General features: G+C 43.8%; 4 protein-coding genes across 4 annotated transcripts in view; all 4 read right to left on the minus strand.

Annotated features, from left to right (window-relative positions):
• Positions 1–2,407, minus strand: part of LOC138377456 (putative DBH-like monooxygenase protein 2) — a 6,628-nt gene extending 4,221 nt beyond the window's left edge. The window contains exons 1-4 of the mRNA XM_069462386.1: positions 2,120–2,407; positions 1,008–1,154; positions 324–485; positions 1–76 (exon numbers count right to left, since the gene is read on the minus strand). The exon at positions 1–76 is cut by the window's left edge and continues 8 nt beyond it. Of these exons, the coding sequence (XP_069318487.1) occupies positions 1–76; positions 324–485; positions 1,008–1,154; positions 2,120–2,407 (673 nt within the window). The remainder of the gene's footprint in view (positions 77–323; positions 486–1,007; positions 1,155–2,119) is intronic.
• Positions 2,408–14,075: 11,668 nt separating this feature from the next.
• PRSS58 (serine protease 58) lies at positions 14,076–18,978 on the minus strand. The gene is made up of 5 exons (XM_069461283.1): positions 18,939–18,978; positions 17,183–17,321; positions 16,703–16,959; positions 14,311–14,450; positions 14,076–14,225 (listed from the first exon to the last, which is right to left on the minus strand). Exons 1-5 carry the CDS (start codon positions 18,976–18,978, stop codon positions 14,076–14,078), a joined length of 726 nt encoding a protein of 241 aa, XP_069317384.1.
• Positions 18,979–24,710: 5,732 nt separating this feature from the next.
• LOC138377102 (serine protease 58-like) lies at positions 24,711–30,092 on the minus strand. Its single transcript, XM_069461814.1, has 4 exons — positions 29,989–30,092; positions 28,176–28,426; positions 25,279–25,415; positions 24,711–24,860 (listed from the first exon to the last, which is right to left on the minus strand). Exons 1-4 carry the CDS (start codon positions 30,075–30,077, stop codon positions 24,711–24,713), a joined length of 627 nt encoding a protein of 208 aa, XP_069317915.1. The 5' UTR covers positions 30,078–30,092.
• A 7,195-nt stretch (positions 30,093–37,287) lies between these two features.
• Positions 37,288–41,429, minus strand: LOC138377127 (trypsin-like). Its single transcript, XM_069461851.1, has 5 exons — positions 41,390–41,429; positions 39,725–39,890; positions 38,682–38,935; positions 37,985–38,121; positions 37,288–37,437 (listed from the first exon to the last, which is right to left on the minus strand). The coding sequence occupies exons 1-5, from the start codon at positions 41,427–41,429 to the stop codon at positions 37,288–37,290; spliced, it is 747 nt and encodes a 248-aa protein (XP_069317952.1).
• Between the last annotated feature and the right edge of the window lie 29,718 nt (positions 41,430–71,147).

Genomic DNA, 71,147 nt, shown 5'->3' on the forward strand with positions numbered 1-71,147 from the left:
TGTGATGCTTCTTGCTAACGATGGGGAGAGGGAGAAACGTGCAGGCGTACGAGGTGTCATCCTCTGGAATGAGGAACTGGGGAGGGGGCACAGATGCTGAGCGGGGTGGGAGTGAGGCTCCCAGAGAATCCGGGGAAGGGCCGGGCCAGGGAAGGGGATTCACATTAGGGTCAGATTGGCAGTCCTTGGGGCACCAAGGGGAGTCCAAGTAACCTCCATCCAAGGAATGTGCTGAATACAGGGTGCAAAAGAAGGCTCTGGATGGAGTGGGGAGATGGGGCGGGAGCTGGAGATGGCTGGGTGGGGCGGAGGGGATTTATTACATCAGTGATCTCCAAGTCATGGATAATGGTGTCCTTGGGGACGTCCAGATCATCAGGGTGGACTACTTGTAGCAGGAAGATGGACTTGACAAAGGTACGGTCCCGATCCAGCTTCAGAGTGTCATCCAGGCCGTAGGCAGCCAGCACTCTCACTGTGTCGCCCTGGGGGTGCCATGAGTATTGAGGGGCAGCACCACGCACACACCTGCACCCGAGGACCTGCACAAGCCACTCGCTCATGTCTGCACAGCGGAATGGAAGGAGCTTCAGACTGGGAGTGAGAACTAGTCAGGTTCTAGTTCTGCCTCTGAGGCTAGCTAGCTGGTAACGTTGAGCAAGTCACATCCCCTCTTGCATTCCCTCCCTGTGCCTGCGTCCACATCTGTGAAAAGAAAGGGTTGAGCTAGACTCTTAAGTCCTAACACTCTAAAGTTCAATGAAATTGGGTAGGATTGTTCGAGAGAGAAACCCTGGGGAAGGTGGGGTGGGCTCTGGATGGTGGGCAGTCACCCTGCAGGGGGCCTGTGGGTTTCTAGGTGTGGCACGGTTGGGACAGCACCTGGGAAGGCTGAGAGGGACAGAGGTCCTGGGGACTGTGACTGGCTGCCTGATTGGGGGCGACAACACCTCCCCAAAAGGAGTTGCTGCTTGTGATGAAATGCATTTCACCCCTCCCTGTTTTACCGTGATGTCCTGGTCATGGGGGTCGCAGGAGCGGAAGGGCCTGGAAAAGCGCATGGTGGTGTAGACAGCGTCTTCCGTCAGCCCGTGCAGCTCAGCATCCTGGCTCCCGTCCTCCTTCAGGGTGTCTTCGTCCACCAGGTGCTGGTCCTGGGGTCCAGTGCAGATCATGGAGTAAGAACCAGGAGCCCTGAATGTCATGCTTTGGGGCAACAGGCATCCCATTAGCTCCCCCAGGATACTAGAGTAGCAGAACCCAGGTCTTCTCTACTGTGTAGTTTCCTCCTAGGGCAGGGCAGAGCGTCAAGGAGTGGATTCTCAAGGAAGACGGATGGACCATGTCTGATGGAGTTTCACCGCCTGACTTCCCTTTACTTCTCCCATTTCAAATCTCATCCCCATAAATCCTAATGTTCCTGCACCCCTAATGCTTGAAATCTCATGCATTCTCTGAACTGTCTACACCTGCCATTCATCCTCTCTCATGTGGCTCTTAACATACGTTGTCCTTATACTGTTAACTGACACTTCCCTATGTAAGCGCAGTTTGGAAGAGTGATTAAGAGTTCAGAATGGGTGAGATTGGGAGATGAGGGAGCTACTTCTCCATCTATAAAATGGGGATAATAATCTACCTCATAGTGAAGCTATGAGGTTTAAAATGCAAAGAATTCAGAATAATGCCTGGCTAATCAAAAGTATATAACAATTTTGAGCTATTGTTGTTACTGCAGCTGCTGTTGTTATTGGATTATTTCATGTTGCTGTCTACCTGATTGAGCTTAAAGGAAATTGAGGACAGAGACTGTGTCTCAAACAGCTTTGAATTTTCCCCAGTGACTTGCATTTAGTGGGCTATTAGCAAGTAAGTGGTGCAAGACTGTCTCTCACAACCTAATGGTTTCAATCTCTTAGCTGCCTTGGAGATGTGCTGTGTGGAAGACCTAGATTGCAAACTCTACAATGGACCATTTTTGGAGAGAGAGATCAGCATTCAGCCAAAGTCCTGGGATTGTGCTTGGATATCTTTGGAAAGTGTGGATCCTGCCTGGACATGGAGCCATCCTCAACCCAACAAAGACTCATCCTTGGACAGAGTCACCCCTCAGACTTACCGAAAAATAGACATTGCCATCAGGCAAGACTCCTCCAACAACCAGATCACTTCCCACTCTGGTGTAGCGATCTGTGACACCCAAGCCCACCCAGCCAGCTGTCCGGACCTGGAGCTCAAAAGTGATGACTTCAGCTTTAAGGTCAAAGTCCCAGCGCAGGAAAATGACGTTGGAAGGATCCAGGAACCTGGAATAACGCAGGCGAGATGTGGGACCGAGGCAGTTGCCTGGGGAGGGGGCTTCCAGGGCCAGAAGCAGGAAAAGCCCCAAGAGAAGGGCACAGGCCATGTCTCCCAGGGCCTGGAGCATCTCCCCTGCAGATGGACACCCGAGAGCCCTGGATTTATATGTCCCTCCACCTGTGCCAGGCACCATGCCATGGAGGAGGGACAGGCTGGGGCACTTCTGATCTGATTATCCTCTGGGTTCCGAGAGGTGCCCCTTACATAACTCTGGAGTGAGAGGTGCCCAGAGAGGGTACAGAGCAGTTGCTCTCACTCTGGAGCAGGGAGCTTGCATGAAATTCTCAGGAGTGAATGTTCAAACTTTGCACCCCAACCCTACGCCAGTGTGCTGCCAATGGGGGCCCTGCAGAATCAAGGAGGCTTAGTTTTCTCCCTTCTTCTTCTCTCTCTCTCTCTCTCTACCCCCTTTGCTCCCCCCATCTTCCCATCCTGAATCCGTGATGTTCTTACTGAACATGCTGCCTCTGGCATATGCCCCACCCCAGTTTTTATGGGCACTTTCCACTTTGTCTCTCTATTGAACTGAGGTGCCAGCAGGGGTGAGGCACAGGTAGACGGAGCCTTTCAGCTGCCCGGTACAGCGCAGGAAGGAGGGCAGTTGCTGGGAGGGTTTTGGGGGGAGGTTGTGATTTCCATCTCCTGGAGGAGCCTTTGCTACTAATCCCTGGAAGGACACTCAGAGGTGAGGGAACCATAATCAGCTTTCCAGAGGGACAAGTCTAGGGCAGCTTTGATTTTCTGCTCATTCTTGGGGAGGAGCAAGGAAGGGAGGAGGTGAGGGGAGGAAGAGGGAGACGATGAGAAATAAACATGAATTTGCCTTCGGGATGCTTTCTGCTCTACCCCTCCTGCCATGAGTTGCCTTTCAGGGAAATCACATTTTAGTGACTGTCCGCTGCAGGCTTAGCCCAACCTCCCCAGTTGCCAGAGCAGTGGTGTTATGCAAACAGTAAAAGCACAGAAGGAATATTAGAATATCAGAACACCAGAACACAAAGAAACTTTAGATCCATTTAGTTTTCCAAAAATTCCAATCCACTTAATTTTGGATGAGGAAATACGAGCACCAAGGGGTGATATGAGTGTGCTTGGTCTGCCACCAAGTCAGTGGCTGAGCTAGCACAGGAACATAGGGCTGCCCGGCTCACACTCTTTTCATTATTTCCTTAGGTCACGGGCACCCACAGGTGCCAGACCCCAGCCGTTCATTTCCACTGTGGCTTGTCCTGGAGGAGAGAGTTGGTGTCATTTGATGGCTGCCTCTTAGGGAAGGGACCAAAGTCTTACTCTTATCTAAAGAGTAATTTCCTCCTGGTAACTGACACAGCTGACACCAGTTGGAAATCACATCACCTGACCCCCGGGTGGCCCAGCCTCCACTTGACAACAGAGAGGACATGGGCCCAGGGGGCCTCCCCCACAGACTGGACCCCACATCTTCACACAGGAATTCAGCTCCAGTCAGGGTGGGTAGGTGCGGGAGCGATCTGCTTCCAGCTTCATTCAGTGCAGGTGTAGACTTTGTGTTACCTGCTGAGCTCATCAAAGCTGGTAAGGACCCGCCAGGTGTGTTTGCTGCTTCCCTGAGCACGTGACTGTGACTCAGGGTGGGGTAGAAAACAAATGCCCCAAGGAGGCAGCCACAACCCCCACCATGGTCTGGCAGAGGAGGTAGGGACCTGAGCAGCCACCTGGAAGCAAGAGGCTTACCTGGCCCTGGGCCAGAGCTGGGCCAAGACAAGGGGCGAAGGCAGAGCCTGGGGAGGCACTGACCTTGAGGAGCAGGAACGCCAGGGAGGGAGATAACAGGGGCGTGGAGACACCCTGATCCCAATCTCACCTGCGGATTAAGGCTGAGGGAGCAGGCAGTAGGGAGACAGGACAAGCAGTCTTGTAAACTGAGACGGCCCAGATCCCTTATCCTGCAATCTGTCTGCCGGCCAGAGCACTGTCCTTGGGGAAGAGTGAGGGTCCTCACAAAGGAGCTGGAAGTGGCAACAGAGGACTCAGGCGTCTCCTCTCCTGGACCCTCCTCTGGCTTCCACCCCAGGATGCCAGGCAGTTGCTGCATCCTTACATGGGGATTCTCCAGGAAGATGGGTCTGGGGGCCAGCCCTGCCGCCCTTTGCACTTACCGAGCCACACCTGGAGCACGAGCTTGACTCCAGTGCAGTCCTGGACCTTGAAACTGCAAAGTTTGGTTGCTAAACCCCTCTATGCCTCCTTACTGTGGTCGGTAAGATGCGGAGGCTGGAGAGATGGTAGATACAGGGCCTTTGACATCTAATTTCCCAGATTATTGGTTTGAGAGCTGTATGAAAAATGAGGCCTCTTAATCAATGTTAGAAAATTATGAGAATGCGTGCTTTTAATCTCAGTTGAGTACTGCAGCAATGAAAGACAAATGTTACTATTAATCCTGTTGTATTTTAATTGAATTTAAAATTTACCATTGCAGTAATAGAACCCAACCCTTGTTGAGTGTTTAGTCTGTGCCAACCTCTATTCTAAGAACTTTTCATGTGTTGTCCCATTTGATCCAGTTTTCGTTATGATCTCTGTCTTACACAGGAAGCTGTCAAGACCACCAGTCACACTTCTGGGTTATGACGGCACTATGTGTTGTTGGGAAAACATACTTAAATATGTAATTAAATGAGATTGAAATAATGAAATATTATATTATTATATACTAATATAAATTAATGAAATATAATAAACTATGGTTAATAAATAAATAAATATTATTAAAAGTAATTAAAGGAGGAAAACATCTCCCAATCCAGAAAACCTTTCTATAAGGGTAGAAGAGAGAGAAAACAGTTTTAATATTGGATAAGCATTAAACCAGGATGAAACTTTGCACATCAAAGTCAATCTGCTAAGAGATTGCAAAGACAGAAAGAAATCTTACTATTACATAACCAAGTGGATCCAGCTCATTGCACACATGTTCTCAAGATAAACAGTAACGAATCAAGCTGGTACCACCTGCTGCAGGACAGCCAGTAAGTCGAGAGACAAGGTGTTGGGGCAAGGAAAGCGACTTTTATTCAGACAGCCAGCAAACCGAGAAGGTGGTAGACTACTGTCCCAAAGAAGCATTCTAAGTTAGTATGAACTTTAGGCTCCTTTTTGTCATACGGGAAGGAGAAAGAGAGGTTGGGTTGCAAGAGGTAACCAAGAACTGCAGACATCTGGGCATCAGTGAGGGTCTAAGGAGGTTGTAAACTTCTTTCCTCTTGGCCAGTTAACTTTAGAGGACAAAGGTCAGGATGTTCCTAAAAATCTTGAACATAGCATTGTTATTTGTGTGTATACTTTTCTTATCTCCCTGGGAGTTACTTTTGGAAAAGGAATGGTTGTCCCCTTTCTTCTAGCCTTCATGCAGAGCTCAGCAGAGGCTCTTAACCTAAAGGACATTTCTGCAGGGGTCAGAAGCAAAATGCAGCTAGTTATGCTAAGCCTCCCTTCCGCTGTCACGTAACTAGTCCTCAACTTAGAGGACTTCACAGCACCATTTGTCACACACATTTTATCCTAGCTTCACTTGGTAATTAGGGTTGGTTGTCATTTGCGTTTGCTAATTGGCTTTACCCAAAGAAAAAAATTAACTTCCTATATATTCATAGCAGGAAGCAGTTTTGCAACTCAGTACAAGGCGATGCCACTAAGTTGGGATCCTGTTGCCCCTTAGTGCTGGCAGATAGGGCCACTGTCTTCCTTCGTGATTACATTTCAAAGAAATTGTTCCTGGGTTCTTGAGGAAGAGCTTTCTGGGTCTTAAAGCTGGCAAGAACCTTATTTAGCTTTTAAAAAGATTTACACACATTTCAAGAGACAAAAGAAGAACTTGCAGTTACAAGTTTGCTAGAGGAAATGTTCTAGGAAAACGGAGAGGAGGGGAACAAGAAGCATGAAGCCTCTCCTTTTTTTTATTAATTTAAGAATATTATGGGGGCATAAATGTGTTGGTTACATGGATTGCTTTTGTACTGCTTGAGTCAAAATTATAAGTGTGCCCATCACCTGGATAGTGTGCATTGTACCCATCAGGTGTGAATTCTCCTCTTCCCTCCCCATCCCTGCTTGATTTCTGTAGCATTTTACTTCCATAAGTGCATATGCGTGCTGATCAGTTAGTTCCAATTTAATAGTGAGAACACTTGGTGTTTGTTTTTCCATTCTTGTGATACTTCACTTAGGAGAATGGTCTCTAGTTCCATCCAGATTGTTGCAAAAGGTACTAATTCATTTTTTATGGCTGAGTATAGTCGATGGTGTACATATATCACATTTTATTAACCCACTCATGAATTGATGGGCACGTGGGTTGATTCCACATCTTTGCAATTGTGAATTGTGCTACAATAAACATTCGAGTGCAAGTGTCTTTTTGATAAAATGACTTTTATCAGCCAACCCCAGTGAGAACAGCTTTTATCAAAAAGTCCCAAAACAATAGATACTGGCATGGATGTGGAGAGACAAGAACACTTATACACTGCTGGTGGGACTGCAAACTAGTACAACCTCTATGGTAAGTAGTATGGAGATTCCTCAAAGAACCAAAAGCAGACCTACCATTTGATCCAGCAATCCCACTACTGGGGATTCACCTAAAGGCGTCTCCTTTTTAATTTGCATTTGCCCTCACAGAGTGAAGCACAGGTAACTGGCGGCGAGTGTTCATTGTCGCACTACCCGATGGCGCCCTGCAGCAGCCTCTGTGTGTACATGAAGCATGTGGAAAGAGAGGCCTTTCAATTCCGTAAGTGCCACTTGGTTGCACTGAGCTATTTTAATCCCTTGTCAGGATTGGAGGTGCAGGTTGGGACTGGCGTGCTCGGACCATCCGGGACAAAGTTGAGAGGGTGCAGAGCCAAGTTCCTCACTAAGGTGCTCAGTGCACATGGGGAGTGCAGGGATCCCGTGCGAGCGTGTGTGGGTGCTTGGGAAGCAGGAAAGTTCCCACACCTTCAGTCTGAGGTTTGAGCTTCCAGGAGAAGATATTCAGTTTGCTGATAAAGCTAAGCCCTCTGGAACTTCACTCTGAGACTGTCAGCCACTGATTGCCGCCCTATAGGCTGGGGTCCTGCTCTCCTGCCTGGCTGGCCCCATCCCATGGCCCTGCTGGAGAGAGTCTGGGGGCATGAATGGTGCCACTTCCCATCCGTGTGGCTGGGTGCTCCTGGCTGTCGGAGTACCAGTCAGATGGCAAGTAGAGGAAGCCACTCCGGGAGGTTGAGGGATGGAAAAAGGGACCCAGTCACCAGAGCACCATATGCATAGAAATTGCTCCTTAGTCCTAGCCATACCACCATCACCCCAGGCATAGACCCTCACCCCCAGGAAGAGCCCCTTCTGCTCCCAGCAGTCTCCGATGAGCACTGCTCATGGGTCTTCCTCTCCAGGACTCAGCCCAGTTAGTTACTCCTGGGTGACCACTCTGTCTACCTTCGGCCAGCCTGCCTGTGTGTGCAGACACCACTGCAAGCCTGGTGGAGCAAAGCCAGGTGGGTCGGGTGCCCTGTGGACAGGCTGAGGCCTTGCACTGCATCCTGAGGAATTCCCAGGCCCCCTGGATGAGCTGGTACCAACAAAATCTCCAGATGGACCAGCGTCTCTACCAGTGTCACGGCTCAATGAAGAATGCTCCAGACCACGGTCTCAGTCTGAAGGAGGAGAGACTCTTTTCATTCAAAGAGCTCTCGAACCTCTCCAAACCTCCGTATTTATTAGAGGGAAAAGCATATGTGTCTAAAGCAAGAAACAAGCAGATAAAATCTCTGGAGTCATATGGCAATCACATTGTTCTAAAGAAGTCTGCATAAAGTTACACATTAAATACATATCAAACTAATGATTAACTTGATATTTTCTCGTTATTCCTAAATGCTATAAAGAAAAGGGCAGGGGCCCAACATCAGTCACTCTCCCATGCATCCCAAAGCCTGCTGTGTGCAGCAAGCTAACAACAATTCACATCCCAAGTCCTGTTTGCAGGACTGCCAGTCTTCCGCCTTTCTCACAGTCCCTTTACCCAGGCTTTGATGCCTTCTCTAACATCCTCTACATCTCCCCCTTTTTACTACGATTAGACTGTCCTTGATGGTTGAAATTGAAGGTCACGTAAGCCTCCAACTTCTGCTCGTGCCCAGTCATGCAGCGAGTCATGGAGATCAATTGTTTACAGATTGCTAGGAACAGAAAACCAAGGAGTATAATAATTCCAGCCATGACCCAAATTCTAATATTCAATCCTGTGAACTATTGTTTGGGATTCAACCAAGTAAAGCTCTCTTACAGTTCTTGTAAAGCGTTTGTTTGCAAAGCTGAATGTAGCTTTACTTGGTACAGGGGCAACTACAAGTGCTGGCTACTCTGCAGAGTCCTGGGGATAACGAGGTCATATTCCTTCCTGGAGTGGGTTACTAGGCCACATGGGTCAGGGACACTGAGCTGAGGCTGCACATGGCCAGTGTGACCTGGGGCAGAACCCTGTATGCACCTGCAGCACAGAGTGAGAAACCCTCCTTGGGCATATGAATAAAAACCACACACATAGACTCCCCTGGTTCCCACTCATAACCCCACCCTCTTCCTCAGTCCTGACATCCTTCCCAGGCCTGCTTCCTCCCCACCCAGACCCCCCCCCCCCCCCCCCCGCTTCTTGCATTATAATCGCAAGTGGACCCGTCTGCTGGTTTCCCACGTGCCTGTCGGGGAACACTCTGCCTCAATAGCACAGCGATTTAACCACGGACTCTGCAGGGCTTGGATGCAGACCTTGGCTCTGACAATTGTGAGCTCTGGGGGAGTCTATTAATCTCCCTGAACCTCGGTTTCTGTGTCTGTAGAATGCAGACAGTATCTCTGTCCATCTCAGAGGACTGCTGCAACGATAGAACAAAATAATTCAGGTGAAGCCTTCAGTGCAATGCAAAAGAACACAGACAGGAATCAGAATGTTAGCTCTTCTCTCTACACATACACATACACATATAGAAAGTATGTTGTACTTTTATGTCAGTATCAACCCCCAGAGGGGTGCTGGGTAGAAACCTGCAGAAATGCTGGAAGCTCAGAAAAGGGGTGGGCTGGGTTTCTCAACCTGTAAATGCCTCCCCAAACACACACACACAGAATACATACCCCTTCCCTCATTGCTGAATCCCTGTTGCCTTTCTGCGAACGCTCTCTGCCTGGACAGCACAGCGGTTTATACGCAGGCTCTGCCCCTCATGAGCACTGGGGAAGTTTCTTTGCTGAACCTCAGTTTCTGTGTGTGTAAAATGCCGACACTAACTCTGTTCACTTTAGAGGCGAGAGTCCTCCCAGACGGGTGCTGGCCTTCTCCCAGCCCTGTCAGGCGTTGCAGGTGAACAGCTGTGCTCAGCTCCGGAGGACACGACGGGGAGAAGGTCTGAGCCTCCTGGTGACTGAGGAACCCTGGGGACATTTGGACACCTCTGTGGTCCCTCTTTCTCGAGGAAGGGCACCTGTGTTTGAGAACACCATCTCTGAGGGATCCTTGGTCAGGGCTGCTAAATACAGAGGAGATGGCAGGACAGAGAGGCCCCGGCCACCAGGCCCTCTGCTGGCAGCTCTCAGAACAGCTACAGCCTCTGCGCGGCTGGGGCGTTGGAAGGCCCCAAGCTCTGACGCGTTCCCGTGGACCTCAGTCCCTGAGAGCTCTCTGGAGACTTCCCCATGCGGTTCTGCTCACTGGAACCAAGAACTGTGGCTCAGTTCCACTGCCTGGACCCTTGGTTCCGTGGGGATTAAACCAGCCCTCCTAGACTGGCACACAGTAGAGATGGAAACAACGCTTTCAGATCAAATGGATGATGCTATCTCCTATTCAGATAGGAAACACTGATCTATGTGATGCGAGTCTTCTGTTTTCAGGCTGATAAAAGTTTATTTAACTTCATTTTTTCATTTATTACTTTCAAGTGACCTGTAAGGCAAGTATCACCTTTTTTTCTTTCAAGATAAGGAAATGGATGCTCAAGAGCTGGAATGACTTACCTGAAGTCACGTAGCTAATAGCAATGATAGAGCCAGGTCTCAAATGCAAAAATTCTGACTCTAAATCCAGGACTATCAATACTTCATTAGCCCGTTTCTTTGCATACTGAATACTACTGGGATGGGGGGCGGGCAGAGGAGAGTTCCCTAGCAGGCATCTTTACCAGAGAACTCTCCTTCCAGAAAGCCGGTGCATTTCACGTCGCTGTTGATACCATCAAGAGAGGCAGACAAGGTCAGAGAGCACAGGAGGGTCCATGCGCACATTACCTGGCAGCAGGCCAGGCGAGCATCCCGTAAGGAAAGGGGCCAAGCTAATCACCCTGCACTTGTCCTGGGCTTCAACAGAGCCAGAGGGGAATAGGTGCCTCAGTCAGTCTACTAGGAAAAGGGACTGGGGCCTCGGTATGTGAGAGGGGGTGAGGGATAGACATGCTTTCCCTGTCATGATTTTGGGTCATTCTGAGACAGCCCTATCCCCAAATAACTTTCCTACCCTTCTATCATAACATTTAGAATTCTGTTATTATTCCTTTGGGTTACAGTTCCATCAATCATTAAATCGGAAATATATCTGAAGAAGTAATTGTATAGATTCATTGGACTGGTTATTACCACTTGTATACGAATTCACCTTTCACTACCTGAAGGCAGGATTAACCTGTGGGAATGAAAAATAGAACTTGACAGTTTGGAAAGTGACGTAGGGAAGTTGGGGAACCAGATCTTTTGAATGGGGTTACTCCCTGGCTGGGAAGCAGCTCAGTGACAAATCATGGGTGACCACAGGAAGCGTGAGAATGGTGGGGCTTTTGTGCATGAGGAAGGAGGAACCAAGAGTAGGAGGGATAGCCCCAAAGACAGGCTTTCTCTACTCCCTTGCTTTGCAATTTCATCTTGGCCCAGCCTTTTCCAAGGCTCAAATTACCATTAAAGGCTAAATGTAGGTTCTCAGGAGATACATGTTGAATGATTGGACAAGAACTTGTCTCCAAAAACCACACTTGCTCCCCTTTCCCACTCCACCCATCCTCTGCTACATCAACCACTGGCAAGGGGGCTGTGGGTATAGCAAACTCCTACAGCAGGCCACATGCTTTCATCCCTCACTGCCAGTCTAGCACAGTGACAGACACCTCCTGAACAAGGTCTGCTTTCTCTCACCAAGACAGGCAATTACCAGGCTCATAGTCACTTAAGAATTGCACCTGTAAATCTGTGCATGGCTCATATCCCAAGTCTAGGGTACCTTCATTTCTCCCACACTCAAGACTCTAGCTATGGACTCATTTTTTTTTTTCAGGTAATCCACCATGGTTAACCCAAACACAGTCCATTCATTCATTCACTCAGCAACTCCCTAAGATTTTCATGTGCATGACTCAGTTTATTAGAGACTCATTGTCATACTTCATTAGTTTGTTATTCCTGTCTCTGTTTTGTCTCTCTCATCAGATTGGAGGCTCTCAAGGACAAGTGGGCTATGGTTCTCTCTTGATTCTGGGGTGCTCTATTTGAGATTCTGCCCACTCCTCAAAGTGGAGGGAATGATTCCCTGCATTCCACCATAGGAGGAAACATATTTAATAGGAGAGTGGAGATATTTCCCCCAGAAGAGTGAGAGTTTTCCAAGCATATAGAACTTGTATGAATTTCTTGGGAGTGGCTACTACTCTGTTCTAACACACGCTCAGCAGGGGCAAGATGGTGGGAATAGGGACAACCTCTTTGGGGAAGAATTACGTAATATAGTAGAATTTTTCAGGGTCAGTTTGGAGCAAGAGAATTATTACATCCCATAAGAATTCTCACCAAAATGCTCTCATATCAGAAGATTTTAATTATCAGAAGATTTTAATAATCAGACAGACAGGATGGTCTGCTCTGGAGTTCTTCCTGATCCTTCTGAATGCTTGTGTGATGGCTTCATAAACAAAGTGAACAGTGGGGCCAGATGGAGCCTATGTAAGGGCTGAATAGCATGGACTTCTTATGAATCTGTCCTGGCTACCATCCCTGTTAGAGACTCAATTTGCCAGTGTCAATAACCAACCTCAGCCCAATACAGTACTGAGTGCTCCTGTATCTGAGGTATCCTACTACCAGGTGGTGGTAGATGGGCCCCTTCCATCATGGAGGGAGTGGCTATTTGTCATCATTGAAAATGATATATCCTGGATTTGAATTTTCTTTCCCTTGCCATCTCCACTGTCCTAGCACCACATTCCTTGAATTACCTGAATGCCTTACGTATTCCACAAGAAAAGAATGTATTTTCCAAGCAAGGAAGTCACCTCAGTGCTAGTGGTGGGCCCCATGGAGAGTGCTGATGCCCATGGAATTCAGCGGCCTTACCATATGCATCACTGCCTAGAATCGGCTGGCCTTATGCAATGTCAGGATGACCTATTGAAATCTCAGCACCAGCTCAAGCTGGGAGACATCTTTAGAGGCTGAGGTGCTTCTCTGAAAAATTAGCTCAAAACCACTTGTTTCTCCCTGAAAGAAAATTTTAGTTAATAAAACATGTAAATGCAAAGTGCAGTATGTAATTGCACTTAATAAGTCATACTCCCTAACCGGGCTGTATGACTCCAATAGTGCTCTTGTAGCAGCCACAGGTTGAACTCTTTAAAACTGTTCTTGTTTTTGTTTTTGTTTTGTTAACCCTAAGTCAACTGGCCAAAGGAAACTCCTCATGAAAACTGTCAGTTAAAACTCTCAGATGGTAACCAAAGCAGCACAGATAAGATAAAAAGAGAATGAAGGAAGAAAGGAAAATGGTGGAGTGAGGAAATGGAGTTCCTGGACAACTGGCATAATATAAAGGGCAAACGTGTATTAGGAAAGTCTGTCCTGGATTCCCTGTTTATCTGCTAGGTCATACGTCCCAATACTTTTTTTTTTTCCAGAATTTTACAGAAATACACACATTTTGGTTACATAATTTGCTCTTGTACAGTTTGAGTCAAAATTATAAGTGTGCCCTTCAGCCGGTTAGTGTGCACTATACCCCTTAGGTGTGAATTTAACCATCTCCTCCCCCCCCCACACTTGATTTCCCTTGAGTTTTATTTCCATATGTGCACATAAGTGTCAATCAATTAGTTCCAATTTAGTATTGAGTACATGTGGTGTTTGTTTTGACCTTGACCATTGTGTTAACTTCTCATGTCTCAAGTAAACATCCAGAATCCTGCAAAATGAATGACCAGAATCTATCTATGAGGTAGTTGAGAGCTGGGCAAGGAGAAACTAAGTGCATTACCTCCCCTCACCTATACTTTCGTTTAGTCACTCTTCGTCAGACTTCCTTTTACTTACCCAAAGCGCATGTTGTCTAATTTGGTGTGTTTGATAGGTGTTTTGGTGCCCCAAATGGCTATGGAGTGGCCTTTTTTCAATAAGTCAATTATCAATTTGTTAGAGAGAACATAATCCCTACTTCATAAACTTCAACAGCCTAAGGTATTTTGAGTCTTTCATCCTCATCTATAGAGGAAGAAGTGCTGTTATGAATAGTCGCAGTGAAGATATGTACAAATAACTGCTCAAGCACCCTTTCTGTTTAGTAGAAGTAAGACAGGTGAGCGCAGCGCAATTCAAGGAGTCAATTTGGATTTAATTCTGAGGCTAGACATTGGAAATGTCGTGCCACATGGTCCAGAACTCCTGCCTCAGTTGTTTTGGATTACATTTTCAATCCAGTGTACATAGTTAAAGAGTTGGGCATAGATGCCAACATCAGCTCTCAAAATACATCCATCTGCAAAAGACATGATCCCTTGAAGTATCCCATTGCAGACTGCCAGGGCAGCTGAGACTTCCTGCCAGAGAAAAGGAAACCGGGTTATCTTTCTGGCAAGATGAAAGGAGTAAAATGGGGAAATGAAGGCATTGAGAGTATGTTACCCTGCAGGGTTGCCTCCTTCCTGGCACGATTCCCATGCACATCATGTTGTCCCTGATGTTGTAGGTTTTATAGGCATCCCGACATTCACTTTGGGAGATTACAGAGACTTCCACAGTTTGCAGTAAATCAGGCTCCTTGGCTAAAGCAAAGAGAGAAGTGAAACTTAAGTGTTTTCTTAAGTATCAAGCCTTTTTATTCTTAAACCATGAATACGTTTTCTTAAAAAAAAAACATATTTCTCCTTCTACCATCAGACAGAAAAAGAGATCAAACACTGAGAGAAATCAGAACTGCAGCAGTGAGGACAGCCTGGGTACAGGAGATTATCAGACTAACAATTTCTCATGATGCAAATGTTTGTCTACTTGTACAAGTGATTAAATTCTTGGAAGTCAGATGAAAATATGACACATCCCTACAATGAAATGAAACAAATTGTTTTAAAATATTCTGGAATTTTAAACATTTAAAGGGTGTCCTCTGAGATGGAATTCTTAGAATTTGAAGGAATTTAGACATATCTAGCCCAGTTTCTCATCCGTCAGGTCAAAACACAACCAAGTGTCTGCTTAAAAATATCTCTACGAGTAATTTTCTTAAACTTAGATGACTAGTAAGCGGTAAAACTGGGATTTAAAACTGAGTTTTCTGATTCCTAATTCAAATTCTTTCCTTTATATAGATGGTCCACAAATACTGTGAATCGTGCACATTCATAACAAAGTTTCTTCAATCTGAAACAAACCGAGAACAATAAGAAGAAAGTAGCACCTGTATATGTGGTAGGTACTCCTGCCAAGGATTATTCTTTGGGAAGAAGTATTATATTTTGAGATTTTTTTTTTTAATGGAGATGTGTATTTACCTTAACGTCTTTATTTGAAAATAAGACATTAATTCTTGAAAAGAAAATGTTTGAGATACTTTGCTTTATTTTCTAATCCAATGATAATTTCATGGTTCCATCTTTCTTGTGGGGATACTTCCTTAGGGAATGCTTACTTAACTACTTCATAAACCAGGTCAAAATAAGCTGCATTTTTTTGGGTAACCATATGTTTTTTTGACCCAAGTGACATAACCCAGATGAATCAAACATACTGCTCACCAGAAGGACATTTGGCTACTTCCAAAAATCAAATTTACTCTCAAAGGACAAATAATTTCTAGTTCTCGATATATTCAAGAAAATATGCCCAAAGTCAGAAAGCATTTACTAAAGTGCAGTTTAAAAAGGATTGAGTAATGGCAACAATGTTAGAATAAGTGTATAACTCCCCTTGGCTTCTATAAGAAGAAAATAGAGATCGGTGAATGAATATAATCTGACACACTTGTTTAAAATGAATCTCCTTTCCATACTATGGTGTCTAGTATATGACGTTTATTATACATACTCAAATAAACTTACTCATGAGTAAAGTTGCATTAGTAATTCTTTGCAAGGGACTATGTCATCGTTATATTTTGCTTATAGGTAATCAACTCTCCTTCTCCAGGACTCACTACTATCTTAATTAACAGATACAGACAATTAATTAGTATTTGCATGAAAATTTTGGGATGGAGTAGCAGGCAGATGGGAATACAACTTAGAAAACAGAAAGACGCTCTAACTTGCTTAGTTTTTTCATGGAATCTGAAGTATGAGACATAAAAGAAAGCTTAGATAGAATATTTCATTTAGTAGTTTCAGATTATGTACAGAGGACTTCTACTAACAAAAATAATGGTAGCCTTCTGTCAATTTTCTGGAAAAAATGAGTGAATGTTTAGAATGCTATCAGTTAAAAATGTTTCTTTCAGAAATATTTTTCTTAAGGTTTTAAGTGTGTATTTCTATGACAATCTTTTGTAAGGTAGTTTCATCTGATTTAACACAATATTATGAATTTATCTTATGTTTAACACATTAATATTTACTATGTGACATTTCGAGGATTTAAGTTGCTTTATTGCCTGAAATGGTTTGAAAACATCCTGTATAGTGTTCTGTCCCATTTTATTTTATTTTATTGTTTTTTAAAATTTTATTTAGAGTTAAGGAAATAGAGGCTCCAAGGTGAAATGACCTGGGGTCATATAGCAAATTAGGGTTAGAATACAGATGTTTTCTTTCCACTAAATCCACTTCTATCATATAAGAAAGTAAAGATAATAGAATGATACAATGGGTAAAAAAAAAAAAAAAAAAAAAAAACTTTGAAGGACTCCTTCAGTGAGGTATAAGGAAAAGGAAAGGAGAGGAAAATAATAAATAAGAGGTTAGAAGAAAGCCTCAGTGGGCAGAATTGCAAAAGCCAGGAGTAGAGAAGGTATAGAAGCATGCCTGATTCTGACAGAAGAATGTTGTCCTGAAGTCAACAGACATCACATGTATCTTGAACTCACATATATCACATATGTTGTAGCTCCAGGTGGAAACATTGCACATACTGTTCACAGGGACAGGGTGGGAGGGCAGGTCGATCAGTTTCACATAGTCATTGAGTTCAACTTCTCTTTGCAGCTTTATTAACATGATGTCATAGTCAATAGAGGTGACTGAGAACTGTGGATGATAAATCAGCTTCTCATAGTCAAGCACCTGCAGGTGGCTTTCACTGAGGTCTGATGGGATTGTAACTCCAAATATCAACCGAAGCTTTCTGGAACAATATGGACATTAATGAGAAGATTTAACATAGATGGCTTCCCCATCCTCATGGGCCTTTATTATTCCTTCCCACAGACTTTTTAGTCTACCCTTGAACATGCTCCAGAGACTTTCCTAATTCCATTTAATTGGGAGATGGTCTCAGGCAGGGATTAAGGTCTGTGCCCAACATGAGAACCCAAAGAGTAAAGTGGCTTTGGGGGCTTGTCACTCACGGCAAGTTGCAGTGTGCAGCTGTGACCACCCACAGAGGGTGGATCAGGGCTCCAGCGCAGGGCAGGTAATCGGATTTCAGGTAGACCAAGTAGGGGGGAGTGTCGGCAAGCATGTAATCTGGATTGAAGGCCAAAACAACTGAAAATGAAGGCATGGACAAGCAGTTCTGAGGTTACTTAGTCATCATTAGAAAAGCTAAAGTCAAGCCATTTAATACAGTCCAAGTTTCCCCTGCCCTTTTCTCCAGCACCTTTGTCTGTAAACTAAATCTATAAAGTGACCTTGTTTTAAAACATGAAGAAAATGAAAAATGGTAGAAACACATCTGTTTCAAAAAGTAAAAGGTATTTGCCTTTTAAATGGGCAATAAATATTCTTCAAATTAAAATATAAACTTTTAAAAACTACTTTCCGCAATGCAGCGGGTTCTATGTTAAATCAATTCTTCTTCTTCTTTTTTTTTTTTTTTTTTACAATTTTTGCCAATTTTAGAATGCTGTGACAAATATTATCTTTTTGTCCCACAACAGCGCAAGGCAGAATGATATAAGTGCCATTACAAGAACCAACCAAATGCTAATGTAGTCTGAGGAGGAGGGAAATCATCCATTCACTCAACAAAAAAGCCACTAAGCACCTAGTATGAGCCAGGTGCTGTTGTAGGGACTTGGGCTATCTAGCGAACAAAACAGGTGTCTCTGCTCTCATATATTCCAGTGAGTGGAGACGTTCCATAACAATTAACGCAATACACAGCTAAACTATATAGTATGTTTGATGGTGATCACTGTTACGGGTGGGGGGGGGGGAAGAGAGTAGAGGGAAAGGTATTACCAGGATGCATGTGCACATGTGTGCGGTGAGGCCCCGTGCAGTCTCACATCAGCAGTCAGGGCAAACCTCACGGTGATGCTGAACAGTAACGTGAGGTCAGGGAAGTTCAATGGTCAGGTAGGTGCCTGGGGTAAGGAACCCCAGGCGGAGAAAACAGTTGGAGCAAGAGTCCTAGGCCTGTTTGAGTCATATTTCAGAGGCCAGGTGGCTGACCTGGCGTGAGTGAAAGGGAGCAGAGCAGGACAGGGGCCACCCAGGTAATAGAGGATTTTGTAGAGCATTATAAGAACTCGGATTTGTCTTCGGAATACGACGTGGAACAACTTCAGCGTTTTGTACTAAGGAATGAGGACAGTTTCCTTACTCTACACTTGTAGAGTGTAGCAAAATCGAAGCAGAGGGGCTTGCTAGGAGATTCATTTGATAATGCAGGCAAGAGATGATGGCTTGGACCACAGTGAGTGGTAGAGGTGGTGAGATGTGATTGCATTTGGGATAGGCTTAGAAGATAAAAGCCAGAAAGATTTTCCTAACAGAATGAATGTGGGGTGTGAGAGAAAGAGGATTTATGACCAACTCCAAGGTTCTTGCTGAGTAACCGGAACCATGCCAGGAGATATCTAACTCTCCAACATGTGGCCGTGCCTGCTGTTGTGCAGAGCGTCAATCAGACAGGAGTGGGTCCGGTATGAGGGTGTCAATGCCCATGCCTCCCCCAAAAGCACACAAGCAATCCGCCTGAGGTGGGGCAGGGAGGCTCTGTCACAGGAAGAAGCGTGGCAGGGACAGTGGCAGTGGTGAGGGACAGAGAACCAATGCTACACTTGAAGTCCAGGATGGTGCCTCTGGCCTTCCCCCAACTTTCATGCTCCCCCAGGGTTTCTCTTTGGCAAGCAGAGAGACAAACATGCAGACACTCACCAGGCAGGCTCAGGAGAGCCCAGAGGGGGAGGAACTTCATGATGATGTTGGAGGCCTTTCCAAGGAGCTTCAGCTCAGGATTTCTGGAAATCATGGAGAGGAGCGTGGGGAAAGGACTAAGTAAGATAAGGTGAGACGAGCTTCTAGGGGTGGAAAAAAGTGTCATTCGAATTCTTTCAGTGTCAGGGTTCAGTTTTAGAAAAGGTGCCCATCAGCCAGAGTAGGGGGTGGAGTCAGCTGTCAGAGGGATAAGAACAGAGGTCAGGGGACTCCGTCCCTGACACAGTAGAAAATGGTTCTGGAACTTCGAATTCTGCCCTCCCTCCTCAGGGAAGAAAGTACCTAACCTGAGAGAAGCAGAAGTTTACAATGTCTCCACAGCCTCCTCCTCTCGGGTCTCCTGTTTGTCAAGCTGTGACGCCAGGTCCCTCGCTGAGCTGTGTGTAGGAGACTGCCCCTCCTGTCTGTGTGATGCGCACCCTCGCTTGTGTGATGCCGGCATTTTTCTCCAGCGGACATAACCCAACCCTCTGCCTGACACTGAACTCCTCTTTGAAATACATTAGTCCTTTCCTTCATGTCACCATTCATCCATTTATTCATTGAACCAGCCAAAAAATAATTTATATGCTGTGTCTAACTGGTGCTAGGACCTGTGCTTGCTGTGGGGGATGCCTGAATTTAAAGACACCATTCCTGCCTTCAAAGAGCTTATGGACTAGTGAGAATGATAGATATTTAAGCAGACAGTTACAAAACAAAATATTCAAGGTATGCCACAGACTAGGCGAAAATATTTGCAAAACACATATCTGCTAAAGAATTTATATATAAGGAAATATTAAAACTCAACAATAAGAAAATGAACAACACAACTTTATAAGTGGGCCAAAGACCTGCACAGATACCTTACCAAATGTTTTAGTCCTCTTGGGCTGCCATAACAAAAGACCATGATCTGAGTGGCTGAAGCAACATATAGCTATTTTCTCATGGTTCTGTAGATTAGATTCCATGGTCAAAGCATTGGCAAACTCAGTTTCTGGTAAGAGCTCTCTTCCCAACTTGTGAAGGCCACCTTCTTGTGTCCACACATGGCCTTTCGTCTGCACACGCACAGAAAAAGAGAGAGAGACTGAGTTCTCTGGAATCACCTTATAAGGACACTAATCCTATCAGATCAAGGGCTCACTCTTCTAGGCTCATTTAACCTTAATTACTTTGGTAAAGGCCCCATATCCTAATATAATCACATTGGGGTTTAGATTTTCAAAGATATGAATTTTGCTATGAGGGTGGGGGGCAATTCAGTCTATAACACCAGGGAAGATGTACAGATGGCAAACAGCATGTGGACAGATTCTCATTATAAGATGTCATTGGGAATTACAAGTTAAAACAACAACGAGATGCCACTATACACCTAGAAGAATGGCTAAAATCCAAAACACTGACAACCACAGATGCTATCAAGGATGTGGAGCATCAGGAACTGATGCCGGTAGGAATTTATTGCTAATGGGAGTGCAAAACGGTACAGTTGCTTTATAAAGTAGTTTGGAAGTTTCTTACAAAGCTAAACATAGCCTTACCATATGATCCAGCAATCAGACTGGTATTTACCCAAATGATTTGAAAACATATGTCCACAAAAAAAGCCTACACATTAATGTCTATGGCAGTTTTATTCATAATTGCTAAATCTTGGGGGAAACCAAGATGTCCTTCAATAGGTAAATGGATAAACAAAGTATGACACATCCATATAATGAAATACTATTCAGAGATTTTAAGATTTAAAAAAAAATGAGCCATCAAGTCATGAAAAGACATGGAGAAAACTTAAATATGTATTGCTAAGCACAAGCATCTAGTCTGAAAATATTATATACTCTCTAATTCCAATTGTATGACATTGTGGATAAGACAAAACTATAGAGATAGTAAAATGAACAATGATTGCCAGGATTTGGGGAGGAGAGAGGGATGAATAGGTGGAGCCCAGGGGATTTTTAGGGCAATAAAATTATTTTATATGATACTGGAAGGGTGGACACAGGACATTATACATCTGTCAAAACCCATAAAATTGTATAACATAAAGAGTAAACCCTAGCATAAACTGTGGACATTAGCTGATAATAACATGCTAATACTTGTTCATCAACTGCAACAAATGTACCACACTCCTGCAAAGTGTCAGTTAAAAACAGATTTCTCAGTGGTGGAATCTAAGTGGTGGGCATGCATGTGCGCACTGTAAAATACTTTCAGCTTTGTTGCATGCTTGAAAATTTTCATAATAATATGATGGGGAAAAATTTAAAATTTGAGGTACGTGCCTCAGGGTTCAAGATGCTTTTCAGTATAGAAAGGAGTACCCAGGCATTGCCCTTGACCTGGGGCTTAGAGGCAAGGAGGGAGCTCTCGGGGTTAAAAGGAGAGAATAAAATAATCCAAGGAGAGGGAAGAGCTTCAGTCACAGCAAGAAGACACAAAAGGACACAGTGTGTTTGTGGAACTACACCCCGGTACAGGTGGGGAGTGTTAGGAGCTAGGTGAAGAAATAAAGAGGAATCCAGTGATGAAGGCTCACCCTGTAAGCCTTGCATAGGTCAGACTCACTAAGTCTTCATCAGGTAGGAGTTAACAAGCCAAGAATTCTGTTATTTGACAAAAACCCATTGAGTGTGATAGAGACAGACCACAGGCCCTATGTCTCTGCCCCATGGAATCGCTTTCTCTTGAATGTGGGCAGGACTCTGACTTGCTTCTAACTAGTAGAATGTGGCTAAGATTAATGGAGTGTCACCTACATGATTATGTTACTATATAACAGCATATTCTCTCTCTCTCTCTCTCTCTCTCTCTCTCTCTAGCATGCACCAGAGAGATTCTCTCTGCTGGTTTGGTGAGGTAGCAGGTGTGTTGAGCAGGCCCAGGTGTTGGCAGCCTCTATGACCAAGGACAGTCTGAGGACCTGAGAGCAGCTTTCAGCTGACAGCGAGCAAAAATCCAGGCCCTGTACTACATAAACATAAGGAAATGGATTCTGCCAACAACCTGAATAAGTGCCAGAGCAGATTCTGCCCTTGCTGCCTTGTTAGACTCTAAGGAGGGGACCCAAGTTCTGCCTGGACTCTTCATCCATGGAAACTGTGAGATGATAAATGTATACTGTTTGAAGCCATTAAATTTGTGGTGATGCTTTTACACAGCAATAGAAAACTAATACAAATGCACTCTGTGTGCTGGCACTTATGATTTCATGGTAAGGGAGATGAGAATCTTGTTCTCAGACATCCTAAAGTCTCATGAAGAAGACATGTAACACAAGTTACCATGATGAATGTCACAATGTGGGAGGTAAAGAAACATGCAGGAGGGGCCCTAACGTAAGGGACAGAAGACCTCCTTGAGCCTTGAAGGATGAGTAGAATTGAGGAGAGAGGCCTGCAAGGAGACGCCAACAGGAGGATCCTACAGAACAGACCTTTCAAGAGTTGTCCCGTAAGAACTGCCTGCCAAGGAGACGGGGAGGCAACCAGAGAGTGGCTCGAGGCAGCGTCCCTGAGTTCTGTTTTTAGATGATCGAGGTGAGATATGCTTAAATGATGACAGGAAGAAGCAATAGATAGGGAAACTGGAAATACAAGGAAGTAGAGAGAAGCAACAGAGCAAGTTCATGAGGAAGTCAGGGGCATGGGGTCCATGTCACCACGTCACAAGTGGATGTAGAGCCCTCTTTTCCACTGTAGCAGAAACGGTGAATAGAAAAAAAGGAAGGAGGAAAAAAATAGATGTTTCCACGTTTGGCGATGGCAGGTTGAGCAGAGTGGCTTGATGGTTTCAACCTCCCTCTACTCCTCCGCCAGAGGTCATCTGCCGGAAGTGAGCACTGAAAGTCTGAGGAGAGAGGAGGGGGTCTGAAATCGCTACTGTGGAGAATTACACAGACCACTGACTTGGATGGCGTGGGATGGTCAGTAAGTGCTGAAGACACAAACCGAGAATTACAAGAAGTGATCAGCTGGGCACTTTATAAAAAACTCTGGCACAAGTACAGATGTGATTCATTAACGGGGCAGGGACTCGGAGACAGGAAGGGGGCATGAGCATGTGGCTGCAAGACCAGCAAACGCGGGGCCTGCAGTGTGGATGGGGCCGCAGACTACTGGGAATCGAGGCACATTTGAATTACACGGCCTCAGCGTCTGGTTTTGAGAACAGAGACAATTTTTGCATATGGGTCAGAACAAGCTGCAGGTCTTAGCCACAGCCAAGCTCTGTTTTTATTTTATTTATTTTTAAATTTATTTTTGCTTTAGGAGAAGAGAAAATACATCCAGGCTCAGAGTATATCAATGTCCAAAAACCAACCCACCTCTGCAGCCTTAACAGATATCCTGGATTCACTGCGTCTCACTTGGGATGTCCCCAAACCTCCTCACGCCTTCCCTAGCCAGTTTCTAGCTCCATCTCACTGGTCCTGTCTGTCCATTTATGCTCTTTAGAACAGAAGCTCCCCACGTCATATTGACCCTCTCCTACATGTCGCTCCATGGTCCTCATATATCATTCAAACCCCCAACTTGTGGGTCACTCAGAGTCCTTAACTGTCTTTGTTTTTCAGTATCTTGGACAGTGGGTCTGGGATGCTGCACAGCTCCATGCGGAACGCACAGCTGTTCCCAGTAGCAGAGAGCCCTCCCGAAGCCTGCAGCTAACCAGTCAGTGGGGGACTCCTACTTCTCAGTTACTCCCCAGATAGCCTCTGAGCTCCAGATCCTTGACTCCAGCTGCCTGCTAGAGATCGCCACCTGTACGTCCTTCCAGGATCTCAGATATGGCAGGTGGCACCTCTCCTCAGTGCCTGGTGCACAAATGCACTGATTATCCTCGGATTCTCTGTTACAATCCCTGTCTACACAGTTGTCCAAGTCAGAAACTTTGGAGTTATCCCTGACACCTCCCTTTCTTTTTCTTCCCACAGGCAGTAGATCCAGATCTTACAGAGGTTGCTTCTTTAGCATCTCTCAATTCAGAAATCTGACAATGTTGTGTTTACTAGGAAGGCTTTGACGACACCGCCTCCAATGCCTAAGAGATCATCTGGATTCCTTTCTAGGGCAGGGCAGGCCCTGCATCACCCTGAGTTTGGCTTCCTGTATAAAACTCATTTTTTGTTACATTCTTTCTCCTCTACAAATTATTTTCTACCCTCTAGTATTACTTGTTTACATATATTCTCCAGAACATGCCACACTATTATATGCCTTTTTTGCCCCTTAGTAAACTATGCCTTCAGTTTTACAGTCTCCTCCCATGACTCATCTGCCTCTTTGGTGATACCTGTCCTGACTCCACCACCCAGAGTGTTTTATTAGTATCTTATTCTCTCGTGGAGCTTCTTGCTCATCTCTGTTGTCACAGGTATTATAATTGGATACCTGACGGCAAAGGTCACGTCGTACCCACTCACGTGTCCCTAGCAAATGCAGTGCCTCCTAAGCAGCTGGCAGTTCAATAATTTTTGAATGAATGAATAAAGGAATGAATGCATGGTGGGGATGTTGCTAAATTCCTTGTCATTTTCAAAGTTTGCATGGTAGAGACAGCAGGCACCATGGCATGGGTGCTTAGTGGCGTTGTTTTTATTGGATCCTTTCTCTTTGGATTTTGTTGAAGAATAAGAAAGATGAAAACCACTGTGCATCCTGTGTAGAGATGATGCAGAGAGATGGCACTGAGGGCACGGGGGACAGAGGCGCCTCAGTGGGTGTCTATGATCTGTAGGATCCATCTTCCATAGTTGTGAACACTTGTGAAGAATCCTTCACTTCCCAGGGTGACACTTCCTTTTGCCCAGGACAAGATGCCATGTAACCTGCCACTGCAGACGGCTGGAGCAGCTGAAACTTCCTTTTAGAGAGACAGATCAGGAGGTCAATGAGGCTTTGTCCTCATGGAACAAGAGTAAATCCCAAGAAGTGGCACATGACAGTAGCAAAACCATCTAAGGGTGTGGACTTATTTTTCTTGAGAGGTGAAAACCCTCTCTTCACATCTACATAAGTCTCACCTCTCTGGGTTAAAGCTTCACCCAACCTGAGTGCAAGCAGGAATAGGACAGATCCTTCTACCCCAAATCTCTCCTGCTGTAACAGGAGGGAAAGGAAAGTGTTTACAAACCCAGAGATGAGCAGGGAGGGGAAAGGGACTTCAGTTCTCTGCTCCTCTCTCTAGGGAGGACTTTTTGGGTGAGTGTCCTTTGATTCTCCACTGTCACCCCTCTCACCCACATGCCCCATGCTGTCCTCCTGGATGGAGGGGAGAATACCTTATGTTTAGACATGGTGCTTAGAGGTTGTCCCACACACATGACGGTCAGTGCCAGTATATTCTGGAGTCTATCCTGGCAGTCGTGAAAGGGAAGAGAGTATTGCTTTATCCATGTCAGGATGTCAGGGTCATTGACTGTGGGAAAGAGAAGACAATTAAACTTCAGAGTTACTCTCCTCATCACAAGAGCTCTTGTGATCAACTTCTATTGTGTAAATAAATTAATTTCTGAGAATATTCAGCCTGGCTAGCAGCTGATATTCTGTCCTTGTTGGGGTTCCTAGTGCAGTAATCTCTACTGAATGTGGAGAAGTGGGTTCACAAATCCTCTTCCACGAGGCATCCAATCTACAGTTCTTTCTGTATTATGCATAATTGATGAAACCTTGAAAAAACTGTAAGAAAATTATGACTGACCACAAGGAGAAAGAGACAGTAACAAAGCCATTGTCTCGAGAACCATGCCCCCACTGCTTTTGAACATCTACTTTATCCTCATTGCATTTAATCATAAAGGCAGAAACTATTTTTAGTATGTATAAAACTTCTTTTTAAATTAGACTATTTATAAATGGATTATTTATGAGTATTTGTATGTGTGTGTATGCATATATATATATTTTACCCTAAGTGGTCATATTTTCACCTCCATTATAGTGATTGTTATTATACTATCATCTTCAGGATGCAGGAACTCTAACCAAGGTATTATGTAATTTTAATCTCTGGTAGAGAGTAGCAAGGAGGAAGAAAACAAAAAATTGACCAGGCCGGGCATGGTGGCTCACACCTGTAATCCCAGGACTCCGGGGGCCGAGGCGGGAGGATCGCTCGAGATCAGGAGCTCGAGACCAGCCTGAGCAAGAGCAAGACCCCGTCTCTACTAAAAATAGAAATAAATTAGCTGGGCAACTAAAAATATACAGAAAAAATTAGCCAGGCATGGTGGCACATGCCTGTAGTCCCAGCTACTCAGGAGGCTCAGACAGAAGGATCGCTTGAGCCCAGGAGTTTGAGGTTGCTGTGAGCTAGGCTGACGCCACAGCACTCTAGCCCAGGCAACAGAGTGAGACTCTGTCTCAAAAAAAAAAAAAAAAACAAAATTAAAATTGACCAGAGATTGCTCAAGCTAATATAAAATATGTGTAACAAGCTAGGATAAAGTAACTTGTTACTTGAAATAATGAATTCCTAATAAATATTGGTAGCCCTGCACCAGAGAGCTTGCAGAGGTATAGTTTGCCACCATGATTCTGACATGCAGAGCCTATACAATAAAACCTTTGTATAGTTTTATTTTTGTTTTCAAAGGGTATGTAATTAATTACTTTTGTAAAGTATGATGCAGTTACTTTGAATAAGACTTATAAAGTCAAGGACAAAAATCTTACAAGTTGAAATTTATTCAGAAAATATATTCACTTAGATGTCCAGGTGCTTTGCTTCTAAATTGAAAATTGAAGTTGCAAAGTACTGAGAATATAAAAGTGTATGCTTTTTATTTGATTTTATAAAACAGATCAATTTTAAAAGTTCCCTTTTTTTTAATTTGTTTTTACAGAACAGATTGTTCTGTAGCCGCCAGAGAAGGATTTAACCCTGATTAATAGATCCAGGACCACGCGCCTGAGTGAACATAGCTTTTGCGAGTCAATCAATCAATGTTGGCTGTCACTTCTTAAATCAGCCAATCAGGGACAGATATTCTCCTATAAACACATCTCAGAGCACCAACCAATCAACAGCAAGCTCACTGAAGAATTGAATAGATCCATACCATGGCTCTACAGATGATGTAACCCTTATACCTTGGAAAGGTCTCCAATCCCTCATCTCCAGACTTCCCACAAACCCCACATACTAATCAGTACTCTGCTCTGCTTGGCGGGACTATGCCTGGTCAGTATTGCTCTGCCTTGTATAACAAGCAATAGATTTAGCTTTATCATTTTATTTCAGATATCAAGAGGTGGTATCCTCATCCTTTGACAATACCTAAAGAGAGCATCGCAGTTATTAACAGCTGCATGAAGTAACAGCCAACAGGAACAAACAAATGCATTAGAAAGCAGCTTTCTTAATAAAGCACCCTTGATGAGACAGGTTCCCACGGAGACCAGGTCTCTCTGCTCATCCCAGTTATAGCTCTCGGGGGAGAAGACGTGTGCCTACAACATGGGCTGTGACTATTTTCCCCACGACGCTTATCAGGCCAGAGAGAGACCAACAGTATGTCATAATAATCCATTTTCCTACGGACGCTCAAGTCTCCACCTCTGATCTGAGCAGGAACACTCAGGTGTAGCAGTACTACGAGTAGCCCTCGCTGCAGGGAAACAGCTCTGGTGACAGGACGGGTGGTTCACTCAACCATCCTCTTGTCTCCCAGGATCCACTAGAAGGAATGGATCACCATGTCTTTGCACATATGTTGGCTTCTCTGCGGCAGCAGTGGGAAACCTCCTCTGTTACCTCACTACATCACATTTTGTTTTTATTTTTCCCACTTCTCTTTTATTAATTGCATGATGAGTATTCAACAACTGTCAATGAGTAGGCCACCCTCCTGCTTGATGCCTTGGTACTGTCTTTGTGCATATCCTAGACTCCTATTTTCCCACCTTTATTTCAATTCAGTTCCCTGGATCTGGTCTGGAGTATTCCAGAGATATAACAATTTCTGCCTGCTCCATTTGATGGTGTCATAGTAGCTGCCCTTATCAGTCTCTTTCAGTATTATCTTTGACCTGCAGTCATGGTAGTATGAGGTCCTGGCTCTTCCCTCTAAGGTCAGGGAACCATACCTCATACACCTATTTTGTCAAGTACATCCCACCACATTTTTTTCCAAGTTCCAACCTGCTCAGGATAAAGAACTCAGGGTCAAATACTTACGGTTTTTATCTTCATTCCAGGTCCAGGTTGGGATAAAGCAGGACTCATTAAACGTTATGGGTTCCAAGGCTATGGCTATAGTTCCCACGACTTTGTTGACTGTAGCAGGCTCGGACAATTTGATCATCATCAGGTCATTTTCCAGAGTTTGTGCGTCAAAGTCGGGGTGGGGCACAGTCAATGAGTAATTTCGTATCTGCTCCTGCTTATTTTTGGTGCTGGGTTGATAAACTCCCAGTCGGATTTTAACACTTCAGAAGAAAGAGGGCAGGGAGATGAGAAAGAAGAGAATCATAGAACGCCAGACTACAAGAAATGTTCCAGGCCGCCTTCTCCAATAATCTTAATTTTATTTCTTAACCTGAGAAGTAAATTTGCCTGCTCTTGTCTGAAAAATAATAAATATAGTTTACAGGATTGTTGTATTAGAGACATGGATTTGGTAAAACCTGACATGGTGTCTAGGCACCTAAAACACATCAGTAGAGTCTAGTTATTATCATTAAGATTCAGATCATCTGAACTAGCAGGTATTAGAGATGGCACTGCCATCGTTATTCCAGAGCTCCTTGTCTATACTACACTGCCTCGAGCAACCCTTGAGCAAGTATGTAGTGCTCACGGTTTCTGAGTATTCCTGAGCCTGCTGCAGCTCTTCTCAGGCCCGTAGCATTTGTATTTGCCACGTGTTGCCTACGTTGATCTTAGACTTGAAAGACTATTAGTCGTCTGCCAGGACTCCCAGTTACCATTTTGCATTAAATTCCCTGGACAAATTCAGAACCAACCACCTCCATCGCCAGGAGTCCAGGCATGTAAGATTTACAAGAGCTATTTCCTGCCAAAAGCAGTGCATGTGTTAGATGTGGATGAGAGAAAGAATACCTGATTTTCCAATTCCTATTCTGAAAGGACTTGAACAGCTTGAACAGTCTTTATCTCCTAGATATCTCCCATATTGCGCAGAGCAGAGGTTCAATCGTGTTGAACTGAACTGTTTTGAACAACCAGATGGCTGAGAGTTCCGAGTCTGATATGACCCTTGTATGCACCTTAAATTGTGAGCGGGTCTTAGTCACACAACACAGTCTCACACACAGCAGAAACCCTGAGATTTGCAAGGGATGGCTTTTTATTGTACAGTGTCTCTTTATCCTTCTACAGTTACCCGCATGACATGGCTTTTACCTAACTCTTCAACCTCATCCTAGGATCATCCCCCTACTCAGCCAACACTGATTTCCCAAATACCCTAAAATGTTTGCTACTTCAGGGACTATCTGAATATTGTTCCCTCGGCCTGGAGTGTCCCCTAGGCTTTCTTCATTTAGCTGTCTCCTTCCCTTCCCGTTGGTCTCACCTCTTAAGAGGATAAACATGACCACCATAACTAAAGTAGATCTCATTTCATCCCCCTATGTTACAGCTTGCCGTTCTTTTTGTGCTTTACTTTTAGCCGTTTATTTGCTTTGGCTTACTCCTTCTACCGGAATATAAGCTCCATGACGAAAAACTTTTTTACCACCTTGTCACCTTGCCGTTTTCTCAGTGTATTAAGCAGCCCTTACTTTCTAGTAAATGTTTAAATACGTATTGACAAATGAATATTGTTACTCCCCATGAGAGTCTTCTGACATCTTCCTGTTGGTCTCCTCTTAAACTGCCCGAATGTGTATTCTATTCCCCATTTGGAAGAAGATTCTATCTTTTCCTGAGCCTTCTAATTTCCTTAAAAACTTGCTGGGATGCTTCACCAGACCTGCTTTCATTCGAATAGACCCGTCCCAGCTCCCACGAGTGAAGGTATACTTACGGCGGGCGGCAGTGAGCGGCTGTCAGTACCCACTTGGGGTGAATGAGAGACCCCACGCAGGGTTCCGGGCTGGACTGCAGATACACCATATACGGAATATTAAAATCTTCTTCCAAGTCCAAGTTATCTTTAGGAATTTTGGAAAATTTGGACAGAACGGCTCCTGGAAGAATGAAGGGATCGTAGGTGGAAAGAGAGACAGAGATTGAGAGGCTAGAACTGGCTGGCGTAGTTCTCTTTAACCTAAGGTTTTCAAAGATACTATTGATGTCTGCCATTTATTTTTAATGTTTTTTAAAACTAGAGGAAATCATGCATGTAACCTAAGCTATACGCAGTAAGAGAACTGACACGTATCTTTGCTGAGATGGAATTACAGTAAAGTTCTATGAAACTAATACATGGGCTCATCTCACGCGGATCAGAAACTCCGAATGACAGAGCTATTAAATATATGTTACAAAAATGAAAAAGATAAATGACTATTTTAAAAACATTCTTTTTTAAAATGAACTTTTGCCAAGAATGGGGATAAAAAATTAAATACTGCCTGACTTTGGTGGTACAGGGCATGGAAAAGCTTGGACCTTGCAGAGAGCCCTGACCAGCCCACCCTCCTCTCCCGGCCCACGTGCTCTAACGTTCACCTGCACGGGGAAGGGGAGGTGGCTGTGCAGGAAAAGTGGCGACCTAGGAAATCACGTGCTCGGGAGCTTGATGAGAGGGTCGCGGGAAAGGGCAGGGCATTGGTCGTGAGTGTGCCCTGGCAGGTTCACAGACCTCGGAGGGGCTCAGAGATCACGTGGGCAGGATAAGATGCGCATCGAGAGGGCTGCTTTTGTTTCCTTCCACAGTTAATTTTCTAAAAGCCCTTCACTTCCCATGTCCTTAGCTGTGGCTGGCTACTTCTCTTTCCAAATCCTCATACACTGCCTTGGTTCCCACCCTAGACAGAGACAAGGCCCCAGACTCTCACCGGCTACGCTCACGAGAGCGAAGATGAGATAGCCCTTCATGGCAGGCTGTGACCGCGCCAGCCGCAGACAAGTTGGTCAAGAACTGTCCCAATCTTTAGTTCAAGAGTCCTTGGCAATAGCAGCTGCGGGAGAAACACTAATTGTGGAGTGAGGAGAGACACAAGGATCTTAGAGCAGTCTACAAACTAGTCCTTATCAAGACTCAATTATGTCAGTTACGTAAGACATCAGTGGGGTCTGTCTCTGATGTGAGTGAAAGAGGGAAAGAAACAGACCAAGCCAAGGTCCTGGTGCCTCCTCTCTGATCCTACAAATCTCCCCAGGAGCCATTATGTACCTGCTGGCATTTCCCTCCCCTCTCTGTGACATAGGCTTTCTTTGTTGTCTCCGCCTCCCCCTGTGACTTAAACCTCACTCCCTGCCCTCCCCTACCATCTGCCTTCTTCCAAAGAGTCCCTCTGCTATTCCCAGATACTCACAGAACATTGGGGTATGAAATGCATTTAATAAATCCTGCTTTTTTTATCTTATTCATTTTAATGATGAGGAAGTTGTGATCCTCTTGGAAGTTAGTGGCAAAGTCAGCCCTCAGAACTGAGTCTCTAGATTCCCTGTGACAAGGTTGAACTTCACCTGAGCTCTGTACTTCCAGAAAACAGCCATGGTTAAGAAATCCCACCTCCCCTTTGTGTTCTGGGATATTAATTACCACCGAGAACCACCCTTCCTGTATGATTGAGGACTCTGTCCACTCTTTCTCATGACTCCCAGCAGACTTTGGATGGTTCCCCTGTTTACTGGTGACAGGTTGAACACAGACCTTTCCTCTTTTGCCTGCTCCTGTCAACAAGGCCAGATGTGGACCCTCCAACTCCCCATTCTTTGTTGCATGGATGATTAGAATTAGAATGGTTTGTCTCCTTGAAACTAGCTATACTCAGAAATAAACATGTCCTAAATAGTCAACTGACTGAGACTCCCCCTGATTTCAAAACAACCCCAACTGTAAATCTCCCCACGTATAACTTGTCTATTCCTCCCTATAATAGTCTAAGGAAAAACCACCCTGCCAAGATACTACAATCTTCAGATCTGAGATGCTCTCCTATTGGAATGGTCTGAATTAAAACTAACTTCTTACTAGTTTGGTTTTTGTCTTTTGCATCCGTTACTCTTTCCAAATCTACCACATTCCTTTTTGATAAGTTAACCTTACATTTTAACTTCCTGACCTTGGCCAAGAAATAGTTACTAAGTAGCAGTTCAATCCCACATTTTATAAAGAGCAGATTGAACAAATGCAAAACATACAGAACTGAACTGGCCGCTGTCAGAGTAATTAAAGAGCTGATCAGTTATAGAAGTCCAAAAAAATAACATTCCTCTATCTGTAAAAAATATCTGCAAACTTAGTTCTTCTAAAATTTAATTATTAACTTAAAACATGTCATCTGGATGTTCCCTAGTCCTCTAAACTTCTGGGGCTAACATTTCTTTAGTATCCAAAATTTTAAAAATATTAATAATTATAATAATAAAGTCAGCATTTATTGAGATTTTATCACATATTAAGCACTATGTTATACATCCTCTATGTGTAACCCAGTTTATCCTTCATAACAGATCTATAAGTTAGATATCATTATTATTCTCTTTCTCCTAATGAGAAAGCTGAAACTCTTTAAGGTTAAAAATCTTGCTCACAATCACAAAGCTTGAAACCCTCAACCCACGACATTTCCGGAAGTCTTTCCAAAGATTTACCTGGTAGAAATGGGACTTATTTCTGTTAGTCTCTTTAGTCTGCTTTGTCCCAGCACTCAAAACCAGCTGCATCTGCTTCATGTCTTAATTCACCACTAAGCCACCACTGGGGTGCACCCCGGGCCAGTGTTGAAGCTCATATAACCATCATGTTGATTCATTCTCCAAAGCAGATTCAACACTAAAACACAATAGCAAAAGTAAAAGTTGTTCTGGACATTCCACAGGAAACTGAAAAAGAGAATTTGTGTCGTATGCTGTACAGCAGAATTTTATAAAGATCTATCTTTTAAAAAAAAATTTTTTTTTTTTGAGACAGAATCTTGCCCTGTTGCCAGGGCTAGAGTGCCCTGGCGTCAGCCTTGCTCACAGAAACCTCAAACTCCTGAGCTCAAGTGATGCTCCTGCCTTGGCCTCCCAAGTAGCTGAGATTACAGGCATGTGCCAACATGCCCGGATGATTTTTTCCTATTTTTGGTAGAGACGGGGTCTCACTCTTGCTCAGGCTGGTCTCCAACTCCTGAGCTCAAACAATCCTCCTGCCTCAGCCTCCCAGAGTGCTGGGATTACAGGCGTGAGCCACCGCCCGGCCTATCTTAGTTCTTTTTCAAAATTCTTCCTTAGGCTTATCCTACCTTCTTCACTTGCTCTACTTCTGTAATCTCTCTCTCTCTCTCTCTCTGTCTCTCGCTCTCTCCCCCCACCCCTTTAAGGATTATTGTCCGCACCAATAAGATCTGTTCTTCTCAGTTTGCCCATCTCACTCAGTGAAACAAAAGCAGTTAGCTGTCCCTGGGGAGGGTGTAACTCTCCCATCACAAGTGGCTTATGAAGGTATTGACTGAACAAAAATGTAAACAGTTTAGGTTGAAGGAAGGGGGTTAAATTCCACAGCTAACAACAACAACAAAAAGAAACCTTTAAAAATATTATGTCTTTTTCCAAATGAAATGAGGGAGAGTGTTTTTTTAGTAACACACATAAAACGAGTGTAAAAACAGGGAGACCAAGTTAAGCTACACTGAAGACAATTTTGTTGTTCCTACAAATGGCACTAAGTGGCACTGTCCCTTTTGAGGGCTAAATAACCCCATTAGTTAGACACGAACAAGAAATGAAAGGATTTCAGGGGATTAGGGAGAGAGTTTTTGATTTAAAAACTGCAATTTTTGAGTTAAAGAGTTGATCATCCAAAATGGAAAATGTGAAGTCGAAGTGGGGAAGCCCCAAAAGAAACTTCTACGATCGTGCAGCCGGCAGGCGTAAGGTCGGAGCAGGTGTCTTTCTCTCCGTGGGAGCTCTTCCTGTGAACGAAGACGCAGGAAAAGCTCCTGTGGAAGAGGCAGTTGTGTGGAGAGGAAGTTTAGGGGCTCGGGAGGAGTTTCTCAGAAACCCGCACAAGGTTTTCCTTTCACGTGTGACAGACAATGCAGCGGGATGACGAGGGGAGCCTCTGACACACCACGACAGAAGTCCTGTGGCTCCCAGGACAACACGATCTTTCCTTCATTTTTATAATCCTTTTTAAAAAATATACATATAGTGCATGGATGTTATGAGAGAAATTACCGCACCGCAAAATTATGTATATCATGAAATTTCCTCTTACAAAGGAAGACAAAACAAACCTTTCATAAGCTCATCAGATCATATGGCTTTATTTCCTGTTTGGAAAACAGAGTCTTCTTACTGCTATCAGACCTTTGAGTTAGAGAGAAGCTGGCCTGGGAGGACACCTGTGGTCTTAGACTGGTCTCTGCCGTGGGTCCCGCCCAGTCTGATAAAAGCCCCATAACAAGATGAAATAAAAAAAATAAATAAATAAATAAATAAATCTAAAAAAAAAAAGTCAGAAACAGAGCTGGTAAAAGCTAAGAACCCTGACCACAGAAATGGAGGCGGCCAGTTGAAAGGGCAACACGGATTACCCATAGGGACATGCCTTTAATAATAAGCTCTGTCAACTAACTAAGGTTTCATATGTGAATTGTGTGTATAAAATCACAGTGGACCTTTGAGATAATGTTAGAGGACATATATAGCTATCAGATTAGTTTTGATGAAAGAATTTGTGTCTCATGGTGAGAAGATGAGAGCAGTTCGTGAGGATAAAATGAGTTGATTTATTCTGTAGGAGTTGGGAACTTATTTAAAAAAATGGAGAAACAAAGGGATCATTGAAAACTATGATTCTCTCAAGATGTCTGGAAATCCTTTAGCTTATAGAAATAGAAAGTGATTAGACTGAGCTATTCAGAACAAATGAATATCTCCAAGAATAAAGAATTTTGTGTTTGTTTTCCCTTAACAAATTGACATTCTTAATTGACTTTGAAAAGTAAGACTAAAATAATACTAAGATAGTAAATACTTTTATTTTTCAAAGTCCTTTTAAAATTTGATTTCAAAACTAAAGATGCTTGCCATAAAAGATAAATTATGAGAATGATTTGCAATAAAATAATTAATTAAATAAGATTTTTAGGGGGAAAGAGGATTGCATTTGTCTTATTAAAGCAAATTTTCTTAGATAAATTGACCCTGAACACATGTTGAAGTTCATTGCTTGTTAACAAGAGAACTAATAACTGAATTATGGAATGTACCAATCCGAAGTAAAGTCACTCCTAACCGGCTTATAGATCCTATATGAATATATATACATATTTTTTCACAGAAGTAGCTGAGCTTCTAATGCAGATATTGCTTTCTTTTACACAGTATAAAAGGTCATAACCATGGAGTTGACAGTTGGGAGTTATCTTCTCAGTTTCCATAAGCAAAAGATAAATACATTTATCTGTCACTATGATTAGATATAACAAGCCAAAAAGTCTTGTCTCTATGCAGCTATCTCTAATATCAGCTTGTGATCGCTTTATATTTCCTTATTTTTGCTACAGAGATATGAAGTCTACTGAATCATGAATTGGGAATTTATTTACAGTGAATATATTTCTGTGAGAAATATCTCTGCTGACCCTTCCAAGTGCCTTTTTATTTTAAACTATGGTATGTCTTCATAGGTCCTTTGATGTTTTTCTTTGATTATATTTTACAAACAGATCTATGCTTCCCAATTATCCATCGTTTATTCACCTGGTTTTTCTTGTGTCATATGCATTTATTGGCATTATTATAGAATCTTTATTGACTTACTGTCTGTTTATCAAACAGATTGTATAAACCATGGCGGAAGGATATTGGCTGTTTTCTTCACTGCTTTGGTGCATAAAACAGAGCCAGGAATACAATAGGCTCTCAATAAGTATTTGCTGAATAAGTGATTGGGTAGATGAATAGAATAGTTGTATTGTCTCTACGGAGGTGTATACCATATTTATTTAGTCAATCCTCTATTCATGTTTATTTGAGTTGTTTCTGATTTTTCGGGGTTATATAGGCAATGCATCAAATAAACATATTGATTACTTTAGTGGAGATTGTGCTTACCTTTTTAGCATCTATTCCTCCTTCTCTTGATAACTAACCTTATTAATTCAGCTAACCAAACAGGTACAAAGTAGGTCATGTTTATTGCAGAATAAAAAGTCCATCCTTCACTCTGATGGCATGCCACATAACTTAGTTATAAACTAATAAGCATAATCCTATATGATTAATGGTTCATGACTGTGGAAGTGAACACATTAAGTTAAGAAGACACTCTTATATGTCTGCTGTGAGCTTTTGTGACAGAGCCTTCAATTCTTCTGGGAACAGCTTTCTTTATCTCGCTCCCTAGATACAGACAAGGGAGAACATAGCTCTGAGAGCCATTTTATGATCACAAGGCTTTTTCCTTGCCTTGGAAAACAAGAAAGCTCTTGGAGAACTGAAACATACAGGTAGGTGAAACCCTGGGAAATATAGGAAACCTAATGATTTTTAAATATTTCTGCATCTAAAGGTTTCCCTTATCTAGTCTCACAGAGTTTAACATGGATTGAAGAAAAAGGCAGGGAGAGCATGCTGTTATAGCAGGAGCAATGCACTGGGAATAAGGACACCTCGAGTTTTCTCTTGGCTTTAGTAGGTACTATTTGAATGATTTTGGACAATTGATTTTGACTTTCTGCATTTTAGTGTCTTTATTTGTAATAACTTATGAATACATGTTCTACCATAAAAATGCATGATCAAATTTGTATAGTAGTCAAATCTTACAACAAAATTTATATGAGCTATTAATATAGTGCATAATAATTATTTTGTTTATAAAAAATGTGGTGGTAACAGCCACCTCTAACCTTGTTCCCTTTTATATCCTCAATATCTCACACAGAGTTTGGAATGTAGTAGGTGATTAGTATATTTATATTGATTAGATTGAATGAATGACTAAGTAACCTTTCAAATTTTCTCAATATAATAGTACAACTCTATGTCCACCTTCTTATTTAGCAGCTATTTTCTAGAGAAAGTTCTCCAATAGGAAGCAAGGACCATTCTTGGACAGATGTAGCGCAGGACGAATGTTTTTATTAGGTACTGTTTTCAGGCATAGAAGGAAGGCGAAGCTGTATAACAGGAGATGAGACATGAAGAGATAAGATGTCTAGTTGGCAGCGATGGTCTGCTGAATCCAACTCACGTAGTTGCAGACCTTGGTGTAGACCCCAGGTTTGCCTTTCAGAGCACAGCCATCGCCCCAGGAAACGACGCCCTGGAGTTGTCCATTGCAGACCACAGGGCCACCAGAGTCACCCTGAGCAAAGGAGAAGAGACCGTCAGAGCTCTTATTTATGCCCCAATGGGAGAATGGGGTACAAGATGCTCCTCCACTGTGCTGGGGCCATTTTCCTAGGCTGATTATCTTCTATGAAGCACTTTCTCTTCCTCTGGAAATTAAGCTCTCAATTTATTTACACTATCCCCAATCTTTCTCCTCTCTTCTTCCAGCCTCTTCTTTTTCCTACTAGGCGAATTGGGCCAAGGAGAGGTGAGGACTGGAGAGTTTTAATGCTGCCCAGCTAGCTCTGTTCCTTTGTCTAAGGTTTCCTGCCACAATTTGCCTCCATAGAGGGTACCTGGATGTCCTGTTTGCACACCATCTTCAGAGTATCTTTTTACTCTTAACACTGGGCATGAATATCACAAAAATAAAATTTATAATTTGTCCCAAAGCTACCCCTCACCCTTCACAATCAATCCCAGGGACAGTTTTACATCCTCTGTGTGTCTGGAAAGAGGAACTATGGCAGAAAAGAATGAAACTGAGCTGGATGGAGGGGGAGGAGCACAAAGACACTAACCTGGCAAGAGTCCTTTCCACCCTCCGTGAAGCCCACGCAGACCATATTGCTAGTAATCTGGCCTGGGTAGGAGTTGCGGCAGGTGCTGTCAGAGAGGATCGGAGCCTTCAGACACTGCAGGAGATCAGGGTAGTTGACTGTTGAGTGCAAGAATGCAAATGGAAGATTACCAACAGGGTTCCTGGAAATTCATTCTTGACATCTCTTTCTTCTTTCCCAATGCTCGCACTCTTTCTCTCAATTTGCCAGTGATTTCTGGTTTTAGAGGACAACTTTTTTCTATAAGGTTTTCCAAATAGTTCTAGTCAATGAGTTGTTCTTTCTCTGACACTAGCACCATGACCACAAATCTTACACCTAGAGACTATTTGTCAAGTGGCTATATGCTTCCGGCAGTACCAAATTTCTTAGCCTCTGTTCTGTTTACTCCTTAGTTTCTAGTTCTCTGCACATCACTAATCACACTTTAATTAAATACTCTGACATCTTTATAACAGTTCATTTTCCTTGTGTCCTATGCATGGTCCCAGCAAGGGAATCTTCCTCTTTTCAATTTGTATATTCTGAGACTCCATACATCCAAAAACTATCCTCTGGGAACCATACCTTGAGTGAGAATTTGGATCAACTGACCCTCAACATGCCTTTCACCTCTAATATCCTCAGACTTGGTACTTCAGTTCCAGGTGACACTTACCGCCACTGCTCAGGGTGTTGCCCCAGCCAGAGATGAGACACTGAGTACCAACAGATGCACAAGATTTTGGCAGAGAGACCGTGGACACTCGAGAGTTGATCTTGGCTTTTGAGCTCAGCTTAATTAGCATAATGTCATTATCCATGGTGGATTTATTGTATTTGGGGTGAGTGATGATCTTGGCAGCATTAATGAATTGCTCATTGCCCTCAGTGACTTCAATGTTGTGTTCTCCCAGACGCACCTGGATTCGGCTGGGTTAAAGGATAAAAGTTCTCTAAGTATCCAACTTGAGCTTCTTCCCTTTCTCCTGACCTCCTCATTCACGAGCATAAACACAGACACCATCCTCTTCAAGCATTCACTCTCACAGGTAATTGAGCACGTAAGATAGCATTGTGCACTGTCACAGGTGGCACAGGTTAGAGTATTCCTTAGTTAAGTGTTCCTGCAAGTACAGACCCAGCCTGCCATCTTGTTAGAATAGTAAGGAATAGGAATGGGAACTCAATGACCCCAATGAAACAGCTCCAGATAAAAAGGGAATTGGTGGAGATTGAGCAGCACCTGTCATTTTCTACTGGTTGTGATAAAAATTTCTCATAGGGAGGTGAGGCAGGACTCAGAGATTTGGCAGAATATTAAGAGAGTAGAATGAATCATGCTTAGTTTTTATGCTGCATAGGACATTTTACGTAATTTATTACCTCTATATGCCATTTTTCTGGTTGAGATATAATGATTAGAACTGTGTTCTAATTCATGTCTTAAGCTATCCTCCAGATACTTCATCCATCACTCACTATTTCCCTTCGATGCCTTTAGTGCCACCATTTGGGAAGACATCGGGGAACTCTAAAGGGTACCTCTCCATGCAAAAGTCCCTTGGTACATCATACAATGCTTGAGAGAATAAAGTGTCTCTTAATATCTGAATGCCCCACCCCACAAGCATAACTCCATACATTACCCTGATTGTGCTTTGGCGGGGCTAGAGGATAAGTAGGTCTTAGAGTATATGAAGGTGAGTACTGGTCACTTACGACTTGTAGCAGTGAGCCGCAGACACCACCCACTGGTCGCTGATGAGGGAGCCCCCGCAGAAGTGGTAGCCTGAGTTCAGGGATGCCTGGTAGGGGACTGAATTCGCCTGACAGGTGTACCCCCCGACGATTTTGTCGTCATCATCATCATCAGTGGTGGAAGCGACTGATAGGAATAAGTTGGAAACTGTCTGTTAATCAGATCCATCTTGGAGTTTCTACGCCACCATGAAATTTTTGCAGATTAACCAGAGAAAAGCAGATAATGTTCTTTTGTCTCACATAATTAGGAAATGGTGGTTTCAGATACTTTTCGGGAAAATTTATTATTCCATACTTTTAACATGTACTCCACATATGCCATTATCAGCATGTAATTTTTAACTTATGCTTTAAATTTGACAAATACATTCTTTTTTAATGTACCATTCAGGCACACACACACACACACACACACACACACTCACAAGGATCAGAGGCTCTTTACACAATAAATGCCATTACTTGAGGATATAAAGAACACTGAAGACCATATATAAAGGATATAAAGAATAATTGTTACACAGAACCCTGCTCAGCAGTCATGCAATTAGGTGTGAAGGTTTGCAGAAATCATGCTGATGTTTGGTTGGTGGTTGGTGGTTGGTGGGACATTGGTATGGGATAGATCCCCAGGAGGTGACAGAAAGGAAGCTTTTAGAAGCCACCTGAGAATGTTCTGGCCTGCAAGGAAATGGATAGTATTGTCCTTTTGCACTCCCAATTTCTCTCCTTGGTTCTAGTTTAAAATATTTGTAAACATTTAGAACATAAGATTTACCTCTCTAATGTTTCCTTTTATCCCAATTATCTTTCCTACATTTATCAATTTATTCAGCATTGTGAAGTCTGTCCCACTGATGTATTAAGATTTCTTGAAGCTCCAAAATTTTGTTACAGGAGCCCTATTGTTCAAAAATTTTAAAATAATTTCAGGAAACAATTTTCCAGGTGTGTAGACAGTTGTATTGAATTTATAACTGCCCAATTTGGGAAAATTTAGTATTAAGTTTTAGTAGTATAAAATTTAATAGTGTAAAAGTAGAAATAGTCACTTCTCTATTTAATATTTTTCATGATTGAATGATATGTTATTGTACTTTACAGCATAGAGATTTCATTGGCAAAGATGTCATTAAAAAAACCACTCCCCATAGCTTTTATCCATGAGAAATGAAATATCTTTTCTGTTAAGATTCCTTGGCTTTAAATCACTCACCCTTTAGTACAGAAGAGACTCAGGCTCTGGCACCAACAGCCTCTTCAGCGAGCACAAGATTAATTCCAGTCATTAACTCCAAATTCTTAGAAAGTTTGAGATAAACTATTCTATAATGTGCACTGCCCTTTCCTTTTCTCTCCTTTTTCTTAAATTCTACCTGGAAGTTGAGAGCAAGTTCTGCTTCTTTATGTCTTCTACCCTGATCATTCCTGCTCATTGTGATTTGCCTCCAAGAAGAGATATTCAATTATTAACAAACATAAGTGCTATACACTATTGCTTCAACATTTTAAGCTTCTCCAGTACAGAGACCAGATTTGACATTCATTGTTGTCTTCCAGAGTACAAAGTGAAAACTTAAATAGATAATAGATGGCTAATGATTCACTTATTCAAAGACTCACCAGCAACTCCCAGGAAAGCGAGGAAGATGAAGGTCTTCATGGTTGCTCACTGGGGAACGGGATGAAAGTTTTTCATCCACAGCTATTTATACCTCCGGATTTGTCATTAACACTCATGGCCACCAGTGCCAGAGAAGTGATTTCACTGGATACTCACAAATCTAAATTTAGAATTCAATTCTGTGACAGATAGAAGATAGCTCAGTATTAAACGGCAACATTTGTTCACTTTTCCAGAAGGTTATGGGAATGGAAGTAACAAACACACCTGGTGGGAACTGTTCTCCATAATAGGAAAGTAACGTAGAATAAAATCACAGGACAGAGCTACAGGTGTCCTGATTCCCAGACAAAAGTCTTAGGTACTTGGCTGCCTCCACTGTGAACTTTTATCCACAGGACTATCTTGGTCCCTACACGCTTATTGTTTAATGGACACAGGCTCTTTCACAATTATATATTAATACTTAGAATATCCCTGACATATAGTAAGCTTTAAATAAATGTAACTTACCATTCTTTTACTTTCCTCTTTCTCATGGAAACAAGTTGTGCCTAGGAATAATAAAAAGTTAATGTGGATATACAAGACCAGAGCTACCAAAAGATAAAGTATAATACTTTGCCCATATTAATCTAGTAATTCTCATAACAACCATACAAGACACCTATTATAATCCCCACATTACCTATAGGAAAATTAAGACACACAAAAGTATAGGGGAGTTGACCACAATCTCACAGCAAGTACATGGGTAGAATCAGGAGTCCAACCCAGGAAATCTGGTTTCAGAGTCAGAAGGGGCTTTGCTTCTAAGGCTATCTCCTTAACAAAGTGCCCTTCTGTTGCTATGCAACACTTCCCCCAGTCAGTTGACCACAATTTGGATACAAAGATAATACAGAATTCTTGGGCAATGATAACACAACTGAAATTTATAGAGTGCTTACCATGTGTCAGGCACCAGGAGGGGTTTATATGCATCAACACATTCAGTCCTCACAAACAGCACTGCAAGTGTTGTGCCACAATTTTCACCATTTTAGAGATGTGGAGGAGGAAGCTTAGAGAAGTCAAATGTTTTGGTCAAAGTTTTATTGCTATTAAATGGTCAATCCAGGGTTCAAACTCAAGCAGCCTCACTTTGAGGTCCATGGTCTATCTCAATTGTGATGCCATAAACATAATAAAGTAGAATAGTCTGAACTCCACCAAAGTAGGGCTAACGCCTCCAAGGATTATTGAGAATTCTGGAAAATCCAAAAAACGGGTTCCTGGAGCAGGACTTGTCAGAATTAATAGGGCAAGACAGAAGTAGCAAGAGTGAGTGAATCTCAGTGAACAGTAACCCCTGGCTAGCTAGAGCCAGAGTCTACACCCAAATAATATATCTGAAATAGCCTTCCAGGATATTTCTGCTTAAGCAAATTATTGCTCCTGAAGTAGTTTCTCTTTCTTTTACATTGGAAATTTTGCTGCTCTCAAGATGACTTACTCAAAGGTAGAGTTTCTCAACCTTGGCCCTATTGACATTTTGGGCCAGATAATTCTTTGTTGTGGACAACTGTCCTGTGCTTTGTAGAATGCTTATCAGCATCTCTGGCCTCTACAGCAAAATAGCAATACTTACTTCCCTGAGTCGGGACAAACAAAAATATCTCCAGACATTGCCACATGTCTCTAAAGGCAAACCCATGCCCAGTTGAGAACCACAGCTCTATGGGGGAAAGAAGGGCAAAGGGGCCTTGCTTCTAAGGTTGTTGTCTTAAGAAAGTGCCTTGGGCTTTGGGACAATATAGGCACTCAGTGACTACTGGATGAATGGCACCTAAGGCAGGGAGCTGCCTTTAATGTATCCCTTAGAATTAGGAAACATTAAGGAGTAAGGAGGGGGGCAGTGCCCAGAATGGGGAAGGGGGAGTCTTTTCATCCTGTTCAATGTCTGCCATTGCTGATACCTCCACCTGAGAGATATTAGAAGTTGTGTGACTCTACATCACCCCTGGAGCTTTCCCAAAGCCTCATCGGAGACCTGGGCCTATATGAAGAATACAGTATCTTAGAGCAGAACTTTTCATAATACTTGACTCATGTAGTGCTATGCCCTGGAGAGCTGCCTCGGTGTGCTCAGGGCTTAATCAAGTGGATTCCTTCCGGGAGGGAAAGAGTCAGGGTTGATAGATAGGGGTCAGGGGATGGGAGTGGTCATGGAGGATCAATGGCAATTTTCCCCCTTAAAAGACCGAGACGAAGGTGGTCCTGTCTGGCTGGAGTGATAGTTCTCCAGTCACATAAAGCAGCAGTGGGCATGTGGGGGAAACTGCCAAGTGATGGTTTCCTGACTTCAGTTATTTCCATACCCCTCACACTTTTCTGCAAGTAAACCACTTACATTTCGATTTTTAATTAGACTTCTTTTTCTTAGTCTCTTCTTAAGCAATAGCATTGACATTTCATGTGTCGGTAGCGTGATACCTAGTGCATGTTAAAATGAATGAATACATGCTTTTCAAATAAAAATCATGATCTGAGTCCTATCTAAAATCATGTTGAAGACTACTATGATGCATATATTGCACTTTGGGAAACATGATGTCAAGCAGACGTCTGGAAAATGAGAGTGGGAAAAGCCAAGGCTCACTGATGCTGGTAGCTGTGGCGGTTGCCTGTGAGTGGAAGGGGGTTGGAGCAGAGCAGATTAGGATGTTAAGTGAACGTGAGTAGGAGATTGGTCCCTATGGAAGAGGCCAGGTGAATACACAATCAGTATGAGGTGTGTCTGTACATATCTACATATGTATGCCTGTACAGGGGGTGAACAAATCTGAAAAAATATTGTTTTATTGTGTGGGAGTTTGGACCTATAATATATCCTGTACCTCTGAGATACTGTGAATCCTTCTGTGATGTTTGACACTGGAAAATTGGGTTGCAAGTTCCCAGACTCAATGAAGTATTCTTGTCTGCACTTTATGTGTGAGAAACTTCTGTTCTCAATGACATCTCACTTATAATCAACACTGAACATGCTACAGTGTGTGTAGTCTCCTTCCTGAGCCTCCTCTCACAGTAAGATCCCTGAGCTATGAGGAAAGCCCATATTCCTTTTGCCCTGCAGAGTTAGTTGGTACCTGTACTTCTTTTCCTAACTTCAAACACATGGTGGCCCAGGGACATGTGTCTATATTTAATTAGTCTGTTTTTCTCACCTCTCTTTCCCACACACATGGCTTAGCTGCCTTGGAAGAGTATTTAAACTTGTGCCTAAATGGCAGCTCACTGGGTTCCAGAAAATATATTAACATTTGTATTGGCAGGAAGAAAAGGCACCAGCCCCTGAAGGCAATTTCATGGTCTTTTCCTGCATGTGGACTCTATTTTTCTTTTTCCTTAGCTTCTCCAGCCCCTTTCCTGGTTATCACATCACTAGTTACTGGGGCCATTCTGGCTTTTAACTGCTTCAATGTGTAGGGAAAATTTTAAATAAAACTTCTTTCCTTAGAAAAAATGTACTAAGGAATACTGAAAAAAATGACGTAAACAATGAGGGCAACAAAAGTACAAAAGGGAACACGAGGTAAAAAGTATGTGCTTGTGAAATAACCTTCTTGCTAAGCTGAGCATCTACACTAAGCTGAATTTCTAATCTTTGCAACCCATGGAAAATTAGTGTAGTGAATAGAATGTTCTTTCTTGGGAAAGTGAACCCTAGCACCAGGCATGGGTTTCCTGAGAACCCTGCCCAAGGGTGGAATGGGTCTGGAGGCATTTCTACTCTTGCTACAGGTGATTCTCTCCGTAAAACTGTTTGCAGCAGTCAGCAAACTTTTTCAATAAAGGGCCAGACAGCAAATGTTTTAGGCTATGTAGGCAACGTGTCTCTGTCACAACTACTCTGCTGTCGTGCCGTGAAAGCGGTCATAAACAATATGAAAACCCACGAGTGTGGCCGTGTTCCAGTAAAACTTTATTTACTAAAATAGGCTGCAGGCTAGATTTCCCCCCCAGGCAATAGTTGGCCAACCCTGCTCTGGAAGATAGGGAAGAAACCATTTAAATATCTGATATCTAGACTTAAAATTCAACGGTAGTTCAGTTTCAATGATCAAGGATGGCTTGAAATAAAATTAGTAATCTTAGAAGAAACATCTCATCATTTAATTCAAGTGCTTTAAGGAGAAAGGAAGAAGAGGGGGAACAGGAATTTAGGTTGGGAGATTGGAGAGACACAGAATAATGCAGGAACAAAAGGAGAGCTTGGCAGAGATAGAAAATGTGCTGAAGTGCAGCGGCACAATCGTAGCTCACTGTAACCTCAAACTCCTCGGCTCAAATGATCCCCCTACCTCAGCCTCCTAAAATGCTGGGATCACAGGTGTGAACTACTGTGCCTGCCTAGCATTTTTTTTTTTTGTCTCTAGATTTTAATATTCTCAATATAAAATGAAAATCCACAGAAAATAATGGGCAAATAGGACACATTAACACACTTTTTGATCCACATAATAGAGTTTTGTTAAGGTGTCAACCTAAATAATTTATGTCTCTGTCAGAATGCACTTCACTTTGCTCTACCTTCCTGTCTGTGGCCAAATCCTACCTCCGTCCTATAAGATTAGTAAAGCATACCTAACAAAAGAAAAATTAAGTTTTATCATCGAACTAGACAGATGTGTGTACCTGAAACTCAGAGCTGTCAGAACAAGTGCAAATGCTACCGTGAAATAATTGCTAAGTTGTCACTTCTGAATGTGATGGGGTAGTGAGGCATTTATGGAGAGAAATCATCCTATTGGATTAGAAGGAAATGGGATTGGGAAGAGAAAGTGGGATGAAGATGAAGATGAAGTTTAAAGTGAAAGTAAAGAAGAAACTAGAGCGTTATAAGTGGAAAATGACAGAAAACAGGGAAAGAGTGTATGAAACTGCATGTCAGCTTGGCAAAAAAGAATGTACAATATATACCTTATATAAAATTTTTGATAAAGACAATTTCTGACCCATATATTTACATTCCCCAAACAATGTTGAATGTTGAGTACATAGTAGAAACTGATGAAAACTTGTTGTTTTTAAATTTTTTTATTAATACATAATATTTGTATACATTTATGGGATATATGTGATATTTTGTTACTAATATATGCATAGAATGTGTAATAATGAAGTCAGGGTATTTTGGGTACTCATCACCTTGAGTATTTATATTTTTATGCATTGGGAACATTTCAAGTCTGCTCTCCCAGCTATTTTGAAATATACAGTACATTGTGGTTGACTATAGTAACCCTACTCTGCTACTGAGCATTAGCTTCTATCTACCTGTATTTGGTGATTGTCTCTAAGGTCCACCATCCCACCCCCTTTATTATGCCCACCTTTATTTTATGGGATGCATTTCCTAAATCAAAATAAGATGATATCCAAAGAAAAATATTCCTTAGCTCAGAAATATGATTTAGTTGTAATTTTGAAAACTGCAGTTTGGAGAGTAGAAAAAGGAAACTTAAAAGCATCTTGAATTCCACTCTAGAAAGAATGGATAGATCCTGTGAGGTGAGCAAACTATTCAAATACAGTGACCCTTAGAGCCCCAGAGTCACTGTCAATCTCCCATGCCACTCCTTTTGAGTGAGAGTCATCAGATTAGGAATTTTAGCAAACTTGGTAGAGAACCCAAGTTCACTAAGAGCAAGTTGTGTCAATCTAATCCCCTTTTCTTTTGGGAGAGCTTTTCAAGTTGAGGAACTAGAAGAAAAGAACTTAGCATACCTTGTTTTCCATAAAATACTTTGTGATGCTTCCATGGCATATTTGCAGTTAAGGGGTTGAGACATGCTCCTGATGTGGCACTCCACAGTAGACGCACAGTTGAGTAGCAAATGTTCTCCAAAGTGCAGTCTCAGAGCTCATATGAACTGTAGTAAGGAATCTCTGATTTGAGGACACAGAGGTCCAGACAGCTGATTTGCTAATGAGCCAGGTCTGAGAAGAATCAATGCCACCGATGACCGATTTGAGGTACAAGGAAATCACATTCATTATAAACATCTGCCTGGCTTATACGAATAGCTCTCCAATCATCCTAGTAGTCATTTAAGTGCTAATATCAGACTTGGCTCTGACTCACAATTTAGATATAATGTCATTCCTAGACAAATGGAATCCAAGGAGACAGAGGTCAAAGGCACAACATCAAGTCCCTTTTGCTGCTCGCCCTCCTGAGATCTTGTCTTTTCTCTGCTCAAGCATCTCAGCCGTTGCCATGTTCCCTGCGACCAAGTCCACATTTGACATCGTCTCTAGTAAACGGGAGCTCTCCTGTCCTCAGTTTTCTTTGTTAGCATCCGCTGTGGAAGCCTGATTCCTTAAAGACAGTGTGCAGCCTTATTCTTTCCACTCTGTGTCCAGATCGTCAACGCCTACGCCCAAGTTACTGCTTCCTTCCAGTTTCTCCGTGGTTGACACCTGTCTTCCTGAGCTTCCTCCAGTTCTCTAATCCACAATCTCCTGTCACCCCAGTTGCCTGTGCTAACTGCTGCCTAATGCCCACTCTGTGGCCCGCAGAGAGTACCTGCTCCAACTACTGAGACTAGAGCATGAAGAAAAGCTGCCTGGTGAGTACAGATGCTGTCCCTCAGTGGTGACAAGAGACCAGGGCCTGGAGAAGCGATGCCATGAGGATCGGTAGTTACTGTCAAAATCTGAATCACCACTGTGTTAGGAAATACGAGGCTCTAGATGACAGGACAGGGACCCAGAAGCGGGAGTTACAAAAGAACATATCATTGTTTAATGCAACAAAGAACTTTCTAACAGATGCAACCCATGAGGGTGGCAGCAAGAAGCTTCCCTCTGCGTGGTATGGGAGAATAGATCTAGAAAATCCATTTACTGTTTTAAGGGAAGGTGTTGATGTTCTTTGGTAAACTTCATGTTATTTTGGTATTTATCACTTAAACAGTTTACTTTTTCATATAAATAAGTATACTTTGACGTCTGAGATGCTCCAAGCAAACTATCTCTGTAGTTGCCAGTTGCTCAAGTTTAAAGAAAATCATGGTAGCAGCTCGTGCTACCGCGATTAGGCATTGCTAATGCCCGTGTTGTAGTAATAGCAAGCTGAGCTGAAGCAAAGTTCCCAGAGGAAGGAAAGATCTTCTCTGGGCCAAAGGTCTCTAACCCTGGGGTCCATAAGCGTCACAAGGAAGTCGTGGGTAGAAACACAGAGGATTTTTACTATTAGTAGAGCCTTGTAGTATGGAGTTTTAAAAAGCTCTTGGAATTATTCTGATTCAGGTGGTTTGGGGACCTCATCTGTTGAAACGCTACTCTAAACCTTTTCACTTGAAACCTAGACTAATTTTGAAGGATGGAAACATAGGTTTTAGTGAAAGTATTTTAGTGACACCTCTATGTGAGAGATATGAGCCCCTTCAGAGGCGAGACAGAGTTACTGTGGGTTTGGGCCCTGGAACTGGATCCAGGAAGGGTGGAAACCCCCTGGCTGGCTGCCATGGTGTCCTGGATCCACTTGATGCAGTTGCAGACTTTGGCGTAGATCCCAGGTTTGCCTGGTGGGCGGTCTGCGGCAGTGAGCTGCCAACAGCACCCACTGGCTGCAAGGAAGGTGCCCCACACAGGTGGGATGCAACAGACAGAAACACCTGGCGGGGGAGGTGTTCTTGTTACAGGAATAGCCCCCAACAAACCTGTCATCGTCTTTGTTACCATTCATGGATAAGACCCCTGGAGATGAGAAGGAGGAAGAAGAAAACAGTTGAAGGTTATGCTTTGTCCTGAAGCTTCTGGCTAAGAGGTAGAATTAAAAATATCCACCATAGCCTTCAGGTGAGAACACTGACAATGTTCTGCTAACCTAGACCTATTTTTTTTCTTTTCCCACATAAAAATCGCTTTTAAATCTACTGTTTTAAAATATAATACTCATTCGTGTAGGAAATTTTAGCAGAACTATAGCACAGTATAAATTAAGCAATACAGAGATAAAAATTATCTCAAATTCTACTCATCGAAAATAACCTCTGTAAATGTGCAACAGAAATTCCTACAAGTATTAACTTTTAAAACAATGGATTTGTCTACTCTGAAATGCTTTCAAAAGCTAAACAAATTTCACATAAATGGCCTCCATTTCTCAAGCATGACAAGTATCGTTACAGGGGTTAATCATGAACATACATTCAAAGGGAAGCGTGGGGTTTACAGAAGTAGACCCCATCTGGTTAAGAACTGCTCACGGCCTTCTTGGTTTAGTCAGGTTTTACCGCAGTGACACAAAAAGCACTGTTACGCAGAACTCTCCATCGCTTGAAGAATGAAATACTTTCAGTACAAGTGACATATAAATAAGTTTTTCACTGTATATATTCTCTCTTTGTATTTTATAATCTAATTTCTTATAATTCACAATTCCTCTAATACCAACCCTCTCCTGAGCTTCCCTCAGGGCCAGCTTCTACCTGAACACATCTGCTTAAGCACCTCGGGTCAACTTGTCTGGAGCTGAATTCGTCATAGTTTCCTCCTCCTAGCTTTTCCATGTCAGTGCAGTGTAACTGCATCCACATGGTCAGCTACACTGGAAACATGGAAGTCACCCTTAACATCGCCATCCACCTTACTCACCATCTATATTCAAATACCAAGTCTTAAAGCTTTTACGCATCTTAAAGGTCCTTGACATTTTCCTGAAGAGCCTTGGCTTATCTTTCAAGTCGACCACTTGTGCCCTTGTTCAGGACCACATTTTCTCTCCGAGTTATTGAAATAGTGCTACAAGCACTTCCTGGTTTGGGATGTACTCTCCTTCAACCCCTCCACACCAGAGTGATCTTTCTAAAATGCACATGGATCGTGTCATGTTCCTGCTTAAAATCCTTTACTGTCTCCATGTTGATATCAGGACGTGTTTAAATTCCAGGGCACAGAACGGAAGTCTATGCTCTTGGATGCTGTATACTGTTTTCCACTTCTGTGCCCTCCTCACACACCTTACCTGGTTAACTCCCCGCCATTCTTTGGGTCTCTGCCAGGTAGAGCCCTGAACTCCCCTGCATTCCCCAGCTCACATCAGGCCTTCCTGCGCTTCCTTGATGGACTTGACTTTTCTTTTATTACGTTTGCTTCCAATTATGTCATTTGTGTGAATATCTGCTTAATGCCTGTTTGTTCCAGGTAGTTTAAAATTCTTGAGGGCACAGATAATGTTTGCTTACTATTACGCCTCAAATCCAGTATGTGCCTGGCACAGGGTAATTGCTCAATGAATAATTGCTGAATGAATAAATGACTGTATATTTTTCTTTTCTTTGCTGGTGAACTCATGTCTGTTCACTACAATTCATCTAAAATATTCTTTCATCAGAGATTTAATCTCTGACATTGACCTATGCCCACCCCTAACTCCAGCCCATGATGCCCCTGATTTGTGGCCTTTCTCTACTTTTTTGAAGCCCTGTGTATATTGCTATTATAGCTTTAGAGTTTTGTTGCAAGTTTTGATTTCCTTTGTTTCTTCAGCTAGATTTGGAGCTCCTGAAGCAAACATTTTATGTTTAAATCCCCGGTTTGCAACACTATCTCTAACCCAGACTAGATGCTTAAGGTCTTCCTTGCCCCATGGACACCTGAGTCTCATCTAAAACATCCTCACCAAAGGTCATCCAGCCTCTCTTCTGAAGAGGAGATCACAACGCCTTCTTAAACATCAGGTGGAAAGTTCTTCCTTATTTGGACCAGGAAACTATCTTCTTGGAGCTTCTAACCATTTGTTTTTAGTCCTATCCCTTGGGGACAGAGGATCAGGAAAGCCATAGCAAGAAGGGAAGTGCTCACCAGAGGACAGAGCCAGCAGAAGATTATGGGTTCTAAAATAGGTAAAAGTGAGTCAAGATAAGCCAAAATTCCAGTGCAGCAATGACACTTTTGCCTCTTTCTGTAGCAGTTACAAATCTCGAAAGATAATCTCAAAAGTTGGTTCACATTACTGGGAAATAACATGACAGATAGCAATAGTCAAAGCTAAATGATGGCTCTTTGTAGACAATCTAGCAGAAATAGTTCTTAGAAGAAGAATTTGGGGCCAGGTGCGGTGGCTCATGCCTGTAATCCTAGCACTCTGGGAGGCCGAGGCAGGCGGATCGTTTGAGTTCGGGAGTTCAAGACCAGCCTGAGCAAGAGGAAGACCCCGTCTCTACTAAAAATAGAAAGAAATTAGATGGACAACTAAAAATATATAGAAAAAATTAGCTGGGCATGGTGGCGCATGCCTGTAGTCCCAGCTACTTGGGAGGCTGAGGCAGGAAGATTGCTTGAGTTCAGGAGTTTGAGGTTTCTGTGAGCTAGGCTGACGCCACAGCATTCTAGTCTGGGCAACAGAGTGAGACTCTGTCTCAAAAAAAAAAAAAGAAGAAGAAAAAGAAGTTGGTACAGGACTAGTTATATTGCTCTAGGATCTGGTTTAAACACCCCTCCTTTAAAAAATCTACTCCAACTGTTGTAATCCCCAAATAATGATTGTTTTTCTCTACATAGTCTTCAAATATTGATGAGAAGAGTTTGTACTTCACTATTTTATGACCAGTCAAATATCATACGATTTTTAAATGTTATTCTGTCTCAATATTGGCTCTGCCTCAACATCTAGAATATTCATACACACTAAAAACAAAGATGTATATCCTAGTGGTTTTTAAAAAAAATGTTATTGTTTTATTTCCCTGTTTCACACAGTACTCATTGTATTCAGCATCCTTCTAAAGATTTGCAGTCAATGGATGTTTGGTGACAAGAACAGGACATGGGACCAGTCCTTGAGAAACCTAAGCTTCAGAGCAGGCCCTCAAATCCTGAGAAGAAAGTGTCTGGCTGTGGTTCTGAAGCCCAGAGTCCTAGGAAGATGAATGGGTGGTGATTAGAATGTTTGTGCACCTGGGGACATCGGACGGCAAGCCCCAGGTCCCACTTTCAAGGGAAGAAAGGGTAAGAAGCATGTGATGCCATCAGGAACAGCTGCTGTTGCACCTTTAAGGTGCCCTGCAAAGACTGGCAGGTGAGGAGGCTGTTTGTGCTAGGAAGGAGGAAAAAGAAAGTGATTAAGATACATTCTGGGACATTAAGAAGATCAAATCCAGTAAGGGAGACAAGTACTCACATAATCACATGTTAGTAGGGGAAGGAAAATCTAGAGCTTTTACGACCAAGAAATTGGCATTGCTTCCTGGAAAAAGGAACGAAAAAGAACAGAGAAATACTGAGGGCTCAGAGAAACCCAGGCAAATCAAGTACATGTTCATTAGCTGCAACTGTGACCTTGTACACTGGGAAGATCTGCAGATAAGGTCCTGAGGCCTCCTCTGCCCATCACGCCTATCAGATGCCTCAAGTTCTGTGATAAGCACAATGTGACATGAAATGCCTTCATTGTCAGAGGACTAAACTGGTTCATTTCTTTGTATCTGTGTAGAAGGGAGGCCTGGTGGAAGGTGACAGAGACCATGCAAGGTGAGGAGGGTATCCCCAAGGTGTGGAGTCCTGGAATCCAAATAGGGTGAGGAAAGCAGATGCCTGCAGACTGTGGAAGCCCCAGCAAAATGAGAAGGGCACCGTGTGGGGCATGGAATGCCTTGTGTGGGGTGTGAGAACCTGGATTGAGCTGAGGAGGGTTCCGACACGGGTGGTCTCCTGACACACGGAGTCAGAATTTGAGCAGAGGGAGGAGCCACAACAGACATGTGCTTACATGCAAAAGGGCTGATCAATATGTAAGTCTCTTAAGGAAAACAGAAGCCCGGTTTCCCAGTACTGGACAAGGGAGTTGCAAATATGGAAAGGGAAAACACTAGAACACAAGGATGAACCTTATAATATTGGATTGGAACTGGAATTATTACAGTGAACTCATTGCTTCTCAATATGCACAGACATGGAATTAAAGACACATGTAAATGTGTGCATGTTTCTGTATGTATATATGTGTGTATATTCCCTTGCTCTGTCCACTGTGACCCTTGAGAGTACTGTCACCCTAAAAGCACAGATCTAATGCCCACGTCTTGTTTTCTAAATATCCTTGTCCACTAAAAGGAATCAGGTCTCTTTGGAGAAACCGCAGACACCAAGACTGAGTCAGGGAAAGCCTACGATACCTTCTTGTGCCATAGAGCAAGGCAGTGCTCTAAGAATGATGGGGACTCTGACAGGAAGGAGGATGGAAGAAGGGAAACAATTCTTTTATTCCCATTTCTCCTTCAGACAATGCTTGACACACATTGGAAAAATATTATTCTATATCCTTTAAAGTAAAAATTAATATCAGAAGCTCACGTCATGTTAGGCAAATTTATTTTTATCAGTTACATTCCAGACTCATATCCTGAGACCGTGGCCTGATTTCTGTAAAGCCACCAATACAAATACACCAATGCAAACCATACCACAGTAGAAACACAAGTTCTTTAATGACTAGGTCTACCCCTTATATGTGGTCTCTTACTGTTTTCCATTTCATTCATCTATACATTGATTAATTAGCAAGCATATGTTAATTAATCAATACGTCCCGTGAAGTGTTTTGATAGCAGCTGGGGACGATGTATGGTCCTGGCACAGCAGCCTGATGAACATCTGGGTGGATGTCTACCCTGATCGACTCACACAGTTTTCGAGTTGGTCAGAGGGTTGGAGATAATTATTTAAGCCTCTCTCCACATACAGGTTTCATGCATGAGGAATAAAAAGGTACATATAAACCAATTGCCTTTTAACCTTCCTAAAGCATATGTTCTCCAAACTAGATGCTATATGTAAACATATTAAATATGTCTTATTTCTCCTATAAGCCTAGAAGCATTGCAAGGACAAGAACATTATTCCCAAATGCTTCTTGAACAAATGAAAATAGCCTATATGTTCCATGAGAGTCTGCTTTACTTACTTCCTTGTTCCTAGCCCTGGGACGGTGCCTGACATATAGCTGAGTGTTCAACAAATACTTACTGAATAATTTTTAAAAAAGGATATCCTAAGCGTATATATCGAGGTGGTGGTTATTGGGGGTGTTTCACCTGTAGACAATAGTTATAGCTCTTAAGGCTTTTATTTGGGGCTTCAAATGCCTCCTTGCCCTCTGCAGTCCCCTGCCTTTAGCCTTCCTGCCTCATCCCTTTCTGTTAATATATCTCTGCACTCCCAATGCTGTATCAGGGTCAGATGACTGAGATGAGGGTAACGTGCCTCTTTGACTTCTAGGATGAGCTGTGACTTTACTAAACTTCCCGAGGCAGGTAGGGGAGAAGAGAGGAGGGAAGGGGGAGACACCAAGGAAGGAGTGAAATGCTCTGGCATCAGGGCTCACTCCTTGTTGTAGCTGAGAGATGGTGTGTGGACAACTGGAAGAGCCTAAAGTCCATTCCACGTGGACCTTCCCCAACCTGCAGAGCACTGTCTCTGCAGTCCCTTTGGCCAGCAGCCTTAGGGCCTTTTGTCACTCAGTGCAGTTTCCTGGATGTGTGTCACTCCGTATTCAGGTCCAGCACCCCAAGTGGCTGAGATGCTCACTGGGGGTAAACGGTGCAGAGTACTCCTCTTGTGTCCCCCGCAGCCCCCACTGCCGGGTACTCCGCCCTAGTTAGTGTTAAATCACTGTGTCTTAAATTGATGCAAAATTGCTCCAGGGAAGGGCTCCCGTGGGCTGGGCAAGGCGGCCCCTCTGAGTTCATCAGGATGAGGGAGGAGAAGCCGGAGTGGGCTTGCCCTGGGTCCAGGAGAGGCAGCGGGAGGGCATCTGCCCAAAGGGAAGGAGTCTGCTGTGAGGGGACGAGGGTGCCACAAGCAGAGAGAGGAAGCAGAGACCGGTTGTGCACTGCGGGGCGGCAGCTGCTAGCACAAAAGCAACTGTCTGAGTAACCTACCCAGGCACACTGGGCCCCGACAAGCTAGTCCAAACCGCCCTCTTGAGGTGCCAGTGCAGAGCAAGAAAGGGAAAGAGGAAGTGTGAACGGTAGACACTAACAGGAGCAGAGACTTCCTGAGCACACCGCCTCCCAGAGCTGGGGAAGCAAAGCCAGAAGACCAGGACTCTGAGCAGGGAGACACCAGGTCCCACCCCGTGTGACGCTGCCATGGGCTCCAGGCTCATCTTCTGTGTGGTCCTTTGTCTCCTGGGAGAAGGGGAGTCCTGGGCACAGGTGAGACATCTCTGTCTTTGGACTTGTAGATTTTTTTTCATGGAATTGCCTCATAAGACTCCCTCATGGGCTTAGTCTAAATTAGGCTTCTTCCTCCCCCAGGCCCTGTGGACACTGGAATTACCCAGATGCCAAAACACCTGGTCACAGTCATGGGGGGTAAAAGGACCCTGAAATGGAACAACATCTGGGACACAATTCTACGTGTTGGTACAGACAGAATGCTGACAAGTCGCTGAAGCTCATGTTCTTCTACAACTATAAGGAGCTGGTCGAAAATGGGACTGTTCCAAATCGCTTCACACCTGACTATCCAGATAGTTCTCACCTGGACCTTCACGTGGATGCCCTGGAGCCACATGACACAGCCACGTATCTCTGTGCCAGCAGCAAAGGCCTAGCCATGCAGAGCCGCTTTCTCCCTGTGCACAAACCTCCTGGGTCTAGCCAGGAAGCTGTGGGGGCAACATGTCCACCGGAGCCCTAAGACTTGGTGCAGCAGGAGCTGACAGAAATCCAGACCATAATCCACCTGTCAATTCGCTGGCTAAGCCAATGCCAAATTCCATGCCCAGACGCCAGCAGCCTGTGACCTGTCTCTGTCTGGAACAAGATGGTGCCTGTGATTGCATATAGTACAGGTGCTCTCAAGTTTAAGCTGTTCCAAGATTCTTCCAATTGGCTTGTGCCCCTGGGAATCTTTTGTGAATCACTTAACACTCAAGCCACGTCACTCCTCCTTCAAATAGAGACCTTTTTCTAACTTCTTTTTCCACCCAAGTCAGACCGTGGATATCAGCCCTCATTCCAGCTTCAAATAGGCTCAGACCTTTTTTAAAACACCTCATCCCCTTCCCAGGTGGCTCTGTCAGGGCCTGTCCCTGAGGACAAGAGTCCCCATGCAGTTTGGATTGCTGTTCTGTCGTTCACGCTCCCTGCTGCACGCTCGAGGTCTCAGCTTCTCACTGGCCTCTCTCTTCCACTCAGACTTCACAGTCTCATGCTTGATTCTTTTTCCTTCTGTCTCTTCAGTCCTATGCTACGTCTTCGCGTGATCCATGATGAGCTGTAGAGTCTGATGCCCCTGGACTGTTGCTCATAACAAATAATAAAAGAAGACGACCTCCTGACAGTCCTGGCCAGGGCTTAATACTTGGGGTTATCTTTGCTGTGCCCCGTATTTTCCCCCCTTGCCCCTAGTAATGGGCCTGCCATCCTGCACACACCCTCAGCACTGAGCCCGGCCCTGAGCCCTGGCTTGTCAGGTGTCTGCGTGGGCACAAAGACTCCCTCCTCCCTCCTGTAGAGGGTGCTCCAGGGACAGTGGGTGTTGCCAGAGACACCAGTCATTCTGCCAGACCTCGCCTATGACACAGCAGCACAGAATGCCCCTCCTCTGTTTCTGATAACCCAAGGATTGAGGCAGGAGAGGCTTCATTCCTGTGACCCTGCCATGAAAACCTGGCTTCTGTGCTGGACGATGTTTACTCTGCTGGATGCAGGTGGACCCACAGGGCCCTGGGAAATTCTCATCTCAGACTTAACCGAGACAGTTTGAAACCCTTCTCTTAATCTTCTTTCTTTTCCCACAGGACACACAGAGCCTGGAGTCACCCAGACCCCCACCCACCAGGTCACAAAGAAGGGGCAGGAAGTCATCTTGAAATGTGACCCCATGTCTGGTCACTTATACTTCTATTGGTACCAACAAATTTGGGGACAGAAAGTAGAGTTTCTGGTTTCTTTCTATAATGACAATATCTCAGAGAAGTCTAAAATATTCAAGGACCGATTCTCAGTTGAAAGGCAACGTGGATCATATTTTGCTCTGAAGATACGGTCCACGGAGCTGGAAGACTCAGCCACATACTTCTGTGCCAGCAAACAAACCACAGCCTTGCAAAGACACCTCCAGCCTGTGCACAAACCCTCATGGGCCCACCCTTCTCCCAGCCACTGGCACCCTTTCCTGCCCAAGAGAAGGAATCCTGGTCAGACTTGTTGTTGCAACTGTCTCCAAATAGGCACATATCTGAAATTAAATTCAAGGTAGGATATCTTGGGCATAAATGGCCAGAGGCCATGGGATATGTAGAATTTTTATAGATACCACAGGGTGTGACTGTGGCCCCCAAAGATGGGAGAATAGTTGTCCAGGAAGTGACAAAGTAACCTGTCTTCTCTTTATTCCTATTCTGCTATTTTTGTTGGATTTTTTGTTTGTTTTAATTGTTTTGGGAAAAAAAATTAACTCATAGGATGGAGAGATGATTACTGAGTAGGGGCTCAGGTGTTTACATGAGAGTATAGAGGATCCCGATATAAATCTTCATAGTGACAAGGGGCTCAGTCCATGGGCATAAATAAGAGAGAGTCTTGCCCAGTATGTGGTCAAAACCAGAACTGTGTGATGACCCTGTCAACCTGGTGAGGTGCATTGGGATAATGACATTAGCCCACATGAGACTGAGCTAAGAGAATGAGCTTGTGGGTCAGGGCCCCATATCCCTGGGATGCCCAGGGCTTGGGTCCCATGTGAACAGAGGTAAAGTGACCAGTAGTCTGGCTCACCTGGCCTCCTGCCAGCAGCCAGATGCTAGGACAGGGATGAGGATTCCTTCACCACTGCAGCCATCCCCACCACTGCCACAGCAGGGCACCCTTGTCACCACAGGTGTGCCAGGAGCTTGGGCAGTTGTCCTCTTCCATAACTGCTCCAAGGGAAACACCAGAGACAGTCTGAGCTGGGATGAGAGGAAGATGAATTAGAGCTGAGTTGTAATGATTCAGAGCCCTTCCCTCAGCTATGTCTCACAGTCCAAGAGCACAAAGGACCCCACGGAGCTTAAGAATTGAAGGGGTATCTTTCCCACAGCTGCAATTGTGTGGTTTGGGGACACAGGGCATTTATCTTGACCCAAAACTGAAGAGGGACAAATTTTCCCTGACCCATAGCCTCCATGCATCCCAGGCCCTGCAGGATGACGGGAGAACTGTCAGGGTAGGACGGGTGGGAGTGTGCCTGGGGCAGGCCGTGCGCCCTGCAAGGCTGTGGGTGAGAGGCAGAAGGCTACGTATTAAGTTTTCCCCGATGAAGCATCTACATCACCTCGGCTTCCTCCTCCACAACGATGACTTCCCCTTCCTAAGGGACAGAGGAGAGAGGGACCCTGTTGTATTTCCAGCTAGCCTCTGTTTGGGTCTATTTCTTTTGTCTCTTTTCTTGGTTTTTGATCATGGGATCTTGTTTCCTCACACAATCATGTAATTCATGTAAATGATGGATACCATACATGAAAAATTATGCAGATAATTTAAGAATCTGAATGATTTCATCCTGCTTGGAAAGGATTCATTTCTGCTTCTGCTAGGAAACTGTAGCAGGGGCAGGTCACCTTAAGTTAGTTGATGATTGAGCTCAACTGGAGCTGGGCTTCAGCCTTGTGATGGCCGTTCACTTTTGCTCGTAGGTTATAGCCATTTAAGTAACAAGCTAAATGTCTAGAGTATTTTTAACTGCTTTATTGAAGTATAATTTACATAAAATAATATTTTGCCATTTTTAAGTGTGCGATTCAATGTGTTTAATAAATTTTATGGAATCATGCAGCTACCATTTATGATCCAGTTCTAAACATCTCCATCCCTCCCTCTCCCTGAAAGTTCCTTTGTGCTCATTTTCAGCCAGTCTCTGTTCCTACTTCCACCCCAAGGCCTGGGGTCTTTACCAGGGTCCTCATCTAGTTAGTAGTCACTGAACATAAATGTTCTCCAGATCAGAAAGGTGGCAGATTCTCTACAAAGTCACTCATCTCTCAGTCTTCTCTTTTTTCTCAGCTACTTAGGTGATAAAATTAAATCAGCAAATGACATTAAGGGAAAGATGTTTTTGTAGATTGATCTTTTCTCTTTAAGATGTCGATCTCTTAAGTCCTGACTGCCTCAGTAGTTCCAAATGACTTTAAACTTACATCTTTTATGTTTTGATGGGCTTTCCTAGAGATGGTTGTGGTGGGAATGTTGTTCTGTAACAATCCAGTCTGCTAACTCTGAAAGCCAGTTTTTATATTTTTTAAAGGCAGGGTGCCTTTGAGTATGTTTGTATTTTGGGTGGAAGAAGCCAGAAGAGAGGGAGGGGTGCAGCCCCTGGTCTCTCCCACCCATGTTCCTATTTCTAAGCTCTCTACCACCCTACTGCCTTTGGGGCCCTGCAGGACTGAGTCTTGGCATGTTTGACCCTTTAGCCACAAGGGGGAGCTGTGGCTCTACTGAGACTCAGGAGACCCTGAGGAAGGGCTGAGAGAATTCTCTTGGATGGGAGAGGGTTAAGAGCAGGATTGGGTTTATTTGCAGTGTGGGAACATGTGGTCTGCAGAGGCTGTGAGTCAGTGCTGAAATGTGAGGGGTTAATACAGACTACTCACCTTACATAATGTGCGGGTGTGTTCGTCCCAGCAAAGAGCCTGGACTGCCAGGCTTGTTGCATGTGAGCCTGCAGGGGACTAGGGAGGAGGAAGGTTTGAGCTGGGTAGGGTGAGCACCCACAAATATTAAATATTTAGGAAATATTTAACGAAAGAGGTGAGAGACATATACAGGGAGAACTACAAAACACTAAGAAAAGAAATTGTGGAAGATGTAAACAGATGGAAAAGTCTACCTTGCTCATGGATTGGCAGAATCAACATTGTTAAAAGGTCCATACTACTCAAAGTGATCTACAGAATTAATGCAATCCCTATCAAAGTTCCATCATCATTCTTTACAGATCTAGAAAAAATAATTCTACACTTTGTATGGAACCAGAGAAGACCTCGTATAGCCCCAGCAATCTTGAGCAAAAGAACAAACTGGGAGGTATCAGTCTACCAGACTTCAAGCTTTACTACAAGGCCATAGTAACTAAAACAGCATGGTACTGGCACAAGAACGGAGATATAAACCTTTGGAATAGGACTGAGAATCCAGAAATGAAACCATCCTCATATAGTCATCTAATCTTTGACAAGGCAGACAAAAATATGCACCGGGGAATAGAATCTCTTTTCAATAAATGGTGTTGGGAAAACTGGATAACCACATGCAGAAGGTTGAAACTGGATTCCCACCTCTCACCTCTTACAAAAATCAATTCACGATGGAGAACAGACTTAAACCTAAGACATGAAACCTTAAGAATCCTAGAAGAAAATGTAGGGAAGACTCTTTCAGACATCAGCCTCGGCAAAGAATTTATGAACAAGACCCCCAAAGCAATCATAGCAGCAATTCTTAATAGACTATAAAATAGTCTTGTTTTACGACTCTCCTGTAAAAATATAAAACAATAACCAAAACTATCATTATCTCATGTGACAGCAATTTCTTTATATCAGTTTCATTGGAGCATCTCTTCCTAAGAGGCTGCCTACCTGATTTTGTGAAAAACGCTTGACTAAAATAGTAAGATAAATAATTATTTAAAATCTACTATTTAAGGGTGGCCACTTCATTATATGGTTCTAATCACCATTATATATGTAGCCTCTTTTCATTTTACTTTCTTCCCTTTCCTCCTGCCTTCCCTCCCTTCTTCCTTCCTCTCTTGCTTTCTTTCTTGAACAAAGCGACCCATGCAAGCCGTGTGGTGCCAGGAGGTAGGTCTTGGGGATACTGGATGGATAAAGCCCATATCCGGGTACAGCTGGTCACATTTTTGAAAATTACTTTAGCCCATTGTTTTATAGGTGAGAAAACTGGATGCTGTATAAAGCATTTAAATGTAAATACTGATAATAATAATGACCTCCATGTAACATGTATTTTATATCTTAAATCTACAGATAGTGTGCGAATTTCTTTTTGCTCCAGTCAGAATCTAAGCATTGTGAGAATGAGAATATTGTCTCACTCAGGCTTTGCACTAAGTAGCCATTTGATAGCAGTGAACAGATAAAGGTGGCCCATGTTCCAAGGAAAACAGTGGTGATTTTTGTTTTGTTTATTTCTACATCCCCAGTGCTAGTTCTGTGTTCAATAAAACACAACTGAACCACCTGGGTCTATCTTGGGAAGGGTTTCACCAGTAGTTGGCAGTATTAACAAAGGTGGTTTTTGTTTATTTCTGTGTATAAGACACACAAAAATGTGATGACTTTCCTGACCGTCATGGTTTCCCTGATCTTTCTCCTGGTGGTTGCTGACCTGGTGCCCTGACTGTGGACACCAAGATCTGAGTGCTGATCCCACTGAATGCAGACAGAGAAAGCTGGGGCTCTACAAATCCTGAGGCTGGGGACAGATGGAAGGATGGGAGACAAGGGGAAGAACTATTTGAAAAGGTACAGAGGATAGCAGTTCTCAACTGGGGATGATTCAGCAATGTCTGGAGATATTGTTAGTTGTTACACTAGGGGTGGCTACTGGCATCTGGTGGGCAGGGAACAGGGATGCTGCTAAACATCCTACTTGCACAGGGCAGCCCATGACAAACATTCATCTGATGCCACATGTCAGTAGTGCTGAGGTAGAGGGATTGTGCTTAAACTTTACGCAAAAAGGAGGTAGACAAGTCAAGGACAGGGAAGTCCTTCCCAGGGGTCTTCCCCAACATCCATGTGCTTGTTTACCTCTATTGCCATTTGCTCTCAACACACTGTGACTTCCTACTCTCTAGCAGCATCCTGTTCCCTCCCAGCCAGAACATCACAGAGACTGGGGCTGCAGCTTACTCTCCTCAAAGACTCATCAACAGTGCTTTCTCATACATTAGATCACATTTGTGCATTTAAATGGCTGCAGCTGGTCCTTAGGTGAGACCACAAGTCAGTTTCTGACATAGTAGGAGGGGAGTCACTGAGCATGAATTAGACATTCAAAGGAGCAAAGACTCACTCAGGAGAGCAAAATAATGTCCTGCATTACTGGGAGGGGGAAGCAGAAGATGCAGAGAAGGGAAAGTAGCCTGACTCTGAGGGAGGGGCTGAAAGGGAGAAGGGGGAGGGGGGAGATCCTGGGTGGGGAAGGGGAGCGAGGTTGCAGCTGGCACAGGAATCACCCCCAGAGACACATCCTGGGGGCAACAAGCCACCCTCCAAACTGTCCCCAGAAAACACAAACACTCCTTTAGAGGAGCAAGTGCAGGACATGAAGGAGGAGGGAACCATGTTAGAGGAGGCTGAGAAGGGGGTGATTACAGCTGTGACCTCACAGGCTCAGCCCCTGTCAGCAGGAGTGGAGACACAGCCTGGTGTTCTCACCACTGCAGACCAGAATCCTGCCCTGGGGCCTTGCCTGGTCCTCCTCACCCTGCCATGGGCTCCAGGCTCCTCTGCTGTGTGGCTCTCTGCCTCCTAGGAGCAGGTGAGTCCCGGGCCCAGGGGACCCGACCCTTCTTCCCTGCCCACAGCAGCAGGCTGCCCCTGGCATGTGCCTGAATTCTGCTTCTTCCCCTCACAGGACCCCTGGACACAGCCGTTTTCCAGACTCCAAAATACCTGCTCACACAAATGGGAAATAATGTGTCCCTGAAATGTGAACAAACTCTGGGACATGATTATATGTACTGGTATAAGCAGGACTCCAAGAAATTGCTGAAGATAATGTTTACCTACAATATCAAGGAACTCGTGTTAAATGAAACAGGTTCCAATCACTTCTCACCTGAGTCTCCAGACAAAGCTCATTTAAATCTTCATATCAAGTCCCCGGAACCAGATGACTCTGCTGTGTATCTTTGTGCCAGCAGTTATGACACAGCCCTGCAGAGTCCCTGCCTCTCTGTGCACAAACCTCCCAGCCCAGCCAGGAAGCTGTGGGGCAATGTGTTCCCCGCGCCCTGAGGCTCCGTTCTCCCTTCCCTGTTGGAGTCCGGACTGAAATCCAGGCTGTAGTACAGGTGCCAGTACTCTCACAGGGCAGTCCCGCATTCACCCACACAGAAGTCGTGCAGAATTCCATTCATCAGCTGGAGCAGGGATGCATCAGAATCACAAAAGTACTAGGACCCCACAAACATAAAAGGACCCTGTCCCATGCACTGAAGATCTTAACTCATGGAAGGAGCCATACCTGTCTTTCTCTGCTGTACATATTGGTACATATTGTGCACAGCATAGTGATTGGAACACACTGTTACTAAAAATGTTTGATGAGCATAAAGGAGAAGGGAAGGAAAATGTTACTGGGATTAAAAGGAAATTCAGATTATCAGTGTGCATCCTATTTAACAGAAAAACATTTGGAGAAGCATGGAAGTCCATAGCAACAGGTGACCCAGAAGAAGGGATGAGAGAAGTCAGTGGAGGGCCTTAATGTTTCCTTGCTGAGGTAGATATATAATACAATAATTTTAATAATAACAATGCTATTCTTTAACCCAGGGTGGGTTTTATGTTCTCATCTAAGAATGAAACACATCCAACTGTAGCAGGGTGAAGGTACATTGTATACGTAACCTGTTTGTGGAAGAACATCCAACCCCCTTTCTTAAATTCTAATCCACATGTCTTCACATATTTTTGTTTTATGGGACATATTGAATATCTGATAACATGTATACAGTATAAACATGCTAATACTTTCCTTCTGATCCAACACATCACTGGGTTAAAAACAAATCGAAATTATCAAGCCTTGACTTAAATCATGGGTAACTATTTTCTGTACCTCCAAAATAGATTTATATATAATATACATTTATATCCTGAACCCTAACCTTTAAATACAATTGCCATTACAAAGTGGTTATAAATATGTAATATAACAATAAGTTCATTAATGGTAAAAAAAATCATTTAGGGATTATAGATCATTTCATTTTTGTGTTCATTTTTATCTCCAAATTTACAGAATCAAAACCTGGCACTACATTTTAAGAAAATACATGATATTCCAATTATTAAATGGTCAAAAACATCAACAGCTTATATAGGGAAGTGGAAATACTCTAGAGGAATCACCCTAGCTGGTTCCAAGTTAGAAAGCTTCCTGCACAAGCCCTGAGCCTGTGTGGATTTTTAACAACATAGAACTGGACAGGGCTTTGGAGACAATTTCACGTCAGTTCTGCTGATTAAATAGATGAAGAATTATGGCATCACATATATGGATGAAATACTGGTTATATTTCTTAAACTTCATATGAGATACATTTTGATTCTCCTTGTCGTTATTTGTGAATATGTTTTAATTGCCGAACTCAAATAGAATTCTGTGGCTGAAACTGCTGATACTTTTGTGCTTGCCCTGCTATTCCTCAGGGAGCATGTGTTGAAGAACTCAGCTGCCCACAGGCTCCAGAGGGGCTGGATACTGTCTGATTGGCTCTTTACTAGCATCCAGACATAGACAATCCCTGTTGAGTAAAAAGTGGAGGGTCCCAGCAGTGTGGATGGCTGGAGTTGTTGGGACTCTCTTTGTGGTTTCCCAGGCTTCCTTCCTCTCCCTTCTCCCCTGGCTTTTCAAAGCCAGCCCAGCTGCTCAGTGTGTGGCATGTGGGACACCTGGGTGGCTGAGGCTGGGGTGGGGAGAGGCCTGAGGTCTGGGAAATGTGCTGGTCTGGCCACAGGGAGGAGCTGTGCTCCAGTGAGGCCTCTGAGGCTGGGGCCTGGGGAAGGGCAGGGAGGGAGTGGAGGGCTGGGCAGGGGGGAAGCTGGCCCATTGGACGCCATCCTTACATCAGCTGGGAGCACCTGCTGTAGATGTCTCAAGTACAGTAATGTGAGTTTGAAATCGATTTCCCTTCATCGTGCATCACATGTCTGTGTGGTTCTCTTTCAGCATCCTGCCCATGTTTGCTCTAGGCCCAGGCAAGATCCCAACCCTCACCTGGTCCCTTCTGTGCTCCCCTCAGCACCCTTCCCAGAGCCTGGCCCCTGCTTGGCATCACAGTCATGCACTTTGAATGATGGACATTGGTCCAGAATGGAGCCGTGGTCATCCCATCACCCTGTATCCACAAAGCTGACTGAGGGGCTCCCTGAAGCTCAGACACTGAGGGCAGCAAGGTTTTGAGAGTTGCTGTCCTGTGTGCCTGACCAGCGGAGGGACAGATCCCTGCTAGGGGAAACTGTTGCTGAGAAGGGGTCCTGGAAGAGGGGGACACAGGGAGGATCTATGTAATGAGGAGGGCAGCTAAGAGCAAATGGGCAAGTGTCAGAGGAATATCTTGAGAAGTAAAAAGCCTGCTCTGCTCTTCCTGGCCCGCTCATTCACCCCTGCCCAGTCCATTCAAATCCACCTTCTCTCAGAACCTATAAAGACTGTAAAAGGACAAGGAGGAAACATCCCCTGGGGCTGAGGAAATTGTCAGGAATGATGACATCACAGGAAAACCACCAACCAAGACCAAAGAGAATGGAGCCCAGCCCCCTAGCCAAGAGCATCCCAGTTCCATGATACCCATCTGGTCCTGACTCTACCATGGGCTGCAGGCTGCTGTGCTGTGTGGTCCTCTGTGTCCTGGGAGCAGGTGAGTCTTGGGTTCAAACTGGCTGTACTCAAACCACAAGCCTTTTCCTTCTGGCTGTAGCAACACCCTTCCTCCTGGGCTCTGTCTGAATTTTGTCCCCTTCCACCCACAGTCCCCATGGACACTGGAGTTACCCAGACGCCAAGACACCTGGTCATGGGAATGACAGAAAAGAAGTCTTTGAAATGTGAACAAAATCTGGGCCACAATGCTATGTTTTGGTATAAACAGAGTGCTAAGAAGCCACTGGAGCTCATGTTTCTCTGTAGATTAGGGAAACTTACAGAAAACTTGACTATGTCGAATCGCTTCTCACCTGAATGTCCTGACAACTCTCACTTCTACCTTTACCTGGACACCCTGCAGCCAGAAGACTCAGCCACGTATCTCTGTGCCAGCAGCCAAGACACAGCCTTGCAGAGTCACCACCTCCCTGTGCACAAACCTTCGGGCCCAGCCAGGCAGCTGTGGGAGCAACCGAGGGCTTGGTTGAGCATTTCTTGTGAGAACCCTGCCAGAAGTTTCAGAACACAGTACCACCTGCTCATGCGACCCATGCACAACTTTACAGATTATGCATGTGTTAAACATGTGGGTTTTCTCGTACCTCAGTTACTCTGCCCTGTCAACTTGTTTATAAAAACACACACAAATATTTCGATCTAGGATTTTTTTTTAAATAGATTTTTATATAATCATGAAATAAAACAAACTCTGTTAAAGGTATCATTTGGTTTAAGGTTTTATAAGAATCTCTAGTGTAAACAAATGCTGGTGGCACCCCAGAGTCACTCCCTGCGCTGGGCCAGAACCCTGTCCTGTGAGGAGGCAAGTTTTCTGACACTTCAGGTCCAGTGGTTTCCAAGCCTCTTTCGTGGGAACCTAGGAGTCCCTTCTGTCATACCTGTTGCCACCCAAGCTCAGGAAGCACTGGGCTTTAGGGAATCCAAGAAGGGCCTTCCAGGCAATGGTCCCAGGAGAGGAAACAGGTGGGAAGAATAGTAGGAGATTCAAATTTTGGGAAATAGGTTTCAGAAATATTTATAACTTTTCACCAGTTCTATTGTTCTATATTTCAGCATGTCCATTCTCTAATTTCTCTTTTTTATTCTCAAAGATAGACCATAAATCCTAGCACTGATCAGATTGGCACAGACACTTTGTCTGAATCTCACAGGCAGCAAATGCGCCTCTGTCTGCTCCCATCAGTTCAGCCTGTGAACACTGAGCCTGAAGCTTCCTTATTTATTCACTCGCTTTCCCCTAGTATGAAATGTCCTTGTTTAGCCCGGGCTTAGTGACTCACATCTATAATCCCAGCACTTTGGGAGGCCAAGGCAGGTGAATTATTTGAGGCCAGGAGTTCTAGACTAGCCTGGGCAACATAGGGAGACCCCAGACACCATCTGTGCAAAAATTGACATGTGCTTGTTGGTTTCAGGTCTCAGCTCCTCACTGGATTTCCTCAACACATTGACACTTCTAGGGCTATTTTTCCCTGTTTGGTATCTCTCCCTCTTTAAATTGTTTTTTAATGTGTGCAAATTTATGGAGTGCATGTGTAATTGTGTTGCATTGATACATTTAATTCTGGGGTAGTCAGGGTTTTCAGTGCATCCATCACTGGAGCAGTGAACATTGTACCCAATAAGTAATTTCTCATTCCTCAGCCCACTTCCAGCCACCCCCACCCTTCCAAGCCTCTGCTGTCCATGATTCCATACTCATTCACACGGGAGGTGAGCCTGGGACATTGGTGTCCACAATGGCACTGGGGCTCCCACTCTCATGGGGGCTCCAGAGTCTGTGGGTGTCACTGAGACTGTGCCGTTACCAGGAGCCCTCACTTGCACTGTGGATGACAAGAGTCCCAGCTGGGAGTGGTCTCAGCCCTGCCCAACCCTGCCCTGGACAGCAAGTTTCTATGCTAGGTGACTTTTGGTTTCCTGGGAGCAGGTGAGTCCTGGGAGTGCTTGGGAAATTCCCAACCTGTGTTTACCTAAGGCCAGTTCCAAACTTTTGCCTCATTATATGTCTGGTCTCTGTTTCCTCCACAGGACACAAGAACTTGGAGTCAGCCAAACCCCTGGGCTCTATGTCAGAGACGGGGACAGAGCGTTGCTCTAAGTTGTGACCTCATTTCTATTCATTTTTACTGCTGTTGTTACCAACAGACCACAGAAAAGGGAGTGGGGTTCCTAATTCATTTCAGGGACATATTTCCTTCAAAGAAGACAGTTTTTTTTTCAGCAATCGCTTCTCAGCTGAGATGCGATGAATCACACTGCACTTGGAAGACCCACCTGCACAGCTCAGAGACTCGACCGTGTGTCTCTGGGCAGCAGCTTTGCCACAGCCTTGCAGACATTTCCTGCCCTTGTACAAGCCTGACACCTTCTCCCTTCTCCCCAGGCTCTTGGCAGCCCTTCCCTGGCTAAGGGTGGGGCAGGGAAGATGTGTGGTTGGAGCTGGAGGTGCTGCCAGCAGTGGAGGTCAAAACATTAACCTAATTGACCAAACGGTGATTACAAATAGGGAATTTGGGGCATGGCATTTGGGAAATGTTCTCAGGCACCACAGAATGTGGCTGTGGACCCCAAGGATGGAACCAATGGAGCCAAGTGAGTGACAAGGCAAACCTAGAGAGGAACCCCTGCATCCTCTTTTGGTCTCTGGTGTTGTTTCTTCCTCTTCATTAAAACATCCTTTCATCTCTGAGTGGAGACAAGCCTACTGGAGGGGAAAAGAGGCATTTTCAGAGATCCTCAGTGGGAAAGTTCGAGAAAGTAAAGGCTCTGGATACAAGAACCTCAGCTCTACGGCACTAGATGGCAGGGACAGAAGCACCTCATATTGTCACCATCAGGACAGGAAGCTGTTTGGGTATCAGAGGTTGCCCATGTGTGTGTGAGCTCACACTCGTGGGCCACTGCTGTGGGGCCAGCATGATCCTGGCCAGCAAGGAAATCCGAACAGGACAAGCGCAGACGCCACAGAGCTTCCTGGGGCAGTAAGAAGGTGCCACCTGTTCCCTCTCAGCGTGATGTGTGGTACCAGGACTGACTTCTTGAAATCTAAGACTTCAGGATTCTTAAACAATCAGCAAGAGGGGTTGTGTATAAAAATGCTATACAAGGGAAATACTGGATTTCCAACCAATAAGATGGTAGATTGCAAGTATTCAATTACAAAAATAATTGGGACGTGGTGAGTATATCATATTGGTTCTACACTTATTTATTCATTAACTAATTCATTCATTCACTTATTCTAAACACAAAAGCTCCCTTACCCAAAGATGTTGAAAATATGGTTGGTACTGTGTAGGGACCTCTGAAGGAGACTCCATCACAAAGTCTTTTACGATTCAGGGTCCAGTCTCACCCGGTCAGGACAGATCTCCCCTTCATTCTGTGAAGTCACTAGCTCCTCTAGAAAGAGTTGCTGGGGCCATCAGGGCAGATACACAACAGAGAAAGGAAAAATTTGGAGGAATTGTACATTGTCATATTTTTAGTGTCACCATATAATTTATCATCTAAAGTGGAGCATGTTTGGTCGTGAAGGGGATGCGGTTACTACTTACACTCAGATAACAGATGCAAAGTGGGAGACGTGTTTACCCACCTGTGTCCCATCCTGAGGCCTCACTTCCAAGACCTGGGAATGAAGAGGGTTCAGACTTGCCTGGATCCTGCCACTGGCCCAGGCTCATTGACTGTGAGCCCTTTTGCTCCAGAGGCAGGGGCTCTGTAGTGTAGGCAGGATACTCCTGTCTTGGGCTTGGAAGGCCACAGCTCCAGGGCTCCTGGTTGAGGCTGTAACCTCAGGCTATGTGTAGGGCTCTGTCTCCAGATTATGGTCCCCAGCCCCTACAAGACTCTGCCATCCTTGTAGCCCCATGCCAGCCACAAGCCACAGCACTGCACAGGCACTGAAGAAATGGTGGTCACAGGGAGAGGGGCAATGTCCTGGACGGTGTGAGCCTTCGTCCCACATCTGTCTTACCAGGTCAGTGACCCAGCACCACAGGCCTGGCTTATTCCCCTGTCACCCCCGTCTGTGTTTTTCAAGCTTTCCTTGGCTCTGCTTTTTGGACAGGACAATTCTTAATTCCTCCATGCAGGAAAAAAACTCTAAGTTTATCTCAAAATCAGTAATTCTTCTTTTGTCTCCTCTGCTGTCCCATAGTCAGGTCTTCCTTTGGACTCTGACTGCAAAGCCATGTCATTTCACTGACCCATCTCATTCTTCTCACCATGGTGTCTTATACTCACATTGGCCCTCTGGCTCTGGCTATTCTGAGCCCTAATTCCACTAGTTGTGAGGCACAGATGCTAGATTCTACCATAGAACAGGGCTGTAAAGTTCCTGTCCTTTACTGTACACAAAAATAATCTGAAGAGGATTAAAGACTTAAATGTATGACCTGAAACCATTAAAATTCTAGTAGAAAACTTAGAAATAACTACTTGTTATTTGGCATACAAAAATAATTTATGAATAAATTCAACAAAAGCAAAAATTTTTACAAAGAGACTAAATATATATGTGTACCAGTATTCAACTTGTACCCACTAATTCTATTAAAATAAAAAAGGAAATGTGGTATAGTATATACATATATATGTATGTCATGTACATCCACACACACATACACACACATACACATGCACCCACATATACATATACATGATAGACTACTATTCAACCATAGAAAGGAATGAAATAATGTCTTTTGCAGCAATTTGGATGGAACTGAAGGCCATCATCCTAAGTAAAGTAACGTGGGAATGAAAAACCAAATACCACACTTTCTTACTTATAGTGGAAGCTAAGCTGTGGATATGCACAGTCACACAGAGTGATATAAAGGGTATGGGAGATTCAGAAGTAGGAGGATGGGAGGGGTATGAGGGATGAAAAATTATCTATTGGGTGCAATATACACTATTTGGGTGACAGGTTACACTGAAATCCCAGACTTAACCACTATACAATTCATCCATGTAACAAAAAAACATTTGCACCCCCTGAATCTATTGAAATTTTTAAAAGATTGGATATCATTTATATAAAATGCCAAGTGTAAAGTAA

The sequence above is a fragment of the Eulemur rufifrons genome, chromosome 29 (assembly GCF_041146395.1).
Source record: "Eulemur rufifrons isolate Redbay chromosome 29, OSU_ERuf_1, whole genome shotgun sequence".
Lineage (NCBI taxonomy): Eukaryota > Metazoa > Chordata > Mammalia > Primates > Lemuridae > Eulemur > Eulemur rufifrons.

Coding starts and splice junctions, on each gene's coding strand:
- PRSS58 (XM_069461283.1), bottom strand. CDS start 18,978: ATGAAGTTCCTCCCCCTCTGGGCTCTCCTGAGCCTGCCTG. Junction 17,322..18,938: donor GGCTCTCCTGAGCCTGCCTG/GTGAGTGTCTGC, acceptor CTTCATTTTCAG/TTGTTTTGGCCTTCAATCCA. Junction 14,226..14,310: donor GAAGGAGGCAACCCTGCAGG/GTAACATACTCT, acceptor TTTCTCTGGCAG/GAAGTCTCAGCTGCCCTGGC.
- LOC138377102 (XM_069461814.1), bottom strand. CDS start 30,077: ATGGTGTATCTGCAGTCCAGCCCGGAACCCTGCGTGGGGTCTCTCATT. Junction 28,427..29,988: donor GCCGCTCACTGCCGCCCGCC/GTAAGTATACCT, acceptor TTTCTTCTGAAG/TGTTAAAATCCGACTGGGAG. Junction 25,416..28,175: donor CTGGAATGAAGATAAAAACC/GTAAGTATTTGA, acceptor TCTTTCCCACAG/TCAATGACCCTGACATCCTG.
- LOC138377127 (XM_069461851.1), bottom strand. CDS start 41,429: ATGAAGACCTTCATCTTCCTCGCTTTCCTGGGAGTTGCTG. Junction 39,891..41,389: donor CGCTTTCCTGGGAGTTGCTG/GTGAGTCTTTGA, acceptor TATTCCTATCAG/TCGCTTCCACCACTGATGAT. Junction 38,122..38,681: donor CAACACCCTGAGCAGTGGCG/GTAAGTGTCACC, acceptor TGCACTCAACAG/TCAACTACCCTGATCTCCTG.